This window comes from Amblyomma maculatum, chromosome 5, assembly GCF_055883805.1.
Source record: "Amblyomma maculatum isolate TAMU_Amacu chromosome 5, ASM5588380v1, whole genome shotgun sequence".
Classification (NCBI taxonomy): domain Eukaryota; kingdom Metazoa; phylum Arthropoda; class Arachnida; order Ixodida; family Ixodidae; genus Amblyomma; species Amblyomma maculatum.
Genome location: NC_139348.1, coordinates 158,497,708 through 158,569,796, shown reverse-complemented (window position 1 = coordinate 158,569,796; position 72,089 = coordinate 158,497,708). Strand labels below are relative to the sequence as shown.

General features: G+C 46.8%; 1 protein-coding gene across 1 annotated transcript; it reads left to right on the top strand.

The window, feature by feature from the left end:
- The first annotated feature begins 30,344 nt into the window (after nt 1-30,344).
- On the top strand, nt 30,345-46,086 carry LOC146190107 (uncharacterized). Its single transcript, XM_084604844.1, has 4 exons — nt 30,345-30,502; nt 35,176-35,237; nt 43,907-44,020; nt 45,831-46,086. The coding sequence occupies exons 1-4, from the start codon at nt 30,460-30,462 to the stop codon at nt 45,933-45,935; spliced, it is 324 nt and encodes a 107-aa protein (XP_084460970.1). The 5' UTR covers nt 30,345-30,459; the 3' UTR covers nt 45,936-46,086.
- The last annotated feature ends 26,003 nt before the right edge of the window (nt 46,087-72,089 follow it).

The following is a 72,089-nucleotide window of genomic DNA, read 5'->3' as shown; positions in this document are numbered from 1 at the left end:
AAGTGATAGCTTGGTATACACTCTCAAGTATTCGCATTGTATTTTAAATAAAATTGCATTCAGGAATGCGCTTAAAATATATTAAAATAGGTTTTTAAATTTTGTAGTGTATATTCAAAATACATTTTTAAATATGTCAAAAATACCAGACATTAAAGTACAGCTCGACAATATTTGGAATAGTTGAAACGTACGCATAAGTTTTTAGCCTGTTGCTAATACATTAAAATGTACTTCTGTAGCTACAAAATTAATGGTTGAAAGTACACTTGGAGTATTTCTTGACACTAAAACTAATTTTGAAAGTGTGCAATTATTCCTTCAACTCTAATGCCTGTCGCAAGTAGTGCCTAACTTGACTGACAGCTGTATGCTACTTTAAACGAGCAATCGCTTGTCAGCACTCAGAACGCGGCGCTATGAATTGTTGAGGAACAAATATCTAATATATAATTCTGTTAACTAACGTCCCATAGCCATTCGCCGGGGACGCCGTACGGCGTCGTGCACTACACAGAAGGGGGTGGGGTGGCTGCTCCTGGCCATACGGGGCTGGGAATAGTAGGGGCTCGCCTGCCACCGCCGGTTGTATCTCTTGTATGCCGTCATTGCACCCGTCATCGCTTCGGTGGTGGACGACTGCTGTTGTGATTAGCGTCTTTCTCTCTCCCACTTCTATTTTTTCTTTCTTACTTCTCTACTTTCTCTCTTCTGCCCGCACGAGGCAGCGGAGGTGGCTCAGCTACAGAGCCAGTAGCAGACCCGTGCATTTACATTTCATTCTTCCTACAATCGTAACAACACACAGACGGGTGATTTATCGTGTAATGGCCGGTGCTATAAAGGCCGAAGATCGACTTTGGCCTGAAAAAGCATGTAATGTCTGCTCGAGCAAACTGCAACGAAGTAAAATGTCGCGCATTGGGACAGTATAGAATACAACGCCTTTTTGTTTCTTGTTAGCCAGCACTGAAAAGGCTTCATGTATTTTTATTTTATTACAGCATTGGTGTGTATATTTCCGGTTCGTTTTTGTGTAATTTTTAATCTCACCAAAGTGCATCCTATTTCTGGTGCATTTTGACTTTATTAGAAGCATGCTAGAAATATGCTTTTGGCACATTATGTGTATGCTTTCTGCCAACATGAAAAAAGTGTCATGAGTACATTAGTAGTGTTTTAAAGGTACGCTGTCAGTCTATGTTTGGAACATTTTCCATCCTGTATAGCAATCAAACATTATAAAGTATACTTTCATATTCTTGGAATACGTTAAGCGGGCAAAAAAAAAATGTGTTTTTAAGATATCTGAAAAAAGTGCAATGTTGCACTTCTAGTGTGTATATTGATTGATTGAATGTCCTTTATTAAATGGGAAGGCTGAAGGCCATGGATAGGGGTAAAGGGGAGTAGACATAATCTTCATTGTTTAGGTCGTCACTCAAATCATATTGCTCTAACCAGGCCACTAAGCGAGCCATACTTGGTAAATATCATCTGTGTGTTAGCATTCGTTTCTAGAAGAGAATGGTAGTTCAGGCGGTAGAGTTTGATCTCGGAGCGTCCAGTAGAAAAAGCAGGGCAATCCCAGAGTAGATGAGATATGCCGCCGCGCGTTAGAGTCGTACAGGGGGGCACGTAATCATATTCTCTGCATATTGACGCCAGCGCCATAATACATAGAGTGTAAGCCGCATGGGCGATGAGCTTATTCAAAAAATCTTCTTGACTTTGGATGAGGTGGGTTTCTCTCGTAAAGGGTGGGTCTGGTGTGACCACCTGCATTCGATGCTGACTGAGGTTACGAAGACTGGTCCGAGTATAGTGCATAAGGGCAAGGGAAGGGATGTGTTGCCCGCCCGAGGTTGAGTAAGGATGAAGCAAGGGGGTGGGGAAGTAAATGTGGACACCCACCTGCCAAGGCAGCCGCGGCGTGTATACAATATATACATTCTACGTTCTATGTATAGGGACGAAATAATATGAAATTAATATGAAATAAGTACAACATATGATAAAACATTTTTAGCATACCCTTGTTTTTTTCTATAAGAAGGGCGCCTAATAGCATGAAGCTATGCGTAAATGCGGACAAGATGGTCGGGGAACACGCTTCTCAAAATCACGACATCGTTGAGGTGGACCACGAGCATTTGCTTTTTGACACCAGCCACCACCCTGCCCGTAATACGTTTTAATGTTGCTGAACAGTACACAGACCAAATAACATCACCTTAACCTCACATAGGTCATCCGATGTGATAAAGGCAGTCTACTCTTGTTCTCGCTCATCGACCTATGCTTTCTCAGTAACCGACCCATGGACGAAAGGACACTTTTACGGTGACAAAGCACGTCTCAGGTACGGTGAAACGTGTAGATGTCCTTCCTGTTGCCGCTCTTAGGCGCTGATTGTCAGCGCAGAGCCAGAGAGTACCGTCATTCAAGCGGGAGACTACTAGGCTCATGAGCCATGGTAATAAAAGAAAACATTGATTTGTAAGTACAGGGAAGGAACGGAGTTGTTTCTAAGGGGCCGCGCCTTACAATCAATGAGTGGACTCCCTCTTACGAGAACCTATTGGCGTCGGCCGCGGCCCGGGACCACTCGACCTATGCTCGTTTCATAGTGGTTCACGAAGCTAAGACCTAGAACTACAAGGAACACGACAACACACAGTGCGTAATAAAAACTGCTTTTTAATTGAAGAAAGGAAAGTCATTTTATACACGAAAATGTGATCGTCATCAGGAAACCTGAGGAATCCATCATCGTAGGCATCAAATGCATTCAGCTGGACACACTAATCGCGATAGCCTAACCAGGTCAACTTCATTCGCAGATAACGACCGGTTCGTGATACATTGGTGATACACATATCGGTCTCGACGGATTTGATTTCAAACGCTTCTGTGATTTCTCTTTCGGTTTTGCTATTAGAATGCGAGATTACTGCGTTTCTTTCAAACTGTGGCATTTGCAGTGCTGACAATGCGTTGCCAGCTTTCCTGGATGCGTGATGGATTTACAATTGTTGGCATGCTCACTTAGCCTTTTGTTTATGCAACGGCCCGCGTGGCCGACATACTTCATTCCGAATGAGAGGGGACTGGAATAGACCACGCCGGTATAGACCATCCTAGGTATCGAGTCTGCGTCGACATCTTCCAGCATTGCTGTAGTTCTTACCTGTGCGTGTACGATGCCGTCTCCAACTTCCCTGAAGTTGAACAAATTAGCGACACCACAGCTCGCATTGTTATTGACCAGCTGAGTGCAATCTTCGCTCGTTATGGTATTCCAGTGGAAGTTTGCAGCGGCAATGGTCCCCGATTCTCCACTCACGAATTGGCTGCATTTTCTTACAGGCACGAGTTCAACCACTTTACTTAAAGCCTTGAGTTTCCACAATCTAATGAACATGCAAAAAAAGGCGCCCAAATTGTGAAACGAATCTTGAAGAAAACGCAGACGACATAGCAGGACTTCTGGCTCGGACTGCTTTCCTACCGTTCGATTCCATTGGAAGATGCCCGTTCCCCGGGTAGGCTCCTGAAAGGCACAAGACTGCGCACACTAATTCCTGACTTCAGCCGACAGCTAAAGACAACTGTTTTTAAGAAGTCCCTCGGATGCTAGTGCTAAATCTCTACCATGCCTCAAGAAAGAAGACGTGGTTAGGATTCGTGACAAGCAGTGGTTTCGCAAAAAGCGAGCAGTGTGGACAGTTGAAAAGCGTCACTATCAGGTGCTTACCGAAGATAACAAACTGCTCCGCCGCAAAAGAAGGCACCTAAATGCGACACTGGAATCGTTCGAGCGTAGCATAGCTGAAAGTGGCGAGTCCGACAGTGCGTGCGAGCCCGTCGACGAGCAGGTGCCCAGTCCACAACATAGAGGCGCAGGCGCCAAGTACAGGCGGCCAGCCAACGCCAAAAGTAAAGCGATCCTTCAGAAACTGAAGCCAGCCAATGCATTCTACTACGACTAGAACTTCAACGAAGTAAATCGCTGACGTTTCAGAGTACTGACAAATAGGGGAAGATGTAGAAGGTACGCGACGCAGTATATACTGCCAGCCACATTCCGCACCGAACGTGCTGCAGACGCCGACAGGTGCCTGTATCAAATAGCCGCTATAAAAGAGCACAGCCTCCCTCAATAAACGCTCATTCTATTCTGACCTGTCTTGACTGTAACAATAAGCTAATCGAGGAAGCATTTATTAGGCAATTATGACACCCAGTGGTATTTAAGAACCCATTTGACAGCTAGCCGGTTTTGGTGCGCCGCAATTAAAGCGCTCTCATACGCAAATAGCTGAAGCGCTGCCATATTTGAGCTGTCTGCGCTGTCCAAAGCAAAGCAATCCATTTACAAACAAAGCACTGCATGTACGGAGGTAAACGCCAGGGGTTGTATTCAACTAACCGGAAGTGAATGCTCAGTCAGTAGCCATTCGCATTTATCACGCAACAAGCACGAAAGCCCAGATCTGTCGTGCGCAAAAGAAGAAAGCTCTAATCTGGTATCGATTCTCTGGCAGTGTGGCGGTCCCGCGAAGTGCGTGGGCCTAGCAAACGTATTCTACTTTGCCTGTCCAGGACTGGGAACCGAGAGTTTACGCTATCAATATAGGCAAGATTTGCAGCTGCAGATTCCCTCTCCCTACGTGGTGTGATAGGATCCTGTTGACAAGGCCACAGTTTCGACAGCGTGGCAGGAAACTACGTCATACAGGGAGCAGCCAACATACTTCAACCGGTCAACTGCGGTTAGAAGGGACAGACTTTAGGGCAGCAATTGCAGTCTGGCGGAGTACAAAATCCTAGCTAATGAATTCTGCTTTGGCTATCTGGGTAACAAAAGTTCTGCATTTCCTAATTTATCCTATTTTTGCTCCGCCGGACTGCACCAGTGTCATGCCGAAATGTCTGGTCGTGAATGCCTTGCTTGTAGGACATCGATATCACCGGACAGCCAGTACATGCAATGTGTCGAATTAAAGCATGCTTATCACCCAAGAAATTGCTCGGGCGTATATAAAACAGTTTAAACAGGAGAATCTTGATAAACCACAGTCCTGGTTGCGTGAAATGTGTGAGGCCATCGATAAAAATGACGAAGAAAACAATGATAATAAAGGAAGTCCGGTAGAGCAATCTATATATAGCAGGCAGAATATATAAGTTGGATACTATCCTGAGGCGCATAGATGTTAAAAAAAAAACTGCAAGAACAACTGGCGAGAGTAGTTTTGCGGTCTATCGCCGTATAAGCTTAATCTTTCAGATCCAATTTTTGAGGACATTGAGGCACTGCGCAGAATTAAAACTAACTCAAACACTAATCCCCCAATTTTTGTAAGCTTTGCTCGGAGAGAGGTGAGACGTATTGGGTTGATAAATTATTCTTTCCTTAGAGTCGTTATTTTTCACCAATAAAAATCTGACAGCACGCATAAATATCTACTCTAGATGACCAAAACGGGCCCTAAAAAGAAGCAATACACGTTTGTCTGGGCTGGAAATGGGCGAATACTTGTGAGAAAGCAAGAAGGTGATTCTGCAATCCGATATGAGAGTAAAGAGTATTTAAGCAAACCGGTGCGAGATGGCTGATAGCTTTTATTCTATAAGCGATTGGGTGAAGCTGAAGGAAGAATGGCCCTCAAAAAAAGTCGATAATATCACATTCGAACATATACACGTTAATGTGAGAATTTTAATAAAAGAATTGGCATGCCTTACAAGTATTCTTACAAAAAGCTTTATAAATCCTACAAGTTCTCATCTTTATTGAGATTAATGTTTCTGAACCCAAATGCTCCCTGTACTTCCTTCCGGGCTTTCAGTCATTCTCACTATGCAGAGTTAGCCTGAAGGGATGGTATACTTATGTTTGGGTGTAACGATTGGTCATGCGAACCTGTAAAAACTCACATCAAGGAAGCTGATATTATGGCTTTATATGTTGCAAAAGATGCAAAAGAATTGTTACTGTGCGCACTTCACACACCGACGAACAAAAGCGTAACGTTTTCTGGGAGAATCGTCATGTTTTCTTCATAATCATTGAAAAAAAGAAACAAATTATACTAGCTGGTGACCCTAAATTAGACCTCTCTAATGAAAACAAAACAGGAGTAACAGTATACCTAACTTTACTTTCGAGCTTAGCACTTGAAAATCAAATTGAAGGTCAAACAAGTGAAAACATTCTAGGCAATTGTTTAACGCAAAGCTGTATTGACCACATTATTACAGAGTAGTGCTGGGACAGTGTGTTCGGTTATGTAATTAAGGGAAAAGCAGTGCATCAATCTTTTCTTGACGCTATCGTTTTGAATCCTCTCGCCAAGAGCTCCTAGAAAAGCTGTGTTTGAACAATGAGTACCTAAATAAACAAATTAGGGCTTTTGACTGGGAATCGCTAATGTGTATGGGTCATTTGGAATTATACGAGTTATTGGCACAAAGGTTTTTGGATATCTACCACAAGTCAAAAAGAAAAATTAGGCTCAGGCACGAAAACTGTCGCAAATCTTGGATTGACAAATAAATACTTCAACTTCGCTATATTTAGAGCAAACTTTAGACAAAACAGGTGCAAAAGCCAAATGATCTTACGATGAGAGAAGAATTTAGGTAAATTAGAAACAAAATAACCGCAAAAAAAACTAGGTAAGAAACCCTACCTTTTTCAAAACTTTTTTGCTTCTCGCTGTGATTCTGGAAAGACCTGGAGTTTAGTAAACAGTTTTAGGAAGACCACCAAGGTGTACAATTGATAATTCAACAACACAAGACTTCCTGAATGTTGACAGCTTTAAGCTTGCTGAGGACATTAATAAGCACTTCATTAAATCTGTTAGCAAGGTACTTGCACCCAATGCATACTTTTTTAGTAGCATCACACCTAATACATCAAACATTAATTCTGCTTGTTTGCCTTTTAGCTCGGAAACGGAACTCTGGAATATCGTAAAAAAGATGCGCATCACAACCTTCGCCTGTACCCGTTGGGCAGTAGTACAGCAGGATAATTATGGTATTTAGTGCATTTTTCTGTTCACCTTTCTGAATTCGTTCTTCGAAGCGATGGTTTCCCTCCCGCGCGTGATCCGCACTGTTCAACAGCTTCCGCATAACATCAGCCAAGCATTTGTTTCGTGCTGCATCACAGGCGAAAAGAGAATGTGCACTGGATACTGTGAAACAAGCACTGCGTGCCCACCTTGCTGACTTCTAGTACTCAAATGATCTATATGCTTCTCATGTTCCCGCTTTTGTGCAGAAGGTTTGAAAATCTGTATGCTTTTAATGTCCTAGAATGGCGTAATCTCCGCGTTCTGTGCAGATTTGCTTTCCGTTATACTCGCTCGAAGCACAGAAATAGGTGAAAGGCATCAAATGGACTGTGTTGAACATAGAGGTAGAACGAAAGAAAGATGATGGTTTGCACGGTATAAAAAAGAAGAACCGAACAAGGGTAAAAGGGTACGCCTCAGGTCACAGATGAGCCAACGTTTCGACAAGTGGACTTGCCTTCGTCTGGGCATAACGATCATCACTGGCAGGGGTTTAAATACGCTTTTGCTTCCGAAGAAGAAAAGCTGGAGAGGGGAAAGTGGGTGCGAAAGAGTGGAGAGGAGAAGATGGGTGAGAAGAAAGTGGTAAACAAAAAACGCTGCTTAGCCTTTCAAACCTGCAGATCGTTGGAGATACCTTGCCTTATGATTCAGTGTTCAGGATTTATGGCTTATTGCCTTCGTCAGCGGTCAATTTGAAGTTCTTGGTGACGAAACTCGACTTCCGGCGTATAAATACCTGCTAAGTTCGAAGTCTGCAAATTGAACCAGGACAGCTTTGTTCATGCGGAATTTTTTCTTCCAACCAGAATTCACTATGATTAGGAGAAAATGAAGCGCTTTTAGACATGCTTTTTAGAATTGCTCCTCACTCAACGCTCACCATATTGCGCACGTACTGAAGGGTGCCACGTAACAGCTCGAATATACTGGCGAGGGCAAATTACTCAGCGCGCATTATAACATACTCATACGATTTGAAATAAACGTTAACTAAAACCTGGATGACTCTAAAAAAAATTCACTGTGTTTTAGTGTTCATAATGCCATTATAATAGCCTTGCCATTGCTATGGCCGCTTTGATAACAGAAGGAAGCATAACAGTGACTGCATTATACGGCGCCAAAATCTGTGTACAGCGTGCTAAGCACCTCTATAAATCGTCCATATAGCCTCGCGGAAAGATATTCGGCTGTCGTATTTCGCTGATGAGCAAAGGGTAGCAGATCGAATCAAGGGTGCAACGGCCACGCTTTATGGAGGCAAATTCCAGACGCACCGTTGTGCTACGCTGTGTCAATGACCGGTACAAAACCCCGGGCCACCTGTATTAATTCGAAACTCTTCCTACGCAGCCTTCATAGTTCGATGTCCTCGGGACGTGAAACACCGCGATACACGTGAACACTGTATGCATGATGATGTATCGCAGTTATTGAATTAATCTTGGAGAGCATGGGTAAAAATTTGTAAAGCCGCCTTCGATCACATTCCCTGCAATTGCGGTCGGTTAACTTTGATGTTAAATGCGTTTCGCTAACGAAACAGCAGCAATATAAAATATATCAATACGTTTCTGATAAGCATGCAATGAGTGTAATGATATTTACTTTATTAGGCCTGAGAATAAAAGGAAATCAAACGTAGCAGTGCACGTGCTTGTTGGATGCCTCGTGCAAACACTTTGTGATTATGGCCCTTGTTAACTGCGCCTTCGAGCGGTGGAAGTAGCTGTTTACGCAATCACGGATTAGACGCAGTCTGCTGATGTGACAAAAGGTGACAAAGGTGGCAAAAAGTGTCACCAGGGACTGCTAATATTGTTAGTGGCAAAATTTTGGTGTCAGCACCTGATTTGTTTCTTCTAGATGTGTAGTGTAGACAAAAAAGCAAGAAATATGGCCGACTAACGGCGTGGTCGGTCAGTCAAACACATCTGGTGGCGGTTGAATTTACAGACAATACAGATGCACATTGCGGCAAAGTGAACTCCTTTTTGAACATTAAATGATATTTTGTAAACGGCAGTATATCTGTGGAGCAGCCCTCATTAAATTTGCTCCTTCAATTCGTTATCTTCAATGATAGAAGATGACAAACAGTTTGAGGCTTTATATACTAATTTACGAACGGGAATAAACTAGAGAAAATATTTTTAGAAGCAAATAATTCCGGCCTATACGTTCACATCAGCCCCTTAGCGTAATATTCTCACAGTTGCAGCCAAATACGTATCCCCGTTAGTTTTGTAGTACACTTTACTACTGCGTGCGAGGATTGCAAAACTAAATATTGTCGTCCACAGAAAGATTTAGCATCAGTATATTTCTAGCAGTATACTACTAACTATATTTCGTAGTTAGCTCTTAGTAAAATGTGGAGTTCAAGAGAGCTGAAGTTCAACCTTGGAAATAGGAATGACTACTAAATAACTTGTCGGGTCAAACGTTATAAGTAGGGGAAGAATTTTAGGCAAACACCCATATGTTTTATTGCAGTGTAGGCATGTGATATACACCAATAAAAATAATCGTTAACAATACGTTTATTACCAATATTACAGTTCCATAAATGCACATTTCTAGTGCTAATACATACAAAGATCTATTTCCAAGGTTGGCGCGTAAAAATGCCGTATTTTGGCCAAAATATGCATGATGCAGTCCGCCAACTACATGATCAAAAAGTGGCGTAATAACTATTTGCCCAATTCTATTATTTATCATGGCAGCTTGTAGGATTTAGCTAGTAAAGTCATAATCGACTAGAGGGTTCCACATGTTCAAAGTAAGTGAAGTCATTTATACCTTCTGCTGGGCAATCTCCAGTTGGTTGCAGCTTTAGCCAATATGAAATGGTTGCTAAAACTATCTTACCAGGTTAACTAGTCCCGAATCCCACATGAATATCCGCCTTTTCTTTACTTTTGCTCCCGCCGCAAGTTGCCATGAAATGTAATTTTGCCGCAATACTATGTAAGAGCATGCCCGTCTATAAAGCTGCCAATCGTGCTTGCACACGATGACATATTCGGGGTTTAAAATAAACAAAGTGTAACAGGACTCAATTTCAGTACTTATGAAAGATCTTCCACCGCCATTACTCCCGCTTTCGATCTTTTGATCGCAGTGTTTCCGTCACTCTTCATCAGATTTCATAACACCCCTTTAAAAGCAACGCTGTGCAAAGCAGATGAGGCAACGCTGAGGCATCACGCCTCGCTATCGTCATATTGGCCAGAGCTTTCTACCGTTCTTACCAGCCATGTCAAAGTGAAAGACCTCCAAGAGGGCACTAATACAGCAGTGGATTTGGGGTGTTTGATGCTACACTGGAGATGGCAACACTGTCTTCTGCCAACCATGCGGAAATAGGGTGAGCATGTATATAATAGACATTTTTTAAAATCTGGGTATTACGAAATAGCGTAGCGGGCTTTTTCGTTATTCAGCCTGAAACCCGTCGTCGTACATTATATTAAGAAGTGAGCTTCAAGGACGAGTCGGAGATGTGTCGGAAAAATATGCAGGTGATTTCGTGCCCGAAATTGTAACGCAACCGTTCTTTGTGCTGCGTTCAAGATGGTGTTACACCATCTCGCTTCCCAGCTGTCTTGATCTGTTACTGAAGTTGGAGGCTATTTTGGACAGGGATCCACACCGAAAACAAGTGTACCTCCAAATGTATGGGTCTAATTGTAAGTGTAGGAATCCGGCGGGGAGACCGCTTCTGGTCTGCAGGGCTTGGACGGGGGATAGCCTGCCACCTGATTTGTTTCCGTTGCAGGCCGTCAGCGCACCCGCCACCGCTCCGGTGGTAGACAACGGCTGTTGCGACGCACGTCTATCTCTCGCTCTTCTTTCTCTTTCTTCTCTATTTTCCTTCCCGTGCATACAAGATCTATAAAGCAATCAGCAATCAGATCGGATCCTCAAGCGCGCCTACGAGGTCGCTAACAGGCTTTACCTGCTGGCCATCTAGTAGGACAATGTAACTCGGCCCTATAAAACTATCCGGCTTAGTAAAGGTTTCTTCTCTCTCTCTCTCTCTCTGTGCTTACGAGGCAGCGGAGGTGGCTCAGCTACAAAACTAGTAGCAGGCCCGTGCCTTTTTTTTCTTTCTTTCTTTAGCGTCACAAAAACAATTTAGACACACGTCACGTCTTCCTTTCCTCAAAATTGACAAATTGCCCCGCCGCGATGATACAGCGGTAAGTCGCCCGACTAGTGTGCCGGAGTACCCGTGCTGTGCGATGTCTTTGCACGTTACAGACCTCAGGTGGCTGAAATTACTCCGCAGCCCTCTGAACGGCACCCCTTTCTCTCTTTCCTCTTTCACTCCGACCTTCCTCCTTTCCTCTACGACGCGGTTTAAGCGTCCACAGAGCAAGTGTGGCCGATACTACGCCTTTCTTTCCTGTGAACGAATTATTAATTGTTGGTTTGGTTTGTGGGGTTTAACGTCCCAAACCAACTCACGCTATGAGAGACGCCGTAGTGGAGGACGCCGGAAATTTCAACCACCTGGGGTTCTTTAACGTGCGCTGACATCGCGCAGCACAAGGGCGCCGAGGCCGGGATTCGATCTCGCGTCCTTAAACAAAACTTTATAAAACTGTGGAGTGAGAAGGCGATGTTGTAGGCACTATCGCCTCTGCTCTTAAGGCAAAGCTTGAGCGTCCCCCTATTTTCAGCCATAGTACGACGTTATACCCTTAACGTTCGCCTTTTCACGCCATGGAGAATTCAACCCGCTATTCAATGAAGCCCTCTGTAACATGTATCAATGTCATTTTCGCAGATTTTGCGCAAGTACAAGTATTATCTGGAACAGCACAGAAAAAATCTGCAGGGCACGAGATAGATGTATAACGCCAGAAGAAATCTTTCTTTACTGGACCTTTCAGAATTCCAGAAGGGCTGCTCTGCACGCTGACATATGCCAGGCATTGGTGGCTGCAAGCATTGCCTGGAAAGAAATTCAAGATGTGGTATTAAATAGTTCCTACATAAGTATCGTAGCACACCATGACATCCATATCTACACCGTGAAAAACGGTCACTAGCCTTTCATTGGCGTTCATTGTATTGCCACCTGGTGTCTCTGATGTTCTTAGGTGGCGCCTGGAAAAAAAGGACACCGAAGTTTGCTCGCGTGCTTTGCGCGGAACTTTGGCTGTTGGTACAGCTTCGTCCCGTCGTTTTAGTCACGTTTAGCCCTGTTGTCCGTGACATATTTTGGTGTCGGCGCTAGGTTTCGATCCCAGTACATGTCCCGTACACCACCACATGCCCTGGACTCAACTTCTCTGCCAGTCGACACCCCTGTGCACCGTACTAGCCGAAGGAATCAAGGCCTACCCCGTGAGCCCGGGCCGTTGAGTTCCACACCGCAGCCGCCCCTCGACCTGCTATGCAAGATCCAACTTACTACACCCTGCAAAATCCACGACTGCCTCAGCCCTTCCACGGCAGTCAGAGCGAAGACGTCGAAGACTGGCTTATCCAATTTGAACGGGTCGCCTCGTTTAATCAGTGGGACGACGCCGCCAAGCTTCGAAACGTCTTCTTCAGCCTGGAAAATGGCGCTCGTACTTGGTACGAGAACCGAGAAGACGCCCTAACATCATGGCATGAGTTCTGCCGACGCATTCGTGAGACCTATACCAGCGCGGATCGGCGAGAACGCGCAGAAAGGGCTCTACAGTCTCGTATGCAGATGCCGAAAGAGACTTCGACCGTGTATGTGGAGGACATGACCCGGCTCTTCCGACTTTCTGACCCAGCCATGACCGAAGACAAAAAGTTGCGCCACCTTATGCACGGTATTAAAGAGCAACTGTTCGCTGGCCTCGTACGTACTCCACCAAGAACGGTTGCCGAGTTTCTTTCGGAAGCCGTCGCAATAGAGAGGGTGCTCCGGCAGCAGTCTACCACCTACGACAGGCCGGTGGTCACCTCTTCGGTTGTGGAGCCGTTTTCGGCCTTCGGGGCTACCCCAAACCTACGCGACATCATCCGCTCAGTTGTACGCGAAGAGCTCCAGACGCTTTTCGGTGCTCCACGGCCTACGGTCGGCTCTGTAGCTAGCATTGTCCGCGAAGAGCTTCAAGCGTTGAAGCCTTCGGTAGCGTCCGCTGATTCGCAACCTTTCCCCACGGAATAGCAACACCCAACTTATGCAGATATGGCGCGATGCCCTGCGCCTGCTTCGGCGCCATTACCACCACCCGATCAAGGCTCACTGCATTACGCACACACTTAGCCGTTCGTCGACAACCGACGACCACCCCAGCGGAAGGCAGACCTGTGGCGCGCCCCAAATCGCCAGTGGCTGTGCTTCCATTGCGGGGAACCAGGTCATCTCTATCGCCAGTGCCCCTATCGACACCTTGGACTTCACGGATTTCCCATCGACATGCGTCGCCCTTCAACAGGCCAAAGACCCCGTGAGATTGAAGACTACTTAGCTCAGCAGCACATGGCGCCGACTTCCCAGCGGCAGTCACGATCTACGCCCCACGCCGACCATCGCCGCCGCCCAGGTCATCCTAGATGGCGCAGCGACGGTCGCCAAGTCTCTGCCGGAAAAACTGAAGACAGCGGCCTCCGGGGGCGAGGCCGCTTGCAATCGACGTGACGAAGACCGCCTGACAACGAGACCTGTGAGCAATCGGGATTTTACGCCACCGACGACAGTTCCTACGCATGAACATCGATTCTCGCTGGACATACCCGTGGTTCTCGACGGCCGTAAGGTTAGCGCATTGGTGGACACTGGCTCTGATCTTTCGATCATAAGCGGGAAGCTAGCAGCGCTTCTTAAAAAAGTAATGACACCATGATCTGGCACGCAGATTCCCACCGCTGGTGGACATGCAGTAACTCCTAGTGGCCTGTGCACGGCACGAGTTCAGATTCGCAGCTCCACGTTCATTGTAAGCTGCCTCGATCGTTATACCTGACTGCTCCCGTGACTTTATCCTTGGGGTTGATTTTCTCCGGGAGTATGGAGCTATTATCGATCTCCGGAAGCGCACAGTGACATTTGCAACCGAGAAAGCTGCTGCTACTGACACCAAGAAGGTGTCCTACAAGCATCAAACAGCCCGTTGTCATCCCCTGTCGTGCTGGTAAAGAAAAAGGATGGGACCCTTTCCTTCTGTGTTGATTATCGAAAGTTAAATGCCATCAATAAAAAAGACGTCTACCCGCTGCCCCGTATCGACTATTCGCTCGACAAGCTTCGTCGCACCCAGTAATTCTCCATTGACGTGAAGAGCGGGTACTAGCAGTTTGAGGTCGATGAGCGGGACTGCGAAAAAACAGCTTTTGTCACCCCAGATGGACTGTACGAGTTCAAAGTGCTGCCTTTTGGCCTATGTTCAGCGCCGTCTACTTTTCAGCGCATGATGGAGACCGTTCTCGCCGGCCTCAAATGGCAAATCTGCTTAGCCTATCTCGACGACGTTGTCGTGTTCTCTGAAACCTTTAAAGAACACCTCGAACGCCTGTGCGCAGTACTGGATGCCCCCCGGTCAGCTGACTTGACGCTCAAGCCCGAGAAGTGCCACTTTGGCTACAAAGAGTTGAAGTTTCTTGGTCACCTTGTTGTGAGTACCACAATCGCTAGACCAGACCCCGACAAGACTTCTGCTGTCGCCAAATATCCCGTTCTTGCAAACAAGAGAAGTTTGAAACGCTTCCTGGGTCTCTGCGCGTACTACCGCCGCTTCATCGCCGATTTTTTCAAAGTTGCCGCCCCCCTGACTCGCCTCACGCGCGATGATACACAGTTCGTGTGGGGCGCCGAGCAACAAGAGGCTTTTGAGGAGCTGCGCAGACGACTGCAAACAAGCCCTGTTCTTGCGCACTTTCATGAAGACGCTGACACCGAAGTCCACACCGACGCCAGCAATATCGGCCTCGGCGCTGTACTCGTCAAACACCAAGCTGGCGTCGAAAAGGTAAATGCGTATGCCAGCCGCACGCTCTCCCGCGCCGAGACAAACTACTCCACTACGGAAAAAGAATGTATTGCGGTTGTGTGGGCAACCATGAAATTTAGGCCTTACCTCTATGGCCGCCAGTTTAAAGTGGTCACCGATCATCATTCCTTGTGCTAGCTGGCTAACCTCCGCGACCCATCGGGGCGCATAGCACGATGGAGTCTTCGCCTCCAAGAATTTGAGTACACCATTGTGTATAAATCCGGCCAGAAGCACAAAGATGCTGACGCGCTGTCGCGCGCACCCGTCGGTTTAGTTGATGAGAGCACCGACGACGAGAGAGGTTTTCTTGGACTGGTGAGTGCTTCAGACATAACAACCTCGACCTTCGACCTGTCATTGACCCCCTGGAGGGTCGCGCTGCTGATATCCCTCGGCAATTTTCTCGAAACCTGTCTGCTTTCTGTCTCTGCAATGGTGTTCTATTCAAACAGAACTCCAGCACTGTTGACCGAGCGTACCTCCCCATTGTGCCAGCCGACCTCCGTGCCGATATCCTTTTTGCTTGCCATGATGAGCCCACCTCTGACCACTTGGACTTTGCACGCATACTCGTCCGAATTCGTCAAGCCTATTATTTGCCTAAACTTGCTGACGCCGTTCATCGCTACGTCAGAGGCTGTCGTGAGTGCCAACGTCGAAAAGCGCTGCCTCTCAAGCCAGTGGGCTCCCCGAGTACCGTTTGACCAAATCGACATTGACCTTCTGGGCCCATTTCCGCTGACATCGGTTGGTAACAACCGGATTATAGTCGCGTCCGAATATCTCATGGTATGCGGAAACGAAGGCGGTGAAGCGTGGCACGTCATCTGAGATCGCCCAGATTTTTATACAGCAAATCGTGTTGCGCCATGGCGCGCCGTCCGAAGTAATCAGCGATCGAGGCACGGCGTTTACGGCACAACTTATGCACGGCGTATTTGATCTCAGTAACACGAGCCATCGCAAAACCACTGCCTATCACCCACAAACGATTGGCCTCACGCATAGATGCAATAAAACGATCGCCGACATGATTGCAATGTACATAGACTCCCAGCACAAGATCTGGGACGAGATTCTCCCGTACGTCACATATGCCTACAACACTTCCATCCAAGAGACTACGCGTATTACGCCATTTCGCCTGCTCTATGGACGCGACGTTCAGACGATGTTGGATGTCATGCTTCCGTGCTGCGCGGATAATCCTCTCATCCCAGACGTGAACAGTTTGCTCAGCGCGCCGAGGGAGCACGTCAGCTTGCCCGCATCCCCATTCAGCAACAGCAGGGCAAGGATACGCGTCGCTACAACCTCCGTCATCGACACCTCACATACCAACCAGGAGAGCAAGTTTGGGTATGGACACAGGTGCGCCGGCGCGGCTCGTCTGAAAAACTGATGTCGCGTTACTTCGCACCTTACGAGGTTCTGCGCCGTACCACAGAAGTGACATATGAAGTACTTCCAGCGGGTACTGTGCAGACCTCGCGTCGGCAACCACGCTCCGAGGTGGTGCACGTTGTCCGCATGAAACCATATTTCACGCGGTAATGTGCAGTGTACAATGCACTTGTTTAGTTGTGTAGGGCATCGCCTCCGTTTTCTATTCGGTTTCTGTACTAACTTGCATCGCCCATCGCTCTCGCCCAGTCTGTGCATTCGTTTTTTTTAGGAGGGGGAGTAATGCAACCTGGTGTCCCTGATGCTTTTATGTGGCACCTGGGCGAAAAGGACACCGAAGTTGGCTCATGTGATGTACGCGGAACTTTGCCTGCTGGTACAGCTTCGTCCCGTCGTTTTAGTCACGTCTAGCCCTGTTGTCCGGGACAGTATTACGTTTGCAGCATGAGGGGTCAATTCTGCCGATAAACGAATTGCCACTGCCCTGGCTCAAGCCAACTGCGTACTAAGCCATGAGATGACGAAGTGGTCGAGGTCGCGTCAGAGGTGATCTAGCTGGCTCTGCGCTGAACTAACCTCAGCGGTTCTACGGTCCCCTCTACGTCTACGACTGCGCATCGCCTAGTCTATGACATCTGGTGGAGGTTGCTTGTCTATTCTCAGTTGATGCTCCATCTTTCATCAGAGAGCCGAATCACAAGTGCGGTGCCTCTTGTGAGAACCCCCGTTCATCGTTTCAGCCACGGATTGTCTCCGGAATTGCGACTCCTGCCTAAAGAGAGCGCACCCATGGCTGTACCCATGGCAGCAAGGTCCGACATCGCCCCGTGCATTCCTGCTTCTCTTGTGAGCCTGCAGAATCACCGGATCCCGAAGCCCTTTCATGGCGTGTACTCGGAGGACGCCCAAGACTGACTTTATAACTTCGAGAACGGTGGGCCTTTCATCGGCTGGGACGACAGTGCGAAGATTCGGAAAGTCTACTTCAGCTTAAAAAATGCAGCTGGAATCAGGTTTAAAAACCGAGAGGCGAGTCTTCAGAAGTATAAAATTTTCGTCGCCAGCAACGTCCGCCATCAAATGAGCAGTGACACCGTGTTCGGCGCCATGAATGGGCCTAGCATCAATTGGCCTCTCGCATATTCAGCTACGAAATGAGAACGTAGAGATGTACACTATTTATCAGAACTATAGAGCCTAAATGGTCTTGCTTGCCCCTTCATGCGTCTTGTAATGCATTTCCAATGTTCCAAAACTTTTTATGGTGAGAAGAGCTTTTGTCCTACCCTCTTCAATTGGAATGATCTCGACTAATGCTAAATCAGAGCCACTATACGGCTCAAGACCATACCTATTAGACCGTACACTTTTTATAAAGGATGTACGTGAAAGAAATGACGCCTCTCAGCAACCGAGCAGTACCCGAATATGACTGAGGAAACAAACAAAAGCTGAAACACCTTATGAGAGGCGTGAAAGAGCAGTTTCTCTGCGGTCTTGCGCGAAGCCCATCCAGAAGAGCCACCGAGTCCCTCTCCGAGGCTGTGGTTATAGAGAGGGCGCTACAACTACTACGACCGGCGCAGCTTTACAATTACTACGACCAACAGCTAAACTCTGTCTCTACATACCCTGGATGCTACTTCGGGAACCAATGCATGCTTCCTTTGGGATCTCGTGCGTTCTGTGGTCCGTGACATGCTGCTAAAACTTCAGGACACTTTTCTTGTAGACTCTCTTATCAGCGTGATTGGGTAGGAAGTTGAGCAAGAAATAAGACAACCCGTCGGTCAAGAAGAGCCACCACCACAGACAGCTCCTTGGCCGCCAACGACGTATGCGGACGTGCTGCGCCGTCCCGCATACCACTTCGGTAGTGGCAGTGCACATGAATTGCCGGTTCCTTACTGGCAAGCTCGACAACAGGTATGGAGTAAGACTCATATTTTGAGTGCCCCATACAGACGTCACGTATTACCGCTGTGGCAAGGCCGGTCACGTTTTCCGGCAGTGCCCAAATCGGCCCCTGGGATGCGGGGTTTCTGTGCTGACAGCCGCCGTGCATGGCTTGGCAAACAGCCTCAGACGTTGAGGCATGCGTCGCTGGCCGGCGTAGTTCACCACATCTTCCGTGTAAATAGTCACGATGGCCTTCATCCCACTATTCCTCGCCTCATAAATAAGAAGACTAGCGCAAATAACATAGACACAGACATAGGAGTAGACAGGACGGGCGCTAAACATCAACTGAGGATTTACTGCAATAAAGGGGAACATAAAAGCATTTTGTGGCACATGCGCATTCTAGTCAAAACCAACGATCGAAAACTAATCAAAAGGGGGCAGACTGTTCCTTAGGTACACTTTTTTTTTTTCTGAAAGGGTGATTGAAGGCGCACTGACACACTTATCGCCTTCCCTGCTAATGTGATATGTTTCACATATCTCACGCCCTAACCTTGTGCCTCCTCTACCAAGCACACACGTGGCATCAAACGCCGACACGCACCCGCAACGCTTACAATGATTGGCCAAATGGCCGCCCCCCGCCAATGAATCCACCAGCGAACAGTGCTCTCGTAATCGATCATTAAGGCAGCGACCAGGCTGCGCAACGTAGCATCTACCGCAGGAGAGAGGTATGCGGTAAACGACGCCGGCAATGCAGGATACAAACTTGCGCTAGTCTTATTTATGATGACACACCAACTAGCCCAGCTTTCTGCTTTGACTGCATTAATTCTTCGCCTCATCTGTTTGATTATGCACCTGGTGTACAGCGTGGGTCCTCGAGCCCGCATGGAGAAAACTAGAACAGATGACCTTTGCACGCAAGGCCGCCGAACGCCGTATTGTTCAAAGAAGCGTCCACCAACGCGCCGACCGACCCTTCCCGAATCGAAGACGACGACGAACATGAGGACAACGATGGCGTTGCAGACGGCTATGGCGATAACGCCGACGAACGAGACTACGGCGCCGACGACTGGGTCTTGTAAGATCAGGGTCTCTCTTGACATACACGTGCTGATTGACTCTAAGGAGTTTAGTGCACTTGTGGATATGGGTGCGGACTACTCGATAATTAGCGGTAGGATGGTTAAGGCCCTGAAGAAGATTATGATGCTTTGGGCTGGGACACAGTTACGTACGGCTATTGGCCACGTGGTTACGCCGTCGGTATGTGTGCGGCCAGAATGCATGGGCGTTGCAACGTTCCTCATTCTGCCTGAATGCTCACGAGATGTCAATCTCAGCCTTGACTTTCTTCGATAAAATTGTGCGACTATGGGCGTTCGAAATCGATTTGTTACATTTTCAACCGAACTCGCTGCCACCAAGCCCGCCCACAAGAACTGCAGACACACACTGCGTATTTCCGACGATACTGTAATAATGCCTCCAGGGGCGAGTATTATGGCTGGGGTCACTTGCGACGTGCCACGTTGCGGACAGCGTGCTGTTGAGCACTCACCGTGGGTGTTTGCGTAGGAAGAGGGCTCGCCTTTCCTTGTGTCGATCACACAGAAATACTTGTAACCAATTTTAGTAATGAACACTGCCATTTATTTCATAACACAGCCATAGTCCACGCCGAGCCTGTCCAAGAGGCGGCTGAGTGTTTCGCATGTCTAGAAAACACGCCTGATAGAGTCGAGGAAAAGGCAATAAGCGCCACCCACATAAACGAGGGTTTCCCGCTTGCACAAAGGCAACAATTGCAAGTTACGTTAGACGCCCATCTCTAAGCCCCGAATAATCACGCATGATAGCGCACGCCCGGTAGACCAGCAGCCATATCGCGTATTACCCAGAGCGCGGGAGGCCGCCCAAACACAAGTGAACGAGGTGCTCAATAACGGTGTAATTCAGCCATCGAATAGTACCTAGTCGTCACCCTTAGTTCTTGTAAAGACGTAAGACAATACGCTGAGCTTTTGTGTAGATTATAGGAAACTTAAGAGCGTGACAAAAAAGATGTTTATCCTCTGCCTCGTATAGATGATTCTCTCAATAGACTACTCCAAACAAATTATTTTTCTTCGTTAGGTCTGCGCAGTAATATTGGCAAATACAAGTTGACGAGAGAGACCGGGATAGAACCGCCTGTGTCACTCTGGACAGCCTCTAGGAATTTTGTGTGCTCTCCTTCGGACTTGTCTGTGTTCCGGCAATGTTCCAGAGAATGATGGATATTGGGCTCATAGGCCTTAAATGGCAAATATTACGGTCCTCTCTACGTCTAAGACTACACTTATAGTCTGGTCTGTGACAATATAGGGCACGCTGTTTTTAGTAAGTACTTTAGGGTTTTCACCAGTTGTATTTGTATTTTAGTCTTTGCTTCCAGGCGAGTAAAAATGTTTTGAAATTGCTAATAGCACTATTACCAATTATTTTTTTTTTTTTTTTGCGGCTGGCAGCAACCGCCCCCTTTTGCTTTGGTGAAGCTTGTGAATTGTATGGCATGTTGCGAGCCGGCCTTTGCTAAACTGTTTCTAAGGTTCCTGCCCTTCTTAAATAACCAATAATTAACTCCCTTTGTTTTTTATCATTTGCATCCGATATTGTGCGCTGATGTTAAGATTTTATTTCGCTTTTCGTAAAGCCTTTAGTTCCTATTTATTTCCCCGTTTAGTGCCTAGAATTCAAATTTATCTTCCTATTTTGGTTCCTATAGCGTGCATTTTAGTGCCTAAACACCCGGCCTTTAATTAGAAGAAATCAATGATTGATATTACTTACAGATGTGGTTATATAAGCGTGCTACTAGCATTTTTACTAGCAAATTAGAAGACAAGTGTAATGAAGATCACTATATTCTTGGTTAATTGGTGGCACGAACAGGATTTTACAATGTCAATATTCAAGGCAATGGTGACTACTATGAGCGCTAAACACTGCATGAAATTCTACTACATTAAATAATGTCGAAGCAACACACTAATCTGCGACAACAGCATCTGACGGGATGCTTTTCGATGGAGGCAAAACGCAAGGCGTCCATGCGATGTGAAATGTCAGTGCACGTTAATTAACTCCAGGTGGTCGAAAATCTTGGAGCCCTCGACTACGGCATCTGTCATAGTCTTATAGTCACTCACTTTCGGACGCTTAAACCTCAGAAAACCAAACCAACAAAAACCCACTTCTAATGCAAGTATACCATTAAGGTGCGATGTTCAGAATCTAGCTTGCGGTTTGTTTATCTATAGCCAGTTTGATTGTGCCCTGGGCAAGCTATACTTGACGTTTGATAGAGGGATGGAGCTTAAAATAAGCTTCTACAAAATCCTACATCGGGTGTTCTTCAAAGCCGTAGTTATCTTCAGCAGCCTGACCATACTCACTGCAGGTCAGAGAGCTATCCCATCTCCCTCCAGTTAAGTCTGTCTAGTGTGCGTGCGGCCACCGAATATTGCATATTTCTGAATATCATTCGTCTACCCAGTCTACCCAGTGCACCCTGAATATTTGCCTCATCTGCATAAAGGACCAAAGCGAATGTTGCCATAGTATTGTTACAGGGATGTACTTAATGTAACAGCGCTGCGATGGGCTGAACTCGACGCTAACACTTCAGTAGCCGTGCAGTGTCCACTCTGTCAGCGTCATCCTCTTTCTCAACGCTTTTTCGTGCCCGTGTTCCTCGGTCGTCGTCTTTGTCACATCACTTTGGTCCCGCGTTTCCCGGTAACACTACCCCCCTCGGCAAAAGGCAACGTCCCGGTGCGTATTAGGCGTGCGATGTTGATGGGGAGTAATATGGCTTTAGGCGGGCGACATGTACGATTTCGGAAGTGGGTGTAGCAGTCGGTGACTTTGGGTGGAGCGGTGCAATCTCATAGGCCAAGTCGGTCACTGGGCGTAGTACACGGTAAGGACCTGTGTAGTGGGGCAGAAGTATTTGACACAACCCCACACGACGGCACGGAAGCCAGAGCAACAACAAATATCCGGGAGGATAGTGCACATCGCGGTGGTGAGCGTCGTAGCGGCGTTTTTGAGTTTCTTGAGAGATGGTGAGATTGTGACGAGCAATGTGGCGAGCAGCGTCGGCTCGGGCGATGGTATCGCGGGCATAGGTTGTGACGGGGCCAGCGGCGGGAAGCAAAGCGTCGAAGGGCAGTAAGGGGTCTCTTCCAAAGAGACGATAGAATGGAGAGTACCCAGCAGTGTCATGACGCGAAGAGTTATATGCAAAGGTGACAAATGGCAGACTAATATCCCAGTCGCGATGACTGTCGGATACGTACATTGCGAGCATGCTGGTGAGTGTGCGGTTAAGACGCTCCGTAAGGCCGTTCGTCTGAGGGTGATACGCAGTGGTGAACTTGTGCCGAACGGAGCAAGAACGAAGTATTTCCTCAACAACTCGGGAAAGGAAACAGCGGCCACGATCGGTAAGTAGTTGACGGGGAGCACCATGGTGAAGTATGACGTCGTACAAAAGGAAGTCAGCAACGTCTGTGGCGCAGCTGGTTGGAATGGCGCGAGTGATCACGTACCGCGTGGCATAATCGGTGGCCACAGCGATCCATTTGTTTTCAGACAAGGACTCGGGGAAGGGCCCTAGGAGGACAAGGCCAACACGAGAAAATGGCTCAGTCGGGATAGCAATCGGCTGCAGGTGTCCAGGTGGTAGCACAGGGGGTTTCTTCCGGCGTTGACAGAGGTCGCAAGCGGCTACATAACGTTGGACATAGCGGTAGAGTCCAGGCCAGAAGAAACGCCGGCGCACGCGGTCGTATGTGCGTGAGAGGCCAAGATGACCAGCTGTAGGGGCGTCGTGCATTTATTCGAGAACGGCAGAGCGTAGGTGTTGGGCAACGACCAGCAAGTGCTCAGCGCCATCAGGTCGCATGTTGCGGCGGTATAGCGTATTCCCATGAAGGAAGAACAGGCCGAGGGAAGAGTCACGGCTGGGTGTGCGGAGGCGGTCGATAAGAGAACTGAGGGTTGGGTCCAACCGTTGTTCGTCGGCTATGTGGGAAAAGTCCGATATAGAGAAAACACAGGGGTCCGACTCATGGTCAGTAGAGGAAGGGGAATCGACGGGATAACGGGACAGACTGTCTGCATCCTGTTGAAGTCGACCTAATTTGTATACAACGGAAAAGGTATACTCCTGTAAGCGCAGTGCCCAGCGGCCGAGGCGGCCAGCAGGATCCTTGAGGTAAGAGCCAACATAAGGCGTGGTGATCGGTTATTACAGTGAAGGGTCGGCCAAACAAGTAGGGTCTGAATTTTCCAACGGCCCAAACGAGAGCCAGGCACTCCCGTTCCGTAATAGAATAGTTCTGTTCCGCTGATGACAGGAGACAACTGGCGTAGGCAATAACGCAATGTTGGCCGCGTTGTCGCTGTGCAAGAATGGCACCAATCCCGTGGCCACTGGCGTCGGTGCGAAGTTCCGTCGGGGCAGACGGGTTGAAATGGGCCAACACAGGAGGATTGGTGAGAATAGCGATGAAGGTGGAGAATGTGTTAGCCTGCTCTGGTCCCCATGAGAAAGGAACGCCTTTCTTCAGCAGATTGGTGAGAGGACGAGCAACAGCGGCAAAGTTTGAAACGAACCGGCGAAAATAAGAACACAGTCCTATAAAGCTGCGGACATCACGGAGTGAACGGGGACATGGAAAAGCACTGACAGCGCGAACTTTGTCGGGATCGGGTTGCACGCCGGTGGCATTCACCAAATGGCCAAGCACTTTAAGTTCGCGGCGACCAAAACTGCACTTCTTTGAGTTCAGTTGAAGCCTGGCACGGCGGAAAAGTGCCAAGATGAAAGAAAGGCGACGAAGATGGCTTTCGAACGTGTGCGAGAAGACGATCACGTCATCCAAGCAACATAGACAAGTCCATTTGAAGCCGCGGAGTAAGGAGTCCATCATTCGTTCAAACGTAGCAGGGGCGTTGCAAAGTCCAAAAGGCATAACCTTAAATTGGTAAACTCCATCAGGTGTGACAAAAGCTGTCTTCTCGCGGTCTTGTTCGTCAACAGAGATCTGCCAGTAGCCGCTACGAAGGTCGATGGAGGAGAAGTAGCGGGCTCCATGTAAACAGTCCAAGGCATCGTCTATTCGCGGCAGCGGGCAAACATCTTTCCTTGTAATCTTGTTCAGATGTCGATAGTCGACACAAAAGCGCCAACTGTTGTCTTTCCTTCTAACGAGCACGACAGGAGATGCCCAGGGGCTGTTCAAAGGTTCGATGATATCGTTGCCCAACATCTTGTCGACCTCCTGCTGGATGACTTGGCGCTCAGAAAGGGACACACGATAAGGCCTCCGATGTACAGGCTTTGCATCGCCGGTGTCAATGCGATGAGTCACAACTGACGTTTGGCCCAGAGAACCGGCAGCAAAGTCAAAAATGTGGGAGAAGAATAACAAAAGGCTGTGCAGGTCCTGAGCGTGTTCGGGGCTGAGGTCAGAAGCAATCATTGCGGAAATAGGGTCGGTAATTGTGGTGGAGAGTACGGATGTTGGAAGGACGCTTGAATGTGGGCCAGGAGTGAGTGCACAAATGGTGCAGTCAGTGAGAGGGGACAAGGTAGCAAGGAATATTCCTTCGGGGAGAACTTGGGGTGACAGACTGAAGTTCAGGATAAGAAGGTAGGTGCTGTTCTGTGTAACGCGTACGATGAGATGAGGAAGAACGACGTTGCGGTCAAGAAAGACCTCGGTGATAGGGCAAGCAAGATATTCACCGTCAGGCACAGACGGGAAAGGTGACAGACGTAGGTAAACAGCAGAGTCAGGGGGCAGGCGAGCGAACTCAGTGGAGTGAAGGCTGGGTGCAGATGGAGGATGTTCTGAGCAGACAGGTAGGTCCAAACGAAGAAGGCCGCTGGAGCAGTCGATAAGGGCAGAGTGGGCCGTTAGAAAGTCAAGGCCGAGGATCACATTGTGAGGGCACTGGTTGAGGACGGTGAACAAAACAGGGATGTGATGACCGGCAAGGATGACTCGGGCAGTGCACAGCCCAGTGACGGCAGCAGTACTGCCATCGGCAACACGAACGGTGGGCGAAGCGGCAGGGGTCTGTACTTCTTGAGGCGGCGGCAAAATGATGAGCTCATGATCGAGACTTGGGCACCAGTGTCAATGAGGGCAGAGACGGGAACACCATCCACGAAAAGGGAGAGGAAGTTACAGGGCGAAGAAATGTGCAGTAGAGGATTTCCAGGTCGGGGTACCAATGCAGCGTCACCTCCGGGAGCTGCATTGGCTAGTTTCCCGTGAAGCGGCCGGCAGAGGACGGCGAGGAACTGCGGCTAGGAAGAGGTGAACGGGAACGGTGGGCTGGCGGGGTAGGAGAGCGACTGGACACAGGAGGAGGCGGAGTAGTATCGGTGCGGGGCGGCTCATAACGAGGCGTGAAACGGGGGTGACCGTAATCGGAGTAGCGGTCAACGTAAGAAAAACGTCGAGGTGGTGATGTCCAGCGGCTGCGGCAGTGGCGAGCGATGTGGCCAATACGCGAGCACGTGAAACAGATCGGCCTGTCGTCAGGGGTGCACCACTCATCAGAATTGCGGTATCGGTAGCGTGGCGTATAGGTGTTGCGGGGTGTAGCGGTGGTGACCATGGGAGGGACGGGGCTCGAACTGTGGTGTTCCACGGTGTGGCTATAGGGGACGCCCAAGTTGGCAACCTCTTGACGAACGACGGCTTGAATGAGGGATATCGTCGCTAGGTTGCTGTCCGAGGAGGGCGGGTTGAATGCAGCAGGAGCGAGCGCTTCCAGTTCACGACGCACGATGCGGGTCACATTTTCAGTGGATGAAGGTTGCCTTAGGGTCGGCAGATCCTCGCACGTGGAGGTAGGGGCAGTGTTGGGGAGCCGATCGAAGTGATGTGCAATGCGTCTGTGTTTGGCCTGCTCGAAATGTCGACAAACCTGCAGAACGGAGTCAACTGTAGCACAGTCCCGACAGAGTAGAAGATTGAAGGCATCGTCGGCTATGCCTTTGAGGATGTGCCCCACCTTATCAGGTTCTGGCATGTCTTTATCAACTTTTCGGCAGAGGGCCAGAACATCTTGTATATACGTAATATAAGGCTCGGTAGATGTCTGGGCACGTTTGGCGAGGTCCCTCTTGGCGGCGAGTTGACGGCCAACCGGTTTTCCGAACAGGTCACGCAGTTTTTGTTTGCAAATATCCCAGGAGGGTATTTCTGCTTCATGCGTTTCGAACCACACGCGTGCCGTGCCAGTAAGGTAGAAGACGTTGGCCAGCATCAGCGTGGCGTCCCACCTGTTGTGCTGGCTAACACGCTCATAAAGCGAAAGACAGTCCTCGACATCGACCTCATCTGTACCGCAGAATGGGCCAGGGTCACGGGGGTGGGCTACGACGACAGTTGGAGTTGCGGAGGTAGATGGAGCCGCTTCGGTTGTCATCGTGACGGTTCCGAGGTGACGGCCACTGCGGAGATCCAGCGTCAGATTGTGTCGAACCCGCGACCTCCACCAAGATGTTACGGGGATGTACTTAATGTAACAGCGCTGCGATGGGCTGAACTCGACGCTAACACTTCAGTAGCAGTGCAGTGTCCACTCTGTCAGCGTCGTCCTCTTTCTCAACGCTTTGTCGTGCCCGTGTTCCTCGGTCGTCGTTTTTGTCACATCACTTTGGTCCCGCGTTTCCCGGTAACAGTATAAGTCGTGCTTGAGCACATTTTGTGCGAAACTCTTAATTCACGAGCTTAAACAACGATTCGGTGCGTTGTTACTGGGGCTAATTGATAAAAGAGGATGGTGAGACCAGTATCAGGCCTTTTAGGTACTAGGATTTCGACCTAGGCATTTCGTCGCTAAGCTACGCAGGCACGCTCGTACAGCGTGGTTAAAAACAAGCTTTTCATTTATGTTGCTAGTGGCAATTTAGCACAACAACCTGATGGTCCTTCTAGCAAACATGCCTCGGGCAGGTCATAGCAAGAAAGCCTCTTCGAACATATGCATTTTTTCTCTTGTTAGGACTAAGACATTACAGGCCTATGTTAAATTGCTACCCACTCTGCTTTCTTTCTTCCTTATAATGCTAACCCGATCATAGTTTTTTCGTATATCCCTCAATTATTCACAATGAACCTTCAACCCTTTTCGTTGGTGAGAACGTTTCTAATTCGTGAATATTGGTAATACACAGGTAGTATATGCTCTTTTGCATATAAACGCTAACAATTCTATTCATGATCTTGAGCAGATATAGTGAGCGCTATAATTTGTTGATTATCACAGGGCACTGCATGGCACCACCTGTTCTTTTTAATGTACGTCATCAAAACGAACAGGAATTCAGTACCAGATAACTTGCTTTTAATCCTGGCAACCCAATTATCACTGTCTTATTATTCTCATACCTAATATATACATTACAAGATAAAGACAAGAAAACAAAGATAACATGATATGTAATGTTTCATCATCGTTGTTTGTGGCTCTTTAAGTAGACAATATAAATTAACGACTTTTAACGCACAAAGTTTACTTTGAAGATACGAAAGTTGCGATATTTTCTTGAAGACAAAAAAATAATTTAAGAGCTGAGATGAATCAGGCACCACTAAACAAACTGTGTGTTGAAAAATCTTTGCTGCTACACTTTCTTCTAGCTTCAGTCGTTTAATGCTTGATATTGCTTAATATTAGACATGCTGTTAAATACCTTTTTCGCGCTGCTGAGAGGATGTGGTGGTCATACATGCCGTGACTTTTGCTGCAATTTTCATTTAGGTTTCTATAAGTGCACTTTTAATACATTTTTATATTTACATGTTCATTATATATCTTTTGTTCATTATTTTTATAGGTCGCCGAGATGTATGGGGCGCCGCTATTTTCTGAGCAATAATTATTTAGGATGATATCATCGAAGACTACTTTGTAAGGAAGAGACAAAAACTTACCCTTATAAGTTTGCTTCTTTATTTATTCTGAGTATGTAGTTCAAAACATTATATCGAACTCACTGCACCCTCTTTACATCCGTGTGCCTTTAAACAGAAATGTCACAGCACATCACCTCCTTTATTTCTACTGCTTCCTATGGCAGGTTTTCTTTTTTTATTCCTTCTTCAGTGTCTCTTCAATTAACCATAAAACACAGAAATATTTACTACGAAACATTTTCGTAAAGGGCATCTGCGATGTTGAAAGTTTCTTCCATAAGACACTCACTAAAAAATAAATTACTGCGAAATCATTTCTTTACATTCATTTCTGGTAATCATTAGAACGCAATACCTCGCCCTGAAAAAAGACTGAAACAATAAAAATAAAAGAACTAAGGGCACACTAAGCTCCGCCTTTAGAGATCTGATGTAATAGTGGCTTGTCGTTCGCGTATAGGTCCAGTGCATTCGATAGCACTGTAGAGTTGTTTTTATTCTACCTCCCTACCTCAAATGAGCAGCGCAAGTGAGGATCCTACTTCCCACGTTCGTATTTCGTCCCGTCAAATCGCACAAACCGTCGAAGATAAGTGCCTGGTCATATAAACGGTCATATACCACCTGCCAACGCCAGGCCTTGATTGTTCGCTCACAACATCGACAGCAAGATCACGACGCAGATATTGGATTTTCTGGGTAACGAGGCTTTTAGCGCTATGACGTTATACTTGTGCGCATGCACGCACAATAAATTTTGTGCTCGGCTCCTGCAGTGTACTGACACTGCACGAATAGATATCATAAAATTCTAGAAAATAAATCAAAATTAACACGATTTGAGCGGGGCCTCAGAGCATTAGTGAACGTTTTGACAAGAATCATGCCTTCGTCTTGGCAAAGCGATCCCCATTGGCAGAGATTACATAGAGCTTCCGCTTCTGCAAGGAGGCCTCACTGAGGCGAAGTGGCTGTGGTATGGGTGGTGGTAAAACTATTTCAATTAAAATGTTTAGGAGGTTCTGCCCGGATTCGGAGCCTTTCAGCTATGCGTCGCTATCTTTATATCTTGACTCTATTCCGAACCAATGTTGCTTTGTTTTTTATCTTGTATACTTTATCAGAGTTTTGAAGGTTACGCTGTTTTATCCTAATATTCTTCCCATGATACACTCTCGTTTTCTTACGACTATTTTTTTCTCGGAGCGAAAGGCTCATCTGAACCTCTGTAAGAATAACGTTTGGGCCGAAGAAAGATAACTCTTCTTGAGGAATCGCTGGCTAGGGAAAGAGCCGTGACTCGTTAGCATGGGAGATAATAGAAGCTCACTTAATAGGAAGGCTCTCGGAAGAATGCATCAGTGCTTAATTTGTTGTCTTGTCAAAAAAAGGAAGACGGTACCTTTATTGTGAATATTGACAATTGCCTTCTCACTGATCATATCATATTCACACGCATATAAATTGCGTGTTGACACATCCCTGGTGTACTAGCGGTATGTCATTCACGCATGTCAAGGCGCACAGAATTCTTTCTGGCCGCCAAGGAGATATTTATAACTGCTGGCATACAATAAAACATTTAGTTGTGAGTCGGCGCTGCGTGGTGTTCTCCCTTCATCTTTGTCAGTCTTTTGCGCTGTAGTTATGGATCAGAAAAAGAATACTGGTCCATAAAGAACCCATTATTTTTGCCTTCTCTTTCCATCTGAAGGTATTAGTTAATCTATCTTTCTTAGAGAACAATACGTTCTGTACATTTACATTACTCTCGGCATGCGGCCATTACACTTTAGAGGTCGTTGTTCATATGTCAAAGAGGTTACAATGTATTGACTTAAGTGTCAACCGCTACTGAAGATGATAGAACATCCTAATTGCTCAAGAGAATATGTGCACTTATCTTATAGCCGACAAATTGTCCTCATGTTCCGCCAGCATGCCAGCATCTCGCCAGAGAAGGGTAATTGCAAAGGCGATTATCTCTTACAATCATATAAAGGGCACTCTGAAGATTGTGCGCACAATAGAGCAAGTTCTCATTTCAGAACAAGCGCTTTTGCTTGAAACATGAACTGCCTACTTGTGATTGTTCTTCTTGGAATTGCACTGGGTGAGTACGTATGAGTGAAATAATTGAAATATTAGTGTTTAAGTCATTCTGGGGAATAAAAGGATAGATTAAATTGTAATTTTGCAACCAATACAAGCAGTAATCATAATGCCAGCAAATAAGCTTCTGGAAGACAGAAAACTGGGCGAGTTATTTGGATACAAACCCCGTGTTGTCTCACTTCTACCCCGCCTGTCCGTGTTTTTCGCCTTGTTAGACCATGTCTCATAACACCAGGAAGAAAAGCTGCAGATGCTGATTAAGATTGATAAAAATAATGAACAGGTATAACAAGTCAGTCTCCAGCCACGCTGCCGCAGTGGTTACGGCACTCCACTGCTTAACCCAAAGACGCGGAATCTGATCCCGGCCGCACGGGCAGCTTTTCAATGGAGACGATGATTAAATCGCCTGTCTGTTGTGCTATGTCAGTGCATGTTGAAGACCTCAGATGGTCAACATTAGCTCAGCCCTCCACCAAGGCGTCTCTCGCAGTCGGAGCTCCACTCGGACGTTCAGTTCAGTTCAGTTTAGTCGTTCAGTCGTGTCCGACTCTTCGTGACCCTATGGACCATGTCACGCCACGCTTTCCGGTCTCTCACTATCTTCCTAACATCACATAACTTCATCTGCAGTGCTTCGAGGATGCCATCTAACCAACGCGTTCGCTGCCTACCCCTTCTCCGGCGACCCTCAACCTTTCCAACATCAAATCTTTCTCCAGCGACTCCTCTCTTCTCATCAGATGGCCAAAGTAGCTGAGCTTTAACTTTAAAATTTGACCCTCCAATGAGCAGTCAGGGTTTATGGTCGACAATATCGACTGATTTGATCTTCTGGCAGTCCAAGGAACTCTCAAGAGTCTTCGCCAGCACCACAATTCAAACGCGTCAACTCTTCGGCGGTCAGCCTTTTTCACAGTCCAACTCTCGCATCCACACATCACAACTGGAAAGACCATAGCACGAGTTATACGGATCTTGGTTGGCAGACTAATGTCTCTGGCCTTCACTAGGCGGTCAAGGCTAACCATTGCTCTCTTTCCCAGAAGCAGGCGTCTCCTAATTTCATGGCTGCAGTCTCCTTCCGAGGTAATCTTGGAGCCCAAGAACAGAAAATCTGTCACAGCTTCCACTTCTTGTCCATTGATGCTCCAGGACTTGATAGGGCAAGACGCCATGATCTTTGTCTTTTAATGTTCAGTTTAAGCCCAAACTTCTCACTCTCTTCTTGTACGCGGATCAGAAGTCTCTTGAGTTCCACTTCACTTTCTGCCATTAAAGTGGTATCATCCGCATATCTAAGGTTGTTGATACGTTTTCCAGCAATCTTCATTCCAGCTGAAGACTCGTCCAGACCGGCCTTCCTCATGATGCACTCTGCATATAGGTTAAATAGGCAGGGCGACAGTATGCAGCCTTGCCTCACTCCTTTCTCGATCGGAAACCAATCAGTAACACTATGCCCAGTTCTGACTGTGGCCTCTTGCCCTTCATACAGGTTCCTGAGGAGACAGATGAGGTGAATTGGAACTCCCATCTCTTGGAGAGCTTGCCACAATCTGCTGTGATCTACGCAGTCAAACGCTTTCGCATAATCAATAAAGCAGAAGTAGATGGGTTTTTGGAACTCTCTTGCTTTTTCCATGATCCAGCGAAGGTTAGCAATTTGGTCTCTAGTTCCTCTGCCCTTGCGAAACCCAGCTTTCACGTCCGGAAGCTCCCGATCCACATACTGCTGCAGCCTACCTTGGAGGATTTTCAACATCACCTTGCTAACGAAGGAAGGAGAGATATGCACATGCCCAAACGAAGATGTCTAGACCTCAGAGAATGTTATGAAATCATGGCAATGAAAGATTTTAGTGCGAACGTTGTAGAACTGGGTAGCCGAACTGCCGATCAACGAGGGTAGAAAGCGTGCAACCTCTGGGTGCTGTGGCTAACTTCCACCATGTACACAGGAACCATTTGGGAGCTTGGCCAGTGTACATTGCCTGCCAAATGGAAATGATACCTATAGCAAAGGGCAGCAGTGACTGCAGTGCCACTTGTGCCCTTACATAAGAGCACTTACCATCCACATGAAGTATCACCACCGGGTGCACAGTGGCGAGCGGCCACACCGGTGCAGCCATTGTGGCAAGGGATTTGTGCTGGAGAGCCACCTAGTGAGCCACCTTCCCATCCATATGGACAAGAAGCCGTTCCGTTGCTAGCTGTGCTCCTCAACGTTTACCCGCAAATCAAACTCTATTGCACACATGCGAACAAAGCGCATAAGTGTATACTCAATCTAGTGCCGCTTTTGCCAAGTGACATTTCTGCCTGGCTATCTAGCAAAGTTCCATGAAAGGAAAAAAACATGCATTGATAGGCATTCTACCTGAAGAAGCTTACAGGCCATCTGCTGACAGCCGGTAGTGCTGAGCGTACTCAATAGACAAGTATTCTTTGCAATTAATTAGTTGCGTCTTTTGTAGCACACTTATTGTTTAAAAAGCTCCTTGGACGTTAAACATGGTTAAACCTTATAAACCTTATAATATATCAGAAATTAACATAGACACCTGTGAGCACGAAATTTTTCTAAAAGGGAGCGCAGGACAGGGTCAGTAAGTTTCCAGTAACATGTCTGTCTGAATACTAATGATGTACAGATGCTGATAAAAGTGAGAGTTCCAGGCTATTCTGCTCTAGTTCTAATCATACATTTCATGCTGGCTATAAACATATATGTTGATCAGACAGCGCATTGACGTATAGTGCGGGAGTAAAATTCGCTCAGCTGTCACGTTCATTCAGGCAATGCTTGATAAATATTCGAAGTCGATAGCTTGTGGCGTCACCAATTAATACGTTCCTATGACTTCACAGAAAAGGCTCCCTGTCATTCTTGCTGCATTCATTATGTCCTATTACAGGGCATCAGAACATGCGAAGCTATACAAAGGACGCACATTTCCTTAATCGTTTTTACGGATTTCGGACGGCTGTTATACATTCATGAGCTTACAGCTTAGAAGACAATAGGTGCCGTGCTGTCAGGGCTTAATTTCTGCTGCTGATATCTATTCTTATTTATGCTTGAAAAAGTTGTACCCATGAACTGTGGCGCAACAAACACAATCACATGCGAAGAAACACAACACAGGCGAACACTACCAACTGTAATATGGATCTGAACACATATTTCCTCTTCACCACTCCGCCTCTTCTACACCCAAGTACATCTTCTCGTCATCCTCTTCTTTGCCAAAATAGATAGTAGCACTTTCTTCCCCGCAGAACATAAACATCGTCCAAGCATGACAGTCACCAATTCTACACTCAAGTACATCTCCACACACCTCTTCTTTGCCCAGTAGCTAATACCACAATCGTCCCAGTGTACCACAACCATCATCCAAGCTGGACAGCCACAAAGTCCACCATACAGTCACACACTAGCAAACAACCACCACACATGTGCCGTAAGACATGTCCATCCAAACGACATCACTTGTTTAGTCCCTATGTAAAAAAAACTGTAACCTGCCCAGCATATCTCTTATTAATGTCTACGAAGCAAGGATGTACATGAGGATGAGAAGTTCATGTACTTGAGGGACAGGAGGATGAATAAACAAACATGGCCACAATACACAAGAGGTGTCTAAGCATAACAGCTTTAGGGCCGATAATAAACTCAATTCCTTTCATTACTCCAAGACGATTACTCAATAAAAGTAAATATACTGCCCGAAATCTTACCAACCAGCCGTAACAATTAGAGCATATTCCTACTTCACATCTTTAGTCTGTCTTCTTAGCGCGAGGACAACGTAAAAGCATTTTGTCAACTCACTAACGAGGCAACAAATACAGTAGCTTAATTCTCGAAGAGCAACCCTCTTATCAAACCAAGCGTCACGCGATTAAAACACCTAAATCGCTGAAGTTGTTTTAGCCAAAATTATAAAGCAATTGAGATCACGCCCGTATAAGAAATCGCACAGCGCACCACAGTCGCCAACGTCCAAAAGTTTATTCCCTTGTCTTTAACAAACGGTTCCGTGAATAACTTGAAAGGTAGCTCCAAAGTTTTAGTATAAACAGACTTATTGGAAGTTTTGTGACAAGCATTGGAATAGTTACAATCCTAACCTAAGTGGTTGTGATTGCGATTACGGCTTCTGTTATTTGTGCTAATACCCTTTTTATGAATTCCAGTTTTTGCAGCACACTTTACAGAAATATATACGCTGGTGTGTTCCAAATTGATACCGATTGTTTGGTGTTCTTAGCATAAAAGGGGTCTTCAAAAGGCTCTCGGTTTTAGCTAAACTATGACCCACCTGAGTTGGGTGGCAAAAAAAGAATTTAATACGTTTGTACGACGAGATAGCTAACCAAATGTTCGCAATGCTAAACGGCCATGTTATTTTGATTGCATAATCGAACACTGAGAACATGTATTTCGTATGTAGTCCAGCTGACATCAGTTATATTTAGATACATCTCAGGTACTGACAAAAAAAACACCCAATTATATTTATGTCAACATTTTTTCCTAGAAAACATGAACTGCTTGCTTGGCTGAGCTCACTAAAACGTTTTCTGCTAATATATAAATCACTTGCCTCGTTCATTTGTCAGTAATGTTTAATAATCAACAACTCATCACTGTTACAGCTGTTTTCACCTGCAGCAGCACTGCTACAACTTTTGGCTGCAAATCAAAGTGTCTCCCAAAGGCAAGTAAATGAGTCCGGGACAAAGATTTTTCTATAAAAATGTCTTAGCTTCTGCATGAAAATTATATTGAACGTCATTGAAAAGCAATTTTTCTTTCCTAAAATCAATTTCCACGCTGACTCCTAATTCCTAGGCGAAAAAAAGTTGTTCAAATGAAACCTTCACAAGGCGACAAGAGTTTTCAGTTTTCACCAGTGTAGCTGTATTTGCTTTGGCATCGTAGCCATTTTGAAATATGAAACAGCTTGGAAAGATTGCAACTAGAGAGTGCACGAGAGTAGCGTTTTTCAGTACATTCATTTCGTCCTTGTCTTTTCGAGTTCTTTCAAATTTTAAGACCCTTTACCAACTATGTTAGCAGACAACGTTGTTTATCTGCGATCATCCAGGTTGGAACCTGTTGAGCTGCTTTACTCTGAGAAAATGCGACCAAGTGTTAAGAAGTCCTAGTTTTTAATTTGGCGCGCATGCGTCCTTTATCGTCGCCCCCTTTTTTGCAAACTGGCAAAAAGCAACGGCCGAGAAACGCCAGGGCTAGACCTTAAGGAAAAATGAGGAAAGCAAGAAGCGGTAACGAGAGCGGTAGTGAAACGTGTACAAAATCAATGAGACAGCTTGAGCGCTTTGGGCTCCGAGTTCTAGATCTGCCCCCCCCCCCCCCCCCCCCTCACCAGTCAAAAATTATAAAAATGGCCTGAAGGCTTATAAGCCTAACAAATACTTTGGCAAATGAAAATCTGAAAATATAGTATATTCTTAATGACTAGGGCTCAGGAGGGTAAAAGAGATTTAAAACAGCTGCCGTCATGCAGGAACGAGCCAAAGTACATACATGCGAACCACGTTGCACCATCCGAGAGAACTGCCGTACATATGGCCAATCAACCTTACACTAGGGCATCGGCGGTGGAGTGAGTGCGTGGAAAAAGCCGCCCCTAACCTCTTCAGAACTCGAGGACGCTTTTCTTCTTAGAGCTGTAGCCTCCGCATCTTGTCTGACGCGTACACATATATCACACGCAGAAAACGTTGTTTGCAGAAAATAGGCACAGCAGCCTACATGAGCGGTATCAACTAAGAAATAAAGGGGAGGGAACATGAGCCTCTCCAAGCAGCACTAACCATCCGTATTTCGACACGAGTAATAGCTATTGTGTTTTTTACTCATCGGCAGTTGAGTACCGCTAAATTATAAAATTGTATGCCGCGCAAGATAAACTATTAAGGAATAAAAATCTCGCAATAGATTAGATTGTGTCTTTACGAAGAGAGCACGATAACATCATCGGGTGCCGTTATTACTTTGCATTCTCTAGGGCCACCTTTTTCCACATTGTATCAAACAGCCTTCTGCACCTATAAGTAGCCTGCCCGTCTCGCAATGTGTGTTTTCTCACTGCCTACCAAATGAACCTGGTTTCTTCTTATTGTAACGCTACGTTTTTAGTTATGCATTCTTCGTCTTCTTATCACAAATAACAGCCAATTGGCAGTGAGCGCATCATCGGTGTGAACGCCTTGCTTTAATCTCGTGTGTGTGTATTGTGTTTGTGTATAACTATGCAGCGCCAGAGGTCTTCGGAACCTGGTTTTATCTTCAGCTCAATTTCTCAGTATTGGTTACTAAACGACCCTGATGAATTTCGCGTTATTTTGGAATATTTCAAGCCGTTCCTGAATTCCATCGCGATTTCGCTCGCTGCCGAGGCCAGCACCGACGACAAAAATTTTCGAAACGCTAAGCAGCCACACCATCATTATGATAACATTTCACGACTTCCCTATCTCGCGTAGCCTACTTTGTAAACTGAGCTAAAGACAGTAGGTGTATAGAATTCTGCATTAGAGGGTATATATGTAATATGTATTATAATACATTGATTGCCGAAAAACTGTTATTTGGCGCCGGGCGCAGTGCGACTTTTCTATTACATGTTTAGGCACCGGTATGGACATAAGCAAACAGAAAATGCGCTTTTTTACCTGCTACTTGAAATCAGGCATGCTTTACGAGAGAGTAAGTCGAATTATTAGCCATGGAAAACCACTTTGCCGTCTGCTTCCACAGCGCAGATACCTACGATGTCATCATCAATCACGCATCAGGCCACACTTCAAAAAAACTCAGCATACAAAAGCGGGCATGGTTAACGTTTGATCGCCCATACATATATGATAACAATATGTGTATATACGATTTCAGTGCGTTTGATACTGGGAATATTCACTTTGTAGCGACATTGTATAGACTTGGCAGTGTTGCGTTTAAGTTTTGCCTGCCTAAAACATTGTGTCAAGATTCTTTGCAATCGCTCATACCGACGCATAAATCGCAGAAGGTATCATGGCTTCTTAATCGGTACGTAATTTATATATATCTGTGATATCTTTTTTTTTGTACAGTCAACGACACATCACAATCTCTATTGTGATAGCTTTAAAAGCTTCGTTCGCTAAAAAAATATGTATCGCAGGGGTCAGTGTTGTCAGCAAGAAGTAACTAATATACTTATCTAACAAGTGGCATTGCCATGTATTGATTTGTCAGCGGGTTGTAAGACGGCATGACATCGAGTTATAAAGAGCTGTTATCTCGCGTATTGCCTCTGAGGGGAGACTAGCTCCCAAACCTCAACCTTGAATCGAGTCAAAATCGCGAGCCCTAGACACGCGCACATACATACATACATACATACATACATACATACATACATACATACATACATACATACATACATACATACATACATACATACATACATACATACATACATACATACATACATACATACATACATACATACATACATACATACATACATACATACATACATACATACATACATACATACATACATACATACATACATACATACATACATACATACATACATACATACATACATACATACATACATACATACATACATACATACATACATACATACATACATACATACAAACAAACATACATACTGTGAGCACTGTGTGGCGCTTCATCTTCCACACTGCTGAACGTGCTGCTTCATCTTCATCCTGCTCCCTCTTGTAGATACCCATCGTCATCGCGGAGTGTGTTTGGCTGCAGTGTGCGACCAAGGCTTCAGGTCTGTAATAAAGCCTGATTCCCCAAGTCCGACCTTCGCGTTGCCTTACACGTGGTGGAGGTGCGCCTTGATTTCCCCGCTGCTTCGTCACCTGCATCCACCTGGAGCTTCGTTCTGGCCGCCGTTTGATCCCGACCACCATCGTCATGACACAAGAGGGCCACTCCGCTATTCCGGCTGCTACCAACTCGACTCCAGCTCCCCTTGCCACTTGGACTGTCAGTAGCCGTCAGCGCGACCCTCAGATGTTCGCCGGTCTCCGCGGCGACGACGCTGATGACTGGCTCGACAGCTACGACCGGGTCAGTGCTTTCAACCGATGGGACGATTCTCTTAAATTAATTAATGTGTCCTTTTATTTGACGGATGTGGCCAAAACGTGGTTTCTAAATCATGAGTCGACGATTCCGGATTGGGCTACCTTTAAACAAAAGTTACGCCAGATTTTCTGCGCTCCTACTGTTCGCACGGAGTCCGCCAAGAAGAAGCTAGAAGCCCGACTTCAGCGGTCCAATGAGACCTATACCTCTTATATCGAAGACGTTCTCGCACTTTGTCGGCGCATAAATGCAACCATGCCAGAGGCCGAGCGGGTTCGGCACGTCCTTAAAGGTATTGGTCCACTCGCCTATAACGCCCTGGCCGTGCAGAACCCAACCACAATTGAAGCCATCATATCGACTTGTCAACGCCTTGACGAACTACAGTCAATACGCCTGCAGCCTGATCCCACTTCATTTGGTTTCACTGCCGAAGCTGACCTCCGTGTGCTTATTCGCGAATTAATTCGTGAAGAGCTCTCGGCTCAAGGTAATTTGTGCCGCCCTGCATCTGAGCCACATAATTCAAGTGCCGGCCTGCGTAGCATTGTTAAAGAAGAGCTGGCCTCAATGACCCATTCCCCGCCAACATCGGTCGCTCCTACCATCTGTCAGGTGCCAACGTACGCCCAGATCACGTCCTTGCCGCCCGCAGTTGGAGCACCTACGCCACCGGCGCCTACCACTGCTCATGTCGCTGCATTGGCACCACCTGCCGCCGCGCCGACATACTACCCCAACTGGCGCCCAGCCCGCCCTGTGTGTTATTACTGCGGGTACCGAGGCCATATTTCCCGCTTCTGTCGTCGCAGGCTCCAGAATGAACGCCGCGGCTACGAATCATTTGAAGCAGACTACCCTCCTCGCTTTTCCGGCTCTAACCACCGTTCATTCCCTGATTATCCCCGACGTTCATCACCCCCGCCAGAAAGCCCCGCTCCGCCTGCTGGTTACAGGCCTTCAAGACGCCGTTCTCTTTCGCCTTTTCGCCGCTCCACCTCGCCTCTCCGTCAAGCTTCTCTGACGACTCCCCGCCTGTCGGAAAACTGACCACTGCAGTTTTAGGAGGGAAAACTGCACTCTTCGGCCATCCCAAAAATCCTCCGGAACGTCCCTGGAATATTATTTTAGTGCGGGTTGAAGGATTATCTGTTGAGGCTTTGGTTGACACGGGCGCCGCTGTTTCTGTGATACACACTGACTTGTGCTCCCGCTTGCGAAAAGTGAAAACGCCTTATGATGGACCTGAACTCCGCGGAGCTAATGGTGCAATAATTCGGCCTTCTGCAAAGTGTACTGTGCGAGTTTTTGTTGATGGTGTCCGCCACCATGTACAATTTGCCGTGATGTCACCGTGCGCTCACCCAATTATTTTAGGCTGGGATTTTCTGTCTGCCGCATCAGCCAGCATTTCGTGTCGCGACAGGGTCATTTACATGAACGAGAGCGATCCGTCTTCTGAACCTCCCGAGCCCCGTTATCGCCTGCTTGCCGCTACTAACTCAGTGTTGCCCCCTGGATGCGAACAACTTGTCGCGCTTACTTCTACTGACATTGATAACGGAGATGTGCTAATCGTGCCTTCTGATCGCCATCTGACCCGCGGAATCGCCCTACCACCAAGTCTTGTTCGGTTTGAGCATGGCACAGCGCTTGTCGCTGCTTCGAACACTTCCCCAGAGCCCATTGTGCTGACTAAAGGGACATGTTTTCCTTGTGTCCTGGACATTCACCCGGTGTCCCTCACCACCCTTACCGCCCCCTCTTCCTCACCAGCAGCTTCTTCCGATGCTTCTCTCTGTGTTCTCTTTGGCACCATCAATCCTGACCTTCCTGCGACTCACCGCCAAGCTTTGCAGGAATTACTTCGAAAACACCAAGCCTCCTTTGATGTCACTTCTCCGACCTTGGGCCGAACGTCTTCTGCACAGCACCGCATTATTACAGAAGGTACTTCTATTGTTAGCCGCCGCCCTTACCGTGTATCCTTATCAGAACGTAAAATCATAGAAGATAATGTGAATGATATGCTCCGGCGAGACATTATTCGGCCATCAGCTAGCCCCTGGTCATCTCCGGTCGTCTTGGTCAAAAAAAAGGATGGGTCCGTGCGTTTTTGCGTTGATTACCGCGCACTTAACAAAGTCACTCGAAAAGATGTTTACCCTATGCCACGAATTGACGACTCCCTCGACTGTCTTCAGGGCGCCGAATATTTCTCCACTTTGGATTTGCGTTCCGGTTACTGGCAGATATCGATGCACGAAGCCGACAAAGAAAAAACCGCATTCGCTACTCCCGATGGGCTTTACGAATTCAATGTCATGCCTTTTGGACTTTGTAATGCCCCCGCTACGTTTGAGCGCATGATTGACACTGTTCTTAGAGGACTTAAGTGGAAAACATGCTTGTGCTACCTAGACGACATAGTTATTTTCTCTGCGACTTTTTCTGATCATTTATGCCGCCTTGATCAAGTATTAACGTGCCTGGCATCCGCCGGTCTCCAGCTGAACACAAAAAAGTGTAATTTCGCCAAGAAAGAAATCAAGATCCTGGGCCACCTCGTCAGCCGCGATGGCATTCGACCCGACCCTGACAAGCTTGCTGCAGTTTTGAACTTTGCACGCCCTCAGCGCACTAAGGAACTACGCAGTTTCCTTGGCCTGTCTTCGTACTTTCGCCGTTTCATTCCAAATTTCGCTACCATTGCTGCACCGCTCCACCGCCTCCTTACAGACCGTACTACTTTCAATTGGTCCGAAGAATGCGAAAAAGCTTTCCAAACCCTAAAGAATGCCCTCACTTCGGACCCTGTTCTCGCTCACTTCGACGACACTGCTGCCACCATTCTTCACACCGATGCCAGCAGCCTCGGTATCGGCGCCGTACTTCTGCAACGTGATACAGCTTCTCGGGAAAAGGTAATTGCGTTTGCCAGTCGAACTCTAACAATAGCGGAACGCAACTACACCATCACTGAGCAAGAGTGCCTAGCCGTCGTTTGGGCAGTTCAGAAATTCCGCCCCTACCTTTACGGCCGCCATTTCACGATCGTTACCGATCACCACGCTCTGTGCTGGTTATCAACCCTCAAAAATTTGACTGGCCGCCTGGGCCGTTGGATTCTGCGTTTGCAGGAGTACCACTTTGATGTCGTATTCAAATCGGGACGCAAACATCGAGATGCCGATGCTCTTTCCCGCTGCCCGCTCTCAGATTCACCACCTAGTGCTTCCTCGAGCCTTCCTGTGTGCACCCTCGACGTCCCAATGTCGTCCAGAGCCCCAACCTTAACCTGTGCTACTCTTGCCGCTGCTCCAGATCGCTACGCCATTATTTCAAACCAGCGAGCAGATCCCTACTGTATTTCCCTAATCGACCTTCTCACCGGTGCTTCTCACCCTCCTACCGCTAGGATGCGCAGGCAACTCCAAAAGTTCAAACTTGACAACGGCGTGCTCTCCCGTTATATTTATTGCTCCGAAGGCACCCGTTGGGTCCCCGTTATTCCGAAAGCGCTTCGCATCCGTATCCTGGCGGCTTTCCACGATGATGCTACAGCCGGTCACTTAGGCTTTCATAAAACTTACCACCGCGTGAAAGCCCGTTTCTTCTGGCCAGGCCTCGCCTCAAGTGTGGCAAAATACGTCGCCTCTTGTCTGCCATGTCAGCGCCGCAAACGGCCCACTTCTCCTCCTGCTGGCCTACTACAGCCGCTACCTTGCCCTGCTACTCCCTTTACCGTTGTTGGCATAGACTTATACGGGCCACTTCCATTGTCCGCACGAGGTAATCGCTGGATCGTCACCGCCGTCGACAACCTAACACGCTACGCTGAGACCGCTTCCCTGCCTAATGGCTCAGCACATGAGGTCGCGACCTTCTTTTTGGAATCGCTCGTACTGCGCCATGGGGCCCCTCAAGTGCTTCTCAGCGATCGTGGTCGGACATTTCTGTCGAAGATTGTAGCCGAAGTTATTGAGGCCTCAACCACACATCACAAATTGACCTCCAGCTATCACCCGCAGACCAATGGGTTGACTGAGCGGTTCCACCGCACGCTTTCTGACATGTTGTCTATGTATGTCGACCAGGACCACCGAAACTGGGACGTAATACTTCCTTTTGTTACGTTCGCCTACAATACGGCTGTACAGCGGACCACAGGTTACACCCCGTTTTTCCTCGTCTACGGCCGTTCTCCCGCTACCTTTCTTGACGCCTCTTTTCTTTCTACACATGCCAGTTCCTCATCCTCTCTTCCTGACCAGTTCCTTTCCCGACTGGCCAAATCACGCCGGCTTGCTCGCGTCAACACGGAAGCTAGCCAGGAAGACCGCAAGTACCGCTATGATGCAACCCATCGCCAAGTTTCGTTCCGTCCCGGCGACGAGGTGTTACTTTGGACCCCATTACGCACTCCTGGCCTTTGTGACAAGTTACAGCACCGTTACATTGGTCCTTACACAGTTGTTGCAAAAACCTCCCCGGTCAACTATCGCGTCTCCCCTGTTTACCCTCCTCCGGACTGTCGTTACCGTGGCACTGAAGTTGTCCACGTTTCACGTATGAAACCTTTTATTCGGCGCAATCCTGCGGACTAATTGCGGCCAGGTTGGCCGCTTGAACTGCGCGGGCGAAATAGTGTGAGCACTGTGTGGCGCTTCATCTTCCACACTGCTGAACGTGCTGCTTCATCTTCATCCTGCTCCCTCTTGTAGATACCCATCGTCATCGCGGAGTGTGTTTGGCTGCAGTGTGCGACCAAGGCTTCAGGTCTGTAATAAAGCCTGATTCCCCAAGTCCGACCTTCGCGTTGCCTTACAATACATACATACATACATACATACATACATACATACATACATACATACATACATACATACATACATACATACATACATACATACATACATACATACATACATACATACATACATACATACATACATACATACATACATACATACATACATACATACATACATACATACATACATACATACATACATACATACATACATGCGTGTGTTAGCGCATTAGATTCTGTTGGACACAATAGGGTTGCTCACGACAGCCTGGTAATGAGTGTACGGTAATGAATGCCATAAATTGCAGATTTCATGAATAAGCGTGGAGAAAATGCACGAGCTCCTGCAGAAGCAGCCACAATTAGGAGCCACTGTCGCGTTGAATGTGCAACTTAAGTGTACCCTGTATTTATTTTTTTATTTGCAGAAAAATGAAACTGCTGTGGTATGCCAGTTTGCTTGTCCATCAAATAATAGTGCGCTCAGCTTTCCAGTATTTCCAACTCTAAGAGGAGCCTGGGCTAACGGCACAGCATGCTTGGTAAGTTCAAATGCTCGCTACCTGGAGTCACTGTGAAAGGGAAAATTTTAGGTGTAATGCTAAGAGAGAGGAGGCACGCAGAGCGGTTCACATAAATAAATTGAGTTAATAATCTTCCAACCGAAATCAAGAAGACTAAATGTGCATTGTCAGGGCATGTAGTGCAAAGAGAGGACAGCCGATGGCAGCTAAGAGTAACGAATTCGACTAAAAGGGAAGAAAAGTGTAGCACGAGGCAGCAGACAATTAGGTGGATGGATAAGGTTGAAGAGTTCGTAGAGGTCAAGTGATGCAGTTAGCACAGAATCGGATTAGTTGTAACATGAAAGGGGCCTTTGTCCTGCAGTGGGTATGCTCTGGCTAAAGATGATAATGATCTGGGGTCGCTACTTTTAGACTAGATGCATGCAAGACTTTACCCCCCCAATATGGTACATTTATGAGTGCCACCGGCTACCAAGAATATTGTTGCAGTGATTCGACATTTTCTCGTTGTGGCCGAGTGTTCAGTCAAGCCGAACTTAACTGCACATTACACGAACAAGAATTACTTGTCGTGTTAGTTTGTTTCTCTTTGCCCTTATTTTCTTTGTTTGCAATCATTAGTTACATTGGGCAATGAGGCATATTAATCATGCAAAAAAGAGTACCGTCTTGTAATCGATAAAACTTTTCTTGTCACAAAGAAAATTCTGGCACACCTTTGTGGGCTCATTAAACATGTTTCTACTGCTCCCGTTTTTCAAAGAATCTCGCGTACTGCATGTTATCCGAAACACTGAGATTGACACTAGATGTCGATTCGAGTTTTCCATCATAGATTTACACACAGCAATGGGGGCTCTGGATAAATTCATATGACATTATGTATATAAAGAGTCCTGAAGAGCAGTGAATCAAAGCAAGAACACGATATTTAGAGCCTAGTCCGATGGTTTTGTTAGCGACATAACCCATCGTCAATTTCTTTTGTTTGGTCAACGCAAACCAAATCGCCAGCGGTAAACAATAAGAAAATGTCGGCCACAACTGCCATTTTAAAACATTTTAAGAGACCATACAAGAAAAGCATTCCTTAATAAGTTTGTCTTTCTGCTGCTTAGGACTGAACGAGTTTTCTATTCTTGTAATAAGGAAGCCGAAGCCGCTTAAGATTACCTGAGATGGAATTGAAGAACGTTCAAGTTGTCGGTTGGATAGCTTTCTCCACACTAACCTGTTATTGATGTGGGGCTCTGATTGTTCGTGATGGCCAAGAGGTCATTTCTGAATTTTACTCCTATGGGTAATGTTCAGTGACTGAAGTTTAGGACTTTTGTGCTTTGTACAGGGTGATCCACTTCTAGCTATAACATGGCCACTGTTTTGAAAGCATCATTACGTCCGAACCGGCCATTCCATAAAGCTAGGCGGCAGGCCATGTGAAGCATCACCTCCACGTCCCACTGTGCATATATCGCTTTGCTTCGATAAGCGCCTACATCCGAAGCAATGCTGCTTTGAAAGCAATGACCGTAATATAGCTAGAAGTGGATCACCCCGTACATCGTCCTCATTGTGTCAACCAATCAGGCAGCTTCATTGCTGATGACGGCGGGGTTATAATGGGCCGGGAACTGTAATGAAAATATGCATCACTCAAGTTTTGCAAATTCAGACCACTCGCAGGTTGCACTACGTGTCTTATTTCTATGCTTAGCCTTTTTAACAAATATTTTTATCAAAACCTTCTGCGCAGTAGTTGCGCTACTGCGAGGAAGCCGTGTGCGGATTTCGTGGAATTTAGCTCAGTCTTTTTGTTTTATTTCAGCTGAGAGACAATGAAAACCAAACTGGCATTTGCTGCAATGGAAAATGTGAGAACGTGAATACTACAGAGTGTCGCCAAATCACGGAATGTACACCAACCGACTGACGCATTATTGATGCACGTGAAATGGTACCATATCACGTTCATACCAGTGCTTAATTTTTATAGTAATACTTTTGAACACAAAAAAAGAACTTATGCAGTCCTTATTCTCCAAAACTGTCTGCGTCGAGAAATAAAGATACACAACACGCAACGATTTACTCAATTCTAAGCTATAGCTCCAAAAATTAGTTCCGACGAGGGCTGTCACGGGCAGCACTAGGAAAGATAAAGGAAGATGGCATAGCTATTGCGTAGGTGGTGCTCTTGTTTGGTTGAACGTAACCGTTCTAAGCGATTATTTACTCACACCATGGCGGTCCAGTTTGATCAATATTTTTCTATGTCTGCTCAGTGCTCAACCTGAGGACTTAGTAGACTGCAAAGCATTCTACTATCAGGTGTTGACTTGACCATTTTCTCGCCTGAAATGACAGTTTCTTGTTGCGAAAATAGGAGCAGTCTTCAATACCACAGATGTAAGAAAAATCAGTCTGCACCACTGCGCACTTCCTTTAATCATTTCGCTCCGGGCAAGTGGACCTTATAGCAAAAAGAATGAAGAGAACCTTGTGATAGCGTTCGAAAAATGAGAAAACACTTATTATTTCACACGGTCTAGATCGTCACATCATACCAAAGCTCAGGGCCTATATCGTATGACCAATGGGCCGTATGGGAAACGAGCTGTGTCCGAAGTGATGGATGAAACTCAGCAGGTGAAGCGACTAATCTCTCCCAGAAATAGGGCACCTGAGTCAGTGGGGACCTGTATGTAGAGTGGCGACTGTGCGACACCTGCCAAAGTACATTATTTGTGTGCGTGTGTTGTCGGGGGAGCCACCACATACCTGACTGCGGGCGTGTCCCAAGCGTTTATGTTACGGTTTTATAGGTTAAATAATAGAGAATTTGCGCTTGTCTTATGTAACTAGATTCATGGCAATTCAGAGGTATAGAAGAGATTGGAAGGAGGCAATGGGCGTGTCGTAGTTACTTCAGTACTTGTATTTTGGTGTTTTTCATGCCTGGCCTGCTCATGTTCGTGGTTTTATTGATATGGTCATGGGGAAGGGTTGCTCCAATACGTATCGCTAACGAGGGCGTAAGCTCGCTCGTTCCGTTCTGTTTTCATGGAACCAAGAATCAATTCCAAATTGATATGCAAGTTTGGGCAGTGGTAAAAGCAGGTGCTTAGCTAGGCTTGAATATGTCCCGGAAACCGGTTGGTGATGAATTTACGGAGTGCATCATGGCCATCCGTTTGCGCTGTGATACTGAGGGATGAGGGTGGTGAAGGATTGTTTGTGGTGAAGGAAGGTGGGTTTAGAGTTTCCATTAAAGTCTATGCGAAACCCTGTTTTGAGAGCTTTATATCTTAATTGAAATCTTTATAGTTTCCGTACCGCCGCTTAAAGCGAATTGCTTGAAGCACATCGTGAGCTCATTAATGCCATCTATCTGTTGTTGTGCACACGTCGTTCCTGGAGGCTCGTCCACGCAGTTCTACCCTGGACGGCCAACGAGCGCTCATCAGTCTCGCTCTAAAGGCTGCCAGATTTCAAGGAGTCTTGGCCGACTCCTTGATCAGGGCCTTCGGCCCCTTGATTGTTTTTAATAAATGTTTACCAACCAACCAAGTCCTGGAGCTGCAAAGCTTGGCATTTGGTGATACACCAAATACATTAGCGATGCACAGCGAACAAAAAATGGAGATTCACCGCCATCGAAGCCAAATAGCCCCTTATATGTTTCACTCGCGTAGGACGATCCACTATTTTGTTATATTTGGTTGGGCTGATCATATAGCCTTATCGTTTCAAATATTTAGTCAGGTAAAGAGCGGCCGTGCATACCTTATGCTTCCACAAACTTATGAGAAAGGGGTACTTAAGAAGGAAATCAGAGAAGCAGGAGCTACGTGTAAAGCCCTGACGTTGGACCTTCGGCCTCAACCTTCGAGCTTAGACCTTGCGCCTTTAATTTTAAGATTACTTGAATTTATGCTTGCTAGAAACAAACCCAGACAAACAACACCAAAGTAGTGAATAGCACATTTTACAGCGTTTAGATGCGTTAAAGTTTTGCCTTTTTTATCATGACACTGCAGTAATTCAAAGCAGTTGTTCAGAGCCGGTGAATTAAGCTACGCTTGTAGTGATCACGTGTAGCAGTAAGCAGTGACAGCTGAGAACGGAGTATCTACTGATATATAGCATGTGCAAGGCTGATTTTGAGGGCCTGTTGAGAAGATGTGCAGATTTCTTTAATAAGCCTCTCAAAAGCTACAGCTGATATGGCATAAGCATGACATAATGCAACCTAAAAGGCAACGCAGCCTCATGAAATATGTTAGTAACTTATTTTGTGTCGTCAATTGTAAAAACGCAGTTCAGAAGGAAAGTTACACGATGTGGATTCGAACCGCTCTTCTGGCGTCCGAAAAGTCACCGTTAATTCACCTCGCCATAGAAGATTGGTTTTCTCTTTATTGTATGGAAAAACATCCGAGTAACGGGAGCAAACAGCCTATGCCCGGAATCACTGGGCTGCAAAATTCAAGCCCCCTCGAATCGAGCAATTCCGCAGCATAATAAATTTCAATGTCCCGGGAAGCACACGCCAGCATCGCGATCCGGTGTCCAAATAGGGGCTCTTCCTTGGCAGCATACACTCCCCGCACCAAAGCGCACAGCTCTCAGAATAAAGACCGCGGTGGTCATGGTGGTACCGCATGACGGTCCATCTTTCGGCTTTTCCACAAACTAAACAGCCCCATCAGTATAACCAAATCATAGGTCACATCACAGTTCTTCCAAAAGGGTAAAACACGAATATTATAGGAGTGATTGCGATGTCCTTCTTTATCGTCCGTTGCAATATGTTTTAGAGAACCATCATGAAGGCACTGAATAAATAAAATATTGATATTCTCTGGCAAGCGACTGCAGCCGTGGTGGATTCCTCCTCATCCCCTCGGATCGCTTTACCTTTCCCGCCATAGACACCTCCCCAGAAGCTGCAGAGGAAGCTGCCATTGCATTAGCCATAACCCGCACGGACGCCCAGTACATTTTGACTGAATAAAAAACAGCCATTCTAAATTTTGCACATGGCTGCCCGAGTCCATGTCCCTGCTTTTAGCATACTGAACTCGCCCCATGCACCACCGCCTCGCCATGTGGAGCTGATATGGGTACCTGCGCGCTCCGGGAATTCCGAAAACGAGGCTGCCAACCTTTTAGCTCGAGGTTCTTTAAACCGAGTTCAGGTGGCCTCTAATCCGGAATTTACAAGAAGCGCATGCACTCGTTCAGCGAGCTGACTCAGGCCTACAGAACCTTGTCCAGCTCGACCACCACCCCACCCCTCGCTAGACAATAAACACGCAACAGTATGGCGCAAACTTCCAACACACACTCTTCCTTCACCGCTTACCCTTTCTCACGACCATCCCTCCTTCCAAACTTCTGCTTGTACCCTTTGCCCAGAAGCCTTTGCCTCTTCAATCCACATCCTCTCCCTCTGCCCGGCGGACCCTCCCCCTCGGGGCCTAGAGCAACTGAAGACCTGGGAGGACTGGGAAACCCTGCAGCATTTGGGGGACCCGACCGTACAAACTATCGCCGCCGGCCGGGGTGCCAGTGTTATGATCCTGAGGGACATAAACACTTGAATTTCAGTGTGGTCGTGCGGGGACCCAGGGCCTGCGCGCCCCGAATTCCTACGTGTAATGAAGGCTTTTCTCTTTCTCTGGCGTGTTATAAATGGGCAATTCACAAGCATCTGCTTGACGTGAAGTTATGCCTTAACAGGAAGCGTTGATGTGTGCATTTAAGAAAATGTTTTTACAGACTGGATGCACATGCGCTTAGCACGTTTTAATTTTATAGTGTCAAGAAGCACCTGATTAGAGTCCCGATACAAATGAATGGGGAATCAAAGACTCACTAAGGACCCCGGTCATCTGTCGTCTAGGTATGGTACGCAGATAATCTAAAAACGCACGCGAAGAGGAAATGGAAGGTGCCCGCAACCGCGTTAAGGAATGCCCATACAGTCCCTTTTTTCTACCTGTCCAGTCGGTGCAAATAAGTAAGGCAAGTGCAAATTAATACTCCTGATAAGCACAGATACTAAAAAGGGATGGTTCGCAATTTGGAAATTAAAAAATTCAAAACTAACAGGTGCAAGTTCAAGTGAACAAGACCTAATCTGCCAAACTCTGTTGGCGGATAGAAGTTATCGCGACGCTTGGGCTCCCACTGAGAGCACCAAATGGAAGTTGCGATTATTGTATGTATTATTCGTAGCTTCTTCTCACACAGTGTAGAACTAGCAGGAGGTAGGCAATCTTTCCAAATAAGGATATTTTTTTTTTTAGATTTGACGCGAGCAAACATCAAAAGTTCCCGATCCATCAATGCCTGCGTTTGTCGCCTAATAGCTACAGTTTCTTCCTCCCAGTATGTCCAACTGTTACAAGCCTGATGATTAGAGACCCTTAAGTATTGTAGGGGGCCTAATCTAAGCCTTATGTCGCCAAAAATAACCGCCCTTGCACCCCACTGATCCAACCAGAATCCTTTCAATTTGTCTAAATTAAGAGCTGCACCCGATACTGAGCAAAACTGTTCTGTTGAATGCAAACCTCCAGTACACTCTTTTTGTCAGAACAAAAAAGCACGACGTCATCAGCGCAGGCCAAAATCCTAATTTTAAATTGAGCCAGAAAGTACCCTCGAATAGCAGGACTCTTAATTATGCTGAGACAAAGGGATTCAACATATAGGGAGAACAGCAAAGGTGACAACGGACACCCTTTGCGAACAGATGATTTCAGTGGAATTAGTTTGGCTAGCTCTTGGTTAACAATTACCCTTGTATAAGACTCCGTACAGCCCTTGAGCAAAATATCCCAAGTATTTGCATGCTGCGTGATCGCGAACAATATTTCGTGGCGCATTTTACAATACGCTTTAGCAACGTCAATCTGAATAAGAACTACGTGTTCAGTTTCATCTTACACTGTCTGTAGCACCAAACGTTCAATGTAGGTATGGTTTTGTATACTGTGGCAGCTAATGCCACAGACCTCATACATTCTTATTGAATTTGTGATTATCAGCTGCATACAGCAACAAAGAACCTTACCGAACATTTTCTAATATACATTGCTGGGGGAAACTGGGCGATAAACTCCAACAGTCTTCAAGCGATTACTGTTGTAGCTTTTTGATATGAATACAGTATGCCAAGAATATAAAGAGTAGAATATGAGGGCAGAGACCATTATTATAGGGTGCTTGGAAAACTGCCAACAAAACAAGTGCAAGGCAAGACGAAAAGTTTTGTAAAGCTCGGTAAATATACAAACCGGCCCAGAGAATATCTGGCCATGCAATTCAGAAATAGCTGAATTTGTCTCGCTTAAAGTGATAGGTCCTTCTTACAGCACGCTGCTCATCGTCAAGTTTAGTAAATATAGACCTTATTAAGACCCTCTTATATCTCTCAGTGTCACACTCTCGAAGTGAATCTTTATATTATTGATTTGTTCAGCTAAGGCATCAGGTCGAATTTGCCAATTAACGTTCTCCCTAGCTCACGAAGGTGATACCTCATTGGCAATGTGATCCTTGTTGAAGCTTAAATGACCAAATTCTTTGTCTCTTGTTTAAATAAGTCCCACTTTTGAAAAACAGAGAGGCTAATGCGCGACCTTGTCTCTTTGAAGCAAGCAGATACACCACGCTGAAAGATTATAGACTGTACTTTCCTATCCGGAGAGGCACCACGCAGTGACAGCTGAAAAATTTGAGCTGCACTCATTACCTAAACTGTGTGCCTAGCCCGTCCAGCAAAATGTAAATCTTGTCAAGTCGAGCTTTGGAGAAATAATGAAAATTACTCAAATGAATACGGTCACCGAGATTTTTCAAACATCCACAAAACTGTATTGAGGCGCTACATCAATAAGCAGAGCAAAACTAGAGACACAACGCTTACTCAACACTGCTCGATCTTCATCTGTGCAAAAACAATTGAAATCTTCGAAGGATATAATTTCACAATATGCGTGCGAATGATCAGCCAGTGACCTAAAAAACAGTCTTCGACCCCGCTGATTTACGGGGGCACAAGAGCAACTCTCCACTGAACCCCCGAAATTGCGCGGCCACAGCATATAATTCGCCTTTCATCGTCTATGCAGTGTGACATTGCTGCAATATCCACAGTGTTGGCCAGCAATACCATGCGCACTACAGATAAGCCTCTCGAGTGGGAGGGGGAAATGATAACTTTGCATCCTCGTCAGAGAACACCTTAGTTCTCTGAATGACTGCCATGCTCACACTTCGTTTCTTTAAAAAATTACCTGATTTTGCATCCGACGATTCGACAAACCGCTGGCTTTAATGGTAGCGACCTGAAACGCTGCGACGCTCGTCTTTTTTGATGCCTCTAGTATTGAACGCCTTACTCAGGAATGAGGTGGCCGACCTGCAAATCAGCGACCTGTATATAGGACAGATAGCGCCCTCCTGTTCGAATTTACCTTCCCCGTGGCCACCAGACTAAATACCTCTCGCTCAACACCACCTGCACATAGCTCATCTGCAGGACGCTTCAAAGGTGTGCAGTTTTCCATGCCCTCTGCCTCATCCGATACTGTCACTCTTTGACGCCTAGCGGACCGCGTCGCTCGCAGCCACAAGGCAACAACCGATGAAGCATGGACCACACTAGAGGATTACACTGTACTTCGAACACTGCTGCATTCCAGTGACCAAAGGACACCATCGACCGAGATGCCGCCTTTGTCTTCGGGCTTTGTGAGAGGACTGTCCAGCAGTTTGTTTAGGCGCTGCAGGCGCGGGACCGCCAGCAGCTACCTTGTGCGGGTTTGGGTCTGGTGGCTTTCACTCTGCAGACACTGAACCTAGGAGACCAGACATTGGCCGTTGTCCACTGGTGTTTGGCGAAGAAGACTTCATCGCTCTGTCTCTTCGGAGCTCATGGCTGAGCTCACAGTATCGTCCACAACATCCGTCACGTCCATAATATGCTCCGACGCCACGTCATCGTAAAGCATAGCATAGCTGAGTACGCAGCCCTCCACTTTATGTCCAAAGCGTCGGCACTGTGCAGCGAGGAATGCGCTACTGAAACTTCGAAAGAGGTGGAATTTAATTGCGCTTTTCTTCGTTTTAAAGCGAGAGCATTAAGTGTCCCGTGTCGCAGAAAAGGCGGTGTCGGTATTCTGGCCGTAAAGCGAAAGCTAGAAGTAAGTACAGAAACAATAAAATTTTTGCGAAAACCCGCGGAGTCGAACACAATTCCTTCGCAGTGCGAGGCGAGAAACGAACCACTCCGCCACAGGACCTTCTTTGTTTCTGTGTTCGAACCCTGATTATACACGTAGATAATAGTAAGCGGCAAGCACACAACACGGGTTAAAAACCACACCAGTTCAGGCTGCATAATTTAAAAAATTTGCGAGATTTTTAAAATCGCACATGTGTAGCAGTGCTTTCATTCTCGGAAGCCACTCAGACATTTGGTCATGTGTCTTGAAATTATACAACAAATCTAGCATCGGATTGTTGAAAGTACTCCAGTATTTTCCTCGCATCAATGTCTGCATGCCTGAAAGCCATTTTGAATCGCCAAATATTGTGCAGGCCCAATACCATGATCATGTACAGCGGTATAGCACATCATCGTCTTCAATTCGTAAAAATATAATTCCTAGTACATTCACGGATAGGCGTTTTTTTAATAGTCTGTTACAGAATATCCCACAAGAAAAAACTTCCCAACTATCAAAGAAAACGTGTTCAATATTTTCTGACTAGCGGCATACAAAGCGATGATTTCCCCAAGGTACAAAAAAAAAAACATTCATTTTTAAATAAATCTCAACTTCTAATATATTACTACGGAGTTTGTAAAAGAACGGTTTTGCTCCCCCTGGTACAGCCATAATTCCATGGACCTCAATAGTACAACGATCTGTGCAATGGGATCGGGAGAAAGACATCGCGTAAGTCCTTATAAATTTTCTTACGCGACACAGCTGACAAATATTCAAAAGAAAATTGGAATTGCAGGACATGACATGCCTTGTATACTTTCTTGATTCCAAAAATTGTCCCCTGCGTGATCGCCGAACTTACAACTAAAATTGGCAAACTTCTGCTCAACCTAACCTGACACATATTTCGTAAAAATGGATCCTTCGTATAACGAAAGAACATAAAACGGTTATTCACCTGGCGCAAATAAAAATGCGCCAAACGAACTTCTACGAGTTTCTTTCACATCGGCCATCTCTGAATGTTGGTTCCTTCTGGAACTTGTTTAAAACCAAAATTTTGTCACTGACGCAGACTTTAATCCCATCCCGCTTAATTTCAGCCAAGCGTCGTGACGATATGCATTGGATGAATAGACAGTTGCGGGCAATAATCAATCGGCGGAAACGGCTGTTTCGCAGATATTGTGATACGCCCGCACTAACTTTGTACTCCGAGATGAAAAAGCAAACTGAGAACTTATCGAATGAAATCCGTAAAGCAAAAAGGGCATACTTCAGCACACTAGGCCAACAACTAAAGACAAACCCAAAAGCAGTTTAGAAATATGTTAAAAATAAGAGAAACAGCAGGGCCTCTGCGCCTGATATTCTAGATGAAACTGATTTTGGAAGGGGTTCAAAAGGTAAAGCCAGAAGTTTCAATCTTTATTTCCAATCGGTGTTTTCCGATCCCATTAATATACATACTGATTTTCAATCTTCCAGCACCCTAACCAGAATGAATGACGAAGAAATTTCTAAACGGGGGATCATGCTTTTATTACAGAAAATTAAAGTTACATCAGCACCAGGGCCTGGCAACATTTCCAATTACGTTTTGAAAAATTGTGCGGCTTCAGTTGCCCCGTATCTAGTTGCATTATTTCAGAAATCATTAGAGAATTCTTCTTTACCCCTTGACTGGAGAAGTGCCAATGTCGTTCCGATTCATAAGAGTGGTGATAAAACTAAAACATGTAACTATAGGCCCATATCGCTGACGAGCGTGTCGTGCAAAACATTGGAACATGTCATTTATACTCAGTTAATTAACCATCTCAGTTAATTAACCATACAAGCCCGTCTGGTCCTGGAGACTTTCTAGGGTTGAGGTCTTCTAAGGCTTTCTTTAGTTGTCCTTCGGAAATTGGGAGTTCTAAATGTCTTTTTCTTTTCATTATGTAGCAGCGGCATAAGATAGAGGAAACTGGACTTGAAGTGTTTGGTTTTCACGTTTGTATAACTAAATTTCCCGCTCTAGTATTCATAAAAGACCCTATCTATATTCAATATATTGCCGCGAAACCTTCAAAACTGTATTTGTTGTTTTTTAACAGCCGCCGGCATACCGGCTGATCACTCTGATTCTGGACCGCGTATCAGTTCCGAAATCTTTGTTTGTTAATGCTCGATGTCACAAGTCACACCTTTATCAGTTTTGTTGTAGCGCAAGATGCACCGAGATCTGTCTCGAAGGTTCCGGCCACTCGGGTGTCTTTCCACAATGTTCCAGCCCGTGCTGGTAGCTATTTGCGACGTTATCTAGATTGTTCTGTGCAGCCTTTAAATTGAGCGTTGCCGAGTGTGACGGGCATTCTTTGTTCGACGATCGACGAGCACGTTTGTTTCTATCGCCGCCGCCGAGTTGCTTAGTTCTTTTGCGGGCGCAAGTCAGCCCGAATAGAGAGTTTCTTTCTTTAGTGCAATCATCGACCCTTCATTTGTGTCGTCGACCTCGTCACCACTACGTGACATCTGGTGGAGGTGCTGCCTTTGATCCTTCAAGGGAAGACCCAAGCCGTGTTCCGGTCGCCCTGGAAGACCAGCCTACAGGTCACCGAGCCAGCCGCCGACTTCAGGGCCTACAACCCGAACACGGTCTGCTGCCTGAGCCCATTCGATCTGGGAAGGCATCGACGCTGACAATGGCCCAGCCTACAGCACCGGTTGTATTCGTCCAACCCCGTGAGCCCCCCTGCTTCCATGGACGACTAGATGAAGATGTTGGAGACTGGATGGACCTTTTCGACCCTGTGGCAAAATTCAACGGCTGGAACGACGCTGCGAAACTCAGGCAGGTCTACTTTGTTCTTCAAGGACATGCCCGAGCTTGGTTCGAAAATCATGAGGCAGCTATAAGGATTGGGACATTTTCAAGGACGCGTTTTTGACTGCCTTTTCAAGCGTTGTCCGAAAGGAAAGAGCCCAGGCACTCCTACAGTCAAGACTTCAACTTCCTAACGAGCCTGTAATGGCGTACGTTGAAGAGATGAAGCGCCTCTTTCGCCGCGCCGACCCTAACATGACTGAAGGTGAGAGAGTCAAATTTTTAATGCGAGGCGTCAAAGAATCGCTTTTTGCAAATCTTGTCCGAAATCCGCCAAAAACCATGGCGGAACTTGAAACGGAAGCGTCTGCCATCGAGAACACGTTGTACACCCGGATGCGCCACTACGAGCGACTACTTCAGCCAGACTACTCAAGCCACTACCCCAGCGCATCTGCAAGTGGAGATAACCTTCGGGACCTCATCTGGGAGATCGTGCGAGAGCTCCGCCGATTGATGCCATCATCGCAACAACCCCAGGTGGCAACGCTCGCGGACGTCGTCGGTGAAGAAGTCCAGCAGGCGCTGGGCGTTCCTCAAGCGACGGCTGCGACTGTTCCAGCACAAGAGGCAACAGCAATGAACTACGCTGGTGCATTACGTCGCCCTGCGCCCCGACGTGATGACTTTCCGAGCCATCGCCGCTACCGTCCTGTTCCTGAAAACCGCCCCTGGCCCCCACCCGCCAAGCCTACCAGCGACCCCCAAACCCCAGGAAGTGCGACGCCTGGAGGACTGCAAACAACCGGCCATTATGCTTCCACTGCGGTGAGGTCGGCCACATTCTGCGCCACTGCCCGTACCGACGAATCGGTCTCCGCGGATTTGCAGTCGACGCTCCACGACCAAGGCCAGGTGAACGACCACAAGAAATTAACAACTATCTGCGTAGCGGTGAGATTGCGCCACCAAGCCGTCGGTTCAGATCTCCATCGCCGTACAGGGCCCTCTTTGCGTCGCCAGGCCGTACCTATGATGAGAGTATGCGCGGAAGGTCCCCAAGCCCGCGCAGGGGAAACTAAACAGAGCAACCTTTGGAGGTGAGGTTGCTCAACGGCGAAAAGACGAAGATCCTCCGCCGCAGATGATCAAACGACGACGCAGCCATTTCACCGCCGCCCACACGACGTCATCGTGTGGAGCCTCTCAGCTCCGAAAAGTTACCACCGCTTGGGATGGCCCGCTGATTCGCACCGCAGGTGGCAACCTGATTCCTCCATCGGGACAATGCACTGCAAGAATAACCGTAAATAGGCGTACTTACCCCACCAGCTTTGTTGTCTTGCAGCAGTGCTCCCGCGACGCGATTTTAGGCATGGACTTCCTAAATGAACATAGGGCTATCATCGACCAGAGTGCAAGCAGACACCGCCGCCCAGCGAAGTAACAACGGTATGCCCCGGCCATGACCTGAAGAAACGACGGAGCCGAGATCGGACACTAAGGCCCACGTGCAATGCGAGGACGCGAACAAGTGACCTTGAAGTTGATATCGACGGTCGCAGAGTCACTGCCCTAGTAGACACCGGAGCTGACTATTCAGTCATTATTGGACCGTTAGCCTCTCAGCTCCGAAAAGTTACCACCGCTTGGGATGGCCCGCTGATTCGCACCGCAGGTGGCAACCTGATTACTCCATCGGGACAATGCACTGCAAGAATAACCGTAAATAGGCGTACTTACCCCACCAGCTTTGTGGTCTTGCAGCAGTGCTCCCGCGACGTGATTTTAGGCATGGACTTCCTAAATGAACATAGGGCTGTCATCGACCAGAGTGCAAGCAGACACCGCCGCCCAGCGAAGTAACAACGGTATGCCCCGGCCATGACTTGAAGAAACGACGGAGCCGAGATCGGACACTAAGGCCCACGTGCAATGCGAGGACGCGAACAAGTGACCTTGAAGTTGATATCGACGGTCGCAGAGTCACTGCCCTAGTAGACACCGGAGCTGACTATTTAGTCATTATTGGACCGTTAGCCTCTCAGCTCAGAAAAGTTACCACCGCTTAGGATGGATCGCTGATTCGCACCGCAGGTGGCAACCTGATTACTCCATCGGGACGATGCACTGCAAGAATAACCGTAAATGGGCGTACTTACCCCACCAGCTTTGTGGTCTTGCAGCAGTGCTCCCGCGACATGATTTTAGGCATGGACTTCCTAAATGCACATAGGGCTCTCATCGACCTGCGATCCAAGCTCATCAAGCTCTCTGCAGACAAAGCCATTCCTGCTACGACGACGTCGACGCAACACATCCCTCTCAACGTCCTCGATGAAGAATTGACCGTCCCGCCCCGATCAAGCATCGCAGTCTGCGTAGGTAGCGCAAACATCAAAACCGCTGAAGGCACCGTCGAAGGAAATGTCCAATTACTCTTAGAACGAGGTGTCGGTATCGCAAGAGGCATCACGAAATTCCGGAGAGGTCAAGCTCAGGTTCTGGTAACAAACTTCACCGAAGAATACCGGCATTTCAACAAGGGCACGACGATCGCTTTTCTCGACGAATTAGCGGACCTCAAAGATGTATTCGCCCTCCACGACCAAACGCTGGAAGACTCACTGGACCTATTCCGTCAGCCCACATTTGACATCAACCCGGCATTGACCCACAACAGGAAAGACCAGATTCTCAGGCCGCATCGAAGCTACGGGGAGGGCTTCTCATCGTCATCGAAGGTACGACAAACACCACTGGCCAAGCACCGCATAATAACGGACGAACACGCCCGACCTCTGCGCCAAAGTCCTTATCGTGTTTCGCCGCGAGAACGCCAGGCCATTCGCGATCAAGCTGAGGAAATGCTGCGTGATGACGTAATCCAGCCATCGAACAGCCCCTGGGCGGCACCAGTCGCTTTGGTGAAGAAGAAAGACGGCACACTTCGCTTCTGCGTTGATTACCACCGCTTGAATAGCATAACGAAGAAGGATGTCTACCCGCTTCCCCGCATCGACGACACTCACGACCGGCTCTGCAATGCAGGTACTTCTCATCGATGGACCTGAAAAGCGGATATTGGCAAATTGAGGTCGACGAAAGAGATCGCGAGAAGACCGCATTCATAACACCGGACGGTCTTTTTGAGTTCAAGGTGATGCCATTTGGCCTCTGCTCCGCACCAGCCACATTTCAACGAGTAATGGACACAGTCCTGGCAGGCTTGAAGTGGCAAATTTGTTTGGTATATTTGAACGACGTTGTTGTTTTCTCGTCAACTTTGAAGACCACCTAAAACGACTACAGACAGTGCTGGAAGCCATAAAGTCATCGGGACTAACGCTAAAAGCAGAGAATTGTCACTTTGCCTACGAAGAACTCCGGTTCCTAAGCCACATCGTTAGCAAGGACGGTATTCGCCCAGACCCAGAGAAAACAGCTGCAATCGCACAATTCCCACCGCCTGCCGACAAGAGAGCTGTGCGCCGATTCCTTGGGCTGTGCGCTTATTATCGACGATTTGTCAGAAACTTTTCGCGGATCGCCGAACCGTTGACGCAGCTTACAAAGGCTGACGTACCTTTTAAATGGGAAGCGCCGCAAGGAGAAGCCTTCGACGAACTTAAGCGCCGCCTGCAATGCCCTCCTGTACTTGGCCACTTTGATGAAAACGCCGAGACCGAAATTCACACCGACGCGAGCAGTGTGGGCCTAGGAGCCATTCTCGTCCAGAAGAGTGCTGGACAGGAAAACGTAATCGCCTACGCTAGCAGGTCCCTCACAAAAGTCGAAGTCAATTACTCGATGACCGAGAAGGAGTGCCTTGCGATCATCTGTTCTGCTTCTAAGTTTCGTCCATACCTATACGGCCGACCATTCAAGGTTGTTAGCGACCATCATGCGCTCTGCTGGATGGCTAATTTGAAAGATCCCTCCGGCCGCCTTGCCAGATGGAGCCTACGACTTCAAGAATTTGACTTGACTGTAGTCTATATGTCGGGCCGGAAGCACTCCGACGCAGACTGCCTATCACGCGCTCCCGTCGACGCTCCCCCGAAGGACAATGACGACGACGCCTTTTTGGGACCGGTAAGCGCCAGCAGTTTCGCAGAACAACAGCAATCAGACCCTGAGTTGAAAGCACTAGCCCATTACTTAGAAGGAAAGACCACTTCCCCTCCTGGCGTGTTCAAGCGATATTTATCATCGTTCGCGTTCAGCAATGGCCTCCTAGTGAAGAAGAACTTTGAAACCAACAAGACCGCGCAGCTTCTTGTAGTGGCTAAAAACCTCTGGCAGGAAATTCTGCAGGCGTTGCCCGATGAGCCCACAGCAGGCCATCTCGGATTTGCTGGCACGTTGCGTCGAATCCAGAAGTATTACTGGCCGCGACTGCCTGCCGAAGTTGCCCACTACGTGAAGACGTGTCGTGAGTGCCAACGGCGCAAGACGCCGCCGATCAGACCAGCAGGACTACTAAACCCGATTCCGCCCCCAATCCTGCCTTTTCAACAAGTTGAGATGGATCTCCTCGGCCCCTTTCCATCATCGTCTATGGGTAACAAGTGGATCATCGTGGCCACTGACTACCTTACACGTTACGCCGAAGCAAGAGCACTACCCAATGGTACCGTGGCAGAAGTCGCCAAATTTTTTGTCGAACAAATTCTCTTGCGACATGGCGCCCCAGAAGTGCTCGTCACGGACAAAGGAACAGCGTTTACGGCAGAGTTGACGCAAGCCATCCTGGAATACAGTCATACAAGCCATCGACGATCAACTGCGTACCATTCCCAGACCAATGGCCTTACGGAGCGGCTGAATAAAACTATCGCGGGCATGGTCACCATGTACGTCGACGCTGAACACAAGACCTTGGACGCCATCTTGCCGTACGTGATCTTCGAGTATAATACGGAAGTCCAGGAGACTACCAGAGCGACCCCGTTTAAGCTTGTGTACGGCAGGGAGCCCACGACGACGCTCGACGCAATGCTGCCGCACGTAACCAGCGAGGACAACCTTGATGTCGCCGCCTACCTGCAGCGTGCAGAGGAAGCCCGACGACTCGCACGGCTGCGTTTTAAAGACCAACAGCACACCGACAGCCGACGATACAATTTACGACGACGCCACGCAGAGTACAATCCAGGAGACCAAGTGTGGGTTTGGACACCAATTCGCCGTCGCGGATTACGTGAAAAGTTGCTGCGTCGATGCTTTGGGCCATACAAAATCGTTCACCGCGTCGGACCACTGGACTATGAAGTCATTCCCGACGGAACGTCAGCATCACAACGGCGACGCGCACGCCTAGAAATTGTACACGCGTTGTACGACTGAAGCCTTATTACGCGCGTTGAAGTCTTATTACGCCCGTTGAAGCCTTATTACGCGGTGTTTAAACTTCGCAGTGTTTATGTTTAGGTTGCTTTGTTTTGGAACATCGAGGCGATTTTTTTTTTTTTTTTGAGGGGGGAGTAATGCCGCGAAACCTTCAAAACAGTATTTGTTGTTTTTTAACAGCCGCCGGCATACAGGCTTATCACTCTGATTCTGGACCGCGTATCAGTTCTGTAATCTTTGTTTGTTAATGCTCGATGTCGCGAGTCACACCTTTATCAGTTTTGTTGTAGCGCAAGATGCACTGAGATCTGTCTCGAAGGTTCCGGCCACTCGGGTGTCTTTCCACAATGTTCCAGCCCATGCTGGTAGCTGTTTGCGACGTTATCTAGATTGTTCTGTGCAGCCTTTAAATTGAGCGTTGCCGAGTGTGACGGGCATTCTTTGTTCGACGATCGACGAGCACGTTTGTTTCTATCACCGCCGCCGAGTTGCTTAGTTCTTTTGCGGGCGCAAGTCAGCCCAAATAAAGAGTTTCTTTCTTTAGTGCAATCATCGACCCTTCATTTCTGTCGTCGACCTCGTCACCACTACGTGACAATATCTAAGTAGACTACACAGTTTAATTATATTTTTGATATGTCATTCTTGCGGGCTTGCTTCGTTTTCAATCCAAGAGCACATTTTTGGGGCATTTCGCAATCTAAAAGGCGTTGTGCCCTCGCCCTCATTGTCGCACCTTGATGCCGCTCCGTATCTATTGCCTCCAATTTCTACTTGACGGAGCGGATTCCTTCGATGCAGGCGCCCAGCTGCTTGCGTTCTTGCGATACTAGCAACGTTAGCTCGTTTCTAAGTGCATTTTTCTTCACCTTTTGTTTTTGTGTTATAGTGCACGATCGTTCAATACCAGTTATTTTTGTTGTTTGATTAAATCCTTTTTACTTCTCCGCTTAGGATTCATTACAGGCAATTCGCATCTCGGTTAAAGCTGACGCTACTTGGTCCACAAAGCTATAATCTTTCTGAAGCTTCTCATTAAATTTCGAGTTTTCCCGTACTATTTCATTTTCAAACCCCAAAGACTACAAGACTAGCTCTCCACTACGGCTCCTCTTTCTATCCACTTTCACTCCCACCTTCCTTCCTTCCCTTACGGCGTGGTTCACGTGTCAACAGAAACTAGTGTGACAGATACGGCGCCTTTCCCTTCCTATGGACTAACTATTATTATTATTATTATTATTATTATTATTATTATTATTATTATTATTATTATTATTATTATTATTATTATTATTATTATTATTATTATTATTATTATTGTCACTAAATGGCATTAGCGTACGTGTTATTCTCAGCATTACGGTATAATTACTTCGCAGATAAGTATGCCTGATGCAAACGTTCGTGACTTCTTCCCTAGAAATGAGTGAAAAGTACTCCAGTAGCGCTTCTGAGGATCGCGCCCATCACCAAGGTGACATTGATCAATTATGTCCCTCAAAAGGCAGAACTCGCATCTCTGAAGGGCGTTGTATTGTCTCGGGTTGTGCGGCAGTTAAAAACGCCAAGTAGAAGGATAAGGCGGTCTGTCTCACAGTAATAGCCGATATTCTGAAAAAGTTTTCGCCTCTCTTCTAGCTTAGTGCGCGCGTATATACAGATAATAGGCCACTTCAAACCAGCTAATGTGATATCACAGATAGTCCAGTGACCGTTATTAGTAGTCACAACGCTTTCCACAACCGCACCCGATTGGCGAATGAAAAGCATACAACCTGCCAGAGTCCCTACCGCATGACACACAAACATATCGACTACTGAAAGGGAGCACTATACTGTCGGCCCGGTCTTGACTGTCAGTTTCGGTCTCTTGCACCGCTACAATATATGGTTCCTGCTCTGTCACCAGTCGTAACAGTTGATATTGCCTCCTCTTGGAGGACAGACACCTGATACTGAGCGTTGCTATTTGAATGTGCCTTTCAAACGTCGCCATTGTTTAGCAAGACCAGGACGCCAGTATGTCGCTTACCTTTGCGCGCACAACATCGCCCCGTATAGTGCAGCCCCGCCATTTTTAGGAGTCCGGGTTGTCGCAGCGAGGAAGTGCCGACAATCATATCCTTCTAGTGACGCGTTGCTTTTTCACATCGGAGACGCACAATTGACGTTCTAGCCACCGCAGTCGTTGCTCCTGGCTCTCTCTTGTCACCTCATCATGATGCCGTTTAGCTGTCACAAAGTCGAAGTCCATAGATGTCAAACTGTCTTTTACAGCGAAGTGCAGGACAACTTGCGGCAAAACGGTAGTTGTGCTCGTGGTATTCGACTCCGATGGATAAGGCGTTGATGCAGGAGCGACTTCTTCAGCATTGCATCTCTCCGAATAAAGATAGACCTAATGTATGCATTGCCTTATGACTGGCAGCTAATATTTGTGTACCTCACTAGAAAGAAAGCAATTGTGGAAGAAACATTTAAACGAGTACCAAACAACATTCCTTCTTCGTGCACCTGCAATTCGGTGCTCACTGAAAAATGCTCGATCGTACGGCGCTGTCGCAGCAGATGGCGCGAGCCACCGCCCTATTCAAAGCCTTATACAACCATCTTTGTTCAATGTATTTGGAGTTTAAGGACAACAAACGGGGCTGGATAACGTTATCGCATTGAGTTCCTAAATGCGAAGCTAAAGTGTATCCGATTGTTACAAATATTTCTGCTATTTGTACCCAGATTATGCTGCTCAAAAGGGCCTATTGTTGAGAGAATGGCTTAATGAGTCTTGGTTGTTCTCGATGCCTTTGAGAATGCTGATGTCCCTGCTTGTCTGTGATACATATCACAAACGCTTGATGCGCCATTTCTGCCCAAGAAATTCACAGGAAACTCCGGCAACAACTTGGTTTGGGCACTTTGTAGTTCATTAACACATTGACAGCGTGTTTTTTGATGCATGAGTCGCCAAAGCTAAATTCGAGAGACAGCGTATGTAGCCTAAGCAACCATTAAAGCTCAGTTTACAATAGCCTTTTTTTTTAATCCGCCCGGCGGGACTGATGCGGATGAGTTATGGGTGCAGAGAGGTGTTTTCATCTAAATGTCGGTAAGCACGGAGTTGGTATTGTTTGTAATTAAGCCCAACATATCACAAAACGTTGAAAATTATGCCAAGAGCAGGGCTGAGATCGATAGCGGTTTATCACCATCGCATTGATCCTTGGACATGCACAAATGGCCTTACTTGTGAATGTTTTTTGAGAGTGCAAATATCACAACCACTTAGAACCGATACTTTATATTAGAGAAACAGTCGCGCGCCTAATATCAGAGATTTATGAGAGATTTTATACCAACAAATCGGCTACTGCTAACGAAGTTATGACGTTTGAACTCATTGCTTAAATATATAATGGTTACTGTAGATTCAATATGCTGTTCCGAGTGGCCATCATGGGACGCTATGAGTCTGTAGACTTCTCGTATGTTCATATAGGAATGTTTTCTCGCAGAAGAATTGTGACGAAGTCCGTCAAAAATCTGATCGCACGAAATGGAACGCAAACAAGGAAGCGACATCCATTTGTGGTCGTAACAGCTGTGATGATTTCGCCTAAAACAACATCCTGCCTTATTAACACTCGATGGAGTCATTCGAAAAGAAAATGATTAATCAATTTTTGGCGCGTTTATTCAGGAAAGAAACCCAAAACAAAACCGTAGTTTTCCGAAGATGTTCTGGTCACTCCTTAATTTCTTCCAGACACAGGTAATTCCTCACGATGCTCCAGCAGTACTCCTTAAGACTGTCCAGCTGGTTGCGGCCGTCCTCGACAATGCCGCACTAGACCCGGTCTTTGATGACACCTACCATATGCATGAAGTCGTCCATGCTCTCGAAGCATCTCAGCTTCTGGTTCATCATCGGCCTCGGCTTCCCTCATCGACAGCTGTTCGGCGAGCTCTGCTAGGAGCATGAGATGACAGGCGACTCGTTCAAGGGCAACAGCGCTGAACCTGCATAGGGGTTTCGTGCACTGCCCTTAGGTACAGAGCTCCCTCTATTATTCAATACCCTGCTACGAGTCTGTGTCAGTGACGTTGGGAAAACCATAGGTATTTTTAGAAATTAATTTCTATGTATACTGGGTTTTCTCCATCTACGCTACATTTTAAAAATAGGTCAAGCTGAGCACGTTTCCCCGTGTTACTCATCCCTAAGAGAGATAACGCCCGGGTCTTGAAGTTGCTGATTCGGTCTATTGCCTACAATAGTAAGAAAACTAACATTTAATTTTACGGTGTCCAAATCTACCACAACGTTTGAATAAAACGACATCTCATCCAATACCCTTGCTCTTGGACGTAATTTCCTCTATACATCATAGAAATCTGGTATAGTCAGTCCTTGAGAAACAAGACCTGTATTATTACGAAACGCGGTCTCCCCATCTGCCCCACTATTTAATGTGAAAGCCTCATGGTTCATGGTGAACATCTCACGTGGGCAAGATCTGTATGAGAGATATATACGCGAGATTTCGTGGGGTATCCTCGCTGTTCTCACATCGAACTCCGGCCGTTCTGACAATACATCGAGAGTGTTAACCGAATACTCCACATACATCTGTCCTCCTTGTCAAGCCATATTATCGTCTCCATAGCCACGCAGGGGCGCGACGATGCCTTCACCCAGGTCTCTTGTAGAGAGCATAGCGCAACCCATCCACCACCAGCTCTAAAGACCAAGCGCTGCAACGCGAACGCGCCATTGCCGCCGATTGGAGCTACACATCTTGAATCCGGCCCAAAAGAGCCGCATTTCTGCACTGTAAGATCGGCAGGGTAGTGTCATATAAGCACCATCGTAGATCTAGCCGCAAATGTTTTAGTTTCATCACTCATAAGTGGCCTTAAGCACCTCGAGGTTTTAGAAAAAGACGCCTCCGCCAATACTCTTGTTCCTGGCTCACTTGCCACTGTACAACACGAACACTTGATGAAATCTATCCTTGCTGAGCAAAATTGTGGCTATTCGAATGCAAAATAAAGCTTCAATTGCAGCTTCTATAGACGTCCCACATGTTAACTTTTATATGGATAAAAGAGGGATTGCAAGATCTATGAAAAGCCAATAGACCCAGCAAATTTCGGAGAACATAGCATAAGGGGCTGTTATTCCGAATGTTGTTTTTATAGAATGAATGAAAAATTCGTTTCTCATAATGAAGATTACGAAGCTTGCAGGACTCCTATTTACCTTAGCTGCAACAGTTCGATAGCATAAAAGAAGTTGAAAGTGTCACTTTTGCCGGCGGGCAGGCGGAAGGATTCTCCCAAATGGAGCCACCTTATGAACCAGCTCTTCACTCCAGGTTCCGCCTTTCTGCTATTACGCTACCTAACCACTGCGTTAGGTAGCAGATAGCAGCTAGCTCTTGTGTACCTTTTGTGTGACTTGGGCAAGTATATCTCCTGAATGGCGCACATGGCATCGCTTACTACACTTTTTGCTGCAAAAGTTTCGAGGAAATGTTGAGCCTCTGTCACGAAATCGGCGCACATTTCCGTTGTGTCATTGCATCGCGATCGAATTGCGTGCGTGGCGTCGCGTAGAGGGTTACCAAATAGTGGAGAAATGTCTCCTTTTCCGCGCGAAGCGAGCTCGAAGCCTTTCACCCATCGGCTTCACCTCCACCTCATCACTCGGTGGCGACGATGAGTCACCGGGCAGAAAAAAGGAACCGGATTTCTCTTGAAGGTTCAGCCGAAGCTGACCAATGAAGACGGGTGTCTCGGCGGGAGGAAACGAGGACACTTTCAGAGTGAAAGTTACATGTATTTCGCGCTTGCCTTGGCGTGTTGTAATACAGACGTAGCGCGTCCTATTTATGTCGCACCGCTTCTGCAGGATAGCTGCTCAGACTGTGTTAGAGCCTATGTTGCAGCGAGTGTTACAATTCTGCAGCTCGGCTCCGTACGTCAATCCGCTACTCGGCAAGCCAACTGATCTGCGAGGGAGCGTAGCACATCTACATGGCGGTCACATCATCACTCTCCAGACGTCGAGCTGCGACAATACCCGTTGAAAACTCTCTCTCGTGTATGGTGTGCTGTTGTAAAGCATCTGTTTGTTGAAAGCGTCTTTAGTTGCATGCTTTGCATTGTCTTTCTATTAGTCTCAATCGTCTGCGTTTTAAGTGTGAGTGTGAACTCCTCTGTTTCGTCTCTAGCTGTATAATGTTCGTTCTCTTATTAATTCTGACTCCGACATTACTCTACCTTGAACTGGCTAAGGCTGGGCACCAGACGGCCACCTCCTTCTGTCGCTGACTTCCGGCTCAGATTGCCAACGTAAGTCGAGGGCACCTCCTTTGAGACCAGAGCAGCTGCCCGCACACACTATAAGAGTGTCTAGAAGTGTGCGCAACAATAGAGGTGCATCGTTAATAAAATTATGACTATTAACGGGCGACAACTTTCTGCACAATAGTATCGCATACGTTTTCAACACGCGCTGGCTGTTCGGACAAACTTGCTCTCGCCGAAGCCGTTATCAATGTAAAAACAGCCAAACATTTACATTGACCAGAAGGCTCTCATTGTTTTTCGTCCGCATCCCACACCAGTTGCTAGGGCCCAACTAACACAACTCTGCATCATTAATCGCATTCTGATGGTGGTCTGTCTGCGTACGTACCTGTCATACACAGTGCCACTCAAGAATTGAGAAGCCCAGGCAATGACATCTGTGTTTCGTCCAGTCGTGCCACGAATGGCAAATAGGTCTTCAGCCAGTAGACAATCGATGCTCACAATGAGTAGCTTGTAGTTATCGCCTGTGCCCCGGCGCAAGGATTGGACAAACATGGATGCAATTCGTGGTACATCCACCTTCAGGTAAACCCTCCGGACAGTTATGTTAGAATCGAGGGCTTTGGCGAGAAGCTCAATGTTTTCATCTATGCAGTTGGCATTGACGTGTAGCTCTTTTATGCTCGCGTTGTGATGCAGGGCGTCACATATCGCCTCCCAGTATTTCTTAGTAGTTCCTCCAAACGAAGCACAAAATAAGACACTAAGTTCCAGCTTCCCGAGTACAGATGTATATGTGACGTAAGTGGCAATAGCTTTAATCACCTCCTCGCTAGCGCCTGGAATAAAAACAATGAAATGGGCGTACGTAATGTGGTTGAGAGAGCGTAATACAAGAAACTGATTTACTTCATACAACCTACTGAGAATTGGTCCGGCGTAGACTCGCGAGAGTGCCCTGCACCTTAAGAGCTCGCTGTTTTCCATATGAATAGTCGTGTCGAAAAAGACGTCTTCAGCGCCGCTACCAGCAAGAACCTTACAGACCTCTTCCCACTTGTCGACACCGCTGTTCTCCCCAGTAATGGTTAGCTTTAAACTGCTGTCTTTTGCCGAGAGTGTCTTGAACAGAAACTGCCAAGACTCGGGCGTGGAGATACCGAGTTGCAGTGTGACAGCTTGGAGAGTTGTGTTCTCTGTTAATGCCTTGAGCCATGCACTGCAATCGACCGCATTGTTGAATTCTCCATCTCGCCAGGCGTTGAAACTGCGAACTGAAATGTTCAATCTCCTGAGTGAATTGTTGCCAGCCAGTAACTTTGTCACGAGTACAGCACTCTCAGGATCGATGATAAAGTCAGTCAGGCTCGCATCTGTCAGCTTGTCGTTTTCGAGGAGCCTAAAAGTATTAACTTCAGTGAGGTCTGGCACTTCTCACTATGCGCACAATTGCTGAGATTTGTCAAGCTTGTACTCTCCGCTGTGCACTTTGAGAACATTATTCGGTATTTGTAGGACGCATCAGTAATCACGCAATCGTGCAGCGATAATTCTTCAAGAGAAGGGCTTCGTGTCAGTGCTGCTAAAAAGAAATCAGCGTCGTGACTCTCGAGCTCTAGATTCTGCATGCTGAGAGCCTGGAGGGAAGTTGCCTCCTCGAGAATCTCAGCAAGCACTACGCAGAACGACAAAGGGCACTTCGATGATGAACCACACTCGAATTCCTCCATATTGATCAGCGTTGGGATGGCCGCGGAAAAAATGTTGTGCCTCACGAAGGTGTCGAAATAGATTTGCAAAGATTTGATGGAAATAAATTGTCCTGAATGGCGTCGCGGAGGAGCGCCTCGGATCGCTTGAAGCTCTCAGTGCTGATGTCGAGGGCCGTCATGTATGAATGGATCTTCAGCAAGCGACGAGCAAGACCAGCTGCCGGTAGTATCTGACTCCTAATACGAAAAGTTGAGCTAGTTGGTACATGATTGCAAATTACGAGCGCTGCGACGGAGAACAACAACGAGAGAGTAATGACAAGGACAGGCGCCTGTCCTTGTCATTACTCTCTCGTTGTTGTTCTCCGTCGCAGCGCTCGTAATTTGCTATCTGACTCCTATCAGAATAAGGAAAGCAAAGCGTGTCGTTGGTGACAAAGCTAAGCTGCATGGGAGTGTTTGCTTGTTTGCGTAACTCGAGTCGTGCGGCCCAGAAGGTCTCATTGAACTTAGAAATATATTGCGCAATCTGGCAGCTCGTGCTTTCTGTCGCTGTGCAGTAGAAAGGGAAGCATAATGTACAAGCGTTCCCAACGAATGGAGCGCCCTCTTCAGGCTCCAAGGAAGTCCTAACTTGGCCATTGATCTCGGAGCCGGCGGATGGCATGGTGGCCTGCGCAGATTCTCCATGCGCATTCATCACGTTTGTAAAGAAAAGAGGAAATGGTCGGTACAGTGTAGATGAATGGTAACGATTACATAGGTTAGGTTTGCCACAACTGTACTGAGCTACCTAATGTTTAAGCCATGAATTTTTCGTAAACCGCAACAAACTTCCCAATCAAGTGCTTTTTTGCTTTTTGTCTCAACGTTTGAATTATCTACTCGATAAAGAGAACACATTTTTTTACAATTTTTTACGTCATCTATAGTGGATAATGAGCTATCCTCAAAATGGCCATGTACTCTTCCAGCTGGCCTGAGGCAAGCCGAGTACTCCATGAAATGGGTGTAGCGTAGCGGTACTGCCATAATCGCATAGGCTGATGGGGATTCAAAGAAGTATCGGATAAACGATATTAAGTTTACTTTTCGTAAGAAAAGGATTTCTGATATCTACATTTGGGATGGCTGTTATTGAATTGTCCGCTCATTAGGATATAATGGTGTATGAATAAAATCGAAAGCGCTGAGCAAACACGGAGCTACTCAAAGATTCCTCCACCGGCGGGCAGGAAATGAAAGTAAACCGGAGCACCCCTGTGCGCGGATGGCGGGCAGCGTCCGTTCCGCACTTCTACGCGTGATGAGCAGGCGGCTCGTGGCAACCATGACGCTAGTCACCAACATACAAAAGACCAAGTTGCGCTTGCTGCCATATATGATACGTGAACTGCGGGACCGATGTGCGGTGGCCTCCCAGATTGCGAGAACGGCTCTTGCGGCCGGGCTAGAGTTGATTTCATAACTACTGTCTGACAATGTTCACGTTAGGACTAAATTTATTTCGTCAAGCAACACTGAGTAGACAGTTGCGTTGGAGACTAGGCGTTTAGAAGCGTCAGCGCGAATCATTCGTCATCTCAGTGATACCGGCTGTCGAGATTTAGTAGTACGCGGCCTTGTTCAGCCAAGATGTTTGCAGAGCTCTGCTCAATTCAAAACGCGAGCACTGGCGCACAGCGTCCGCAGAACTTCACCTCCGTGTCAATGTCAAAGCTTCGAGTGAAGCAACACAACACAGCTGTTACAACGCCATGCAGCTTAAGTCGAGTTTAATTGCTATACACTTCTTATATCGTTTTCTCTATGCCCAGTATATCTATGCTTGTCTAATTGAAGGGCTCAAATGTTTATTCTTAATGAGTTCGTTTCAAGAGATAAAAACTTTCGTGCGACAGCAATAAACTCACGTTTCATCACCGCCTGAACAAGAAGAAGAGCAATAGCTTCGACGGAGATGACGTCAGCCGCCCACACATGGGCTTACTTGTCAGTTCAAAGGCAGTTGGACGCCTTAATAGATGTGGGAGCCAAAAGCAGCACACAACTCGTGTTGAAAGCAATATCAATTCGAGTAGTACCGTGGCGGCAGAAAAGAGTGACACAAAACTAATTTTCTACTTTGTTGCGTACGTCGACAGGAAGTCCGTCAATAAAACACAAAGGGCAACTTGCTCAGATATTATATTGACTTCTTTGGGCCGACAGTTTCCCCTTAATAATCGGGCACTGAAATCTCATGTAAAGAAGTGAAGATCGACGACTACATCGGACGCTCTCAACAAGCTTGTCGCTCAAAAACACGTTCATTCAGCTTCAAGTTGCACTGCGAATATTATGGGAAAGAAGCAGATTTTTCCTATTTGTATACAGCTGAAATATCAAGGCCTATGGTAAGATAGCGTCGTGAATTCTATTCGTCATCTTAAGCTTCGCCAACTCTATATCAAAGAAAAATTTTAACCTGGCTCCCAAGAGCACAAAAGGCTCCCCAAACAACCACTCTTGTTGTAAATCCGGAGTGCAGTGAATAATTTGAGTTTTTTGTTTGCTTTTATATTTTTTGTGGTTCGTTATTTCAATCAGCGCTATATATCATACTGATCAAGCTCATCCAGGAAAGTTGGTTTTTTGTGCTTGGATAG

What these genes read in the sequence shown, in the direction of transcription:
- LOC146190107 (XM_084604844.1), top strand. Translation starts at nt 30,460, where the DNA reads ATGAACTGCCTACTTGTGATTGTTCTTCTTGGAATTGCACTGG. An exon ending in AATCAAAGTGTCTCCCAAAG is followed by an intron (nt 35,238 to 43,906) that starts GCAAGTAAATGA and finishes TTTTATTTGCAG; the next exon opens with AAAAATGAAACTGCTGTGGT. An exon ending in CTAACGGCACAGCATGCTTG is followed by an intron (nt 44,021 to 45,830) that starts GTAAGTTCAAAT and finishes GTTTTATTTCAG; the next exon opens with CTGAGAGACAATGAAAACCA.